The following is a 60,948-nucleotide window of genomic DNA, read 5'->3' as shown; positions in this document are numbered from 1 at the left end:
TAAAATGAATTTAAATATTAACACTTTATAAATATTTTTATTCTATGAGAACCATGATTAATAAAACATGCTAGTATTTATTTTTGTTTACTTAAGAAACACATGAATAACATGTCAATCAAGCCTCATACTATCTGGGTTCCTCTGAGTAAGAACTGTATAAAATATTTAACAGAAAAAAGGATAGTCTGCCTGTTTGTCCAGGGAAAATAACAATTTCTCCTGATAAATAAAAGCTAATGATTAATTTAACACAAATTTCAGACACTCTCTGTTTAAGGTCCTAGGACATGTAGTAGGCAAAGGGAATACAGAGAGCAGTAAGAATTAAACTCTGTAATCAAAAGACATACTATCCACAAGAGGAGGAGAGACTAATGTAAAACTAACAACAGTGCAATGAGGTCATTTTAAATAAAATTGCAATGTGGCAACTGAGCTGAGGCTTTAAGCACTTGGAGATGTTTCCTCTCTGATTACTTGTTCAAACTTAATTCGTAAAATATAGAAACGCACAGGCAAGTTTAAGGGGGAAAAAAAAAGTACAAGTTCTCCCACCAGGGGGGAACCACTATTAACATTTTAGTTTTTTTCTTACATGCTTTTTGTTTTTGCTTTTTAGATTTGCTTAAAACAATGCATGCATATGGCAAAAAGTTCAAATTGTAAAGAAAGGCATACCATTGAAAAATGTAAAAGGTACGCTCCCCAGAGATACATCCAAATAAGTTTTTTAGGCCCAAGATGGAGTCGCTCCTGCTGGGGGTGTCACGGTAGCAAACTGAAACTTCAAGTTCCTGTACAAGGTCAACTTGACCAGAAACGCAGTACACCCAGTCAGTCAATCTTCTCAAACGCCATACTTTTTAGGCTGTAAACTTATTTCCTTGTTCCTTAATCTTTCTAAATAAGGTCAGATACACAATCGCAGGCCATCAAACCCGATTGCCTTGCTGCTTTTAATGCTGTATTAAGCTCATTCTTGCCCAAACTCCCTGGGGTAGTGCGCCACTGTTTGTGAGTCACCGTACTCTTCCAACCATGAATGGTTTTCATTTGAGTAAAGGACATTAAACTCGTTACTAAATTGTCTTGATTTGTGCCATTTGACAGGTAGACAGTTTCCTTGTGAATCTCTCTGAAATTAAGAATTCGAAACTAATGCATAAAACTGTATTCACAAATGCATATATTCCTTAAAATGTATAGAGTATCACATTCTCTAGATAAGTGTTCTGCAATCTTGCTTTCCCCAACTACACAGAGAAATATCCTTTATTCCTGTTTCTAGCACAGCTGGCCCTTATTGCATTGCGTGCTCGGCTGCTATAATATAACCAGAGGGACTGCAGTGCAGACGACGGCAGTAGGTGGGAGACAGGATCGTTTCAGGATGCGGAGAATTAAGGGACGCGATTGTGGGTTCGGGCGGGGGAGAGCTAGCCAGTTGAACCAATTTGGTTGGCATATAGGGTATTAGAAAGTGAGATGACCTGGGGCCAGAGGACGAATGCTGTAGTAGTATCCCAGGCCAGTATTTTATACTTTATTTTTACCTTTTGCAATGGAGAGGTGAGTAAGTCAGTTGTTTTGCGTAAGATATGGGTTGTTTGAAGGGCTTGACAAGCTGAGACATGTTCAGAAAGGAGCTCTAGGGTTGGAAAAACTGCAGGGCTGGTTTCTATTCTAGCTTTTAGTGCTCCCTCCCCAGTCAAAGAAAAAACAATTTTTTTTGTCCACACCGCGGGCTACAGCTTTTCCTTTTACCTAGGCCGGAAGCTAGGGCAGACCTTTCGGAAGTCTACCAAACAAGACCCGGCAACCTTTACCCGGTCCCCGCGCCGCGGGAATTCCGAGATCCGGGTGAGCCTGCTTCTATGCGCTCTAAAGAGCAGATGGGATACTGAGACCGCCAATCAGACATATCGGATACCCGGATGTGAAGCGGTGAGCCTTACAAAGGCAAGTTTCCACCCAGAGCTTCGTCAGGGTACAGTGGCCAATAAGCATGACTCAGAAGATAAATGACAGGAAATATAACCAGTTACAAACTAGTTTTTCCCACGCATGTGGAAATTCTCTAGATTAGTCTAACCCACTACTGATTGTGATTGGATAGAATTGTGAAGAGCGGTAGAACTGTCTAATGAGAAGCGGGAGCGAGAAAACTCGCAGCCAATAGGAGGGTTCTCAGGAGTGGGGCGGGCCTAGACCTTCGCCTCGGCGGCAGAGGAGACTCGGGGGCCATTTTGTGAAGAGGCGAAGACTGAGCGATTGCGACCGCGTTGCCGACCTCGAGCAACAATCGGCTTCTCCACGTAGAACCCAGGGGTAGGAGATTCAGAATCGAATCTCTTCTCCCTTCCCCCTCCTGGTAAGTGGAGGGAGCGGAAGCAGGGGAAGCGCTGGGTTCTTTGGGGAGCGCGAGGTGGAGTGGGAGAGAGGACGAGGGAACCCTCCCCTCGGTAGAGTAAGCAGGCCCCCATTTATTCTCTGGTTTGGGGGATTAGATCTTACGCAAGAGTTTTCTAGGCCTCGGCCCTTGCGTAGATTTTTAACCCAGTGTCCTCTAGGCCACAATCGGCAGGGAAAATGCTGTTTTTCTTATTCTCTCTCCTGTGTTAACGGCTGTCCTTTAATTTTCTGTGACCATGAGGACTCTGAGATTGTGAAAGGGATGATCAAAGATGCTCATGAATGTAGTTCAAGTTAATGTAGTGCCGATGCTTCCTGTTAAATTGAAAATTAAGTGGGGGATGGGGAAGGGTTATCAAGCAGAAATTTTTTGTACCGCAAGCCTCCAAATTCTGGAGCGTACCGCAGGGTATAAATATGAAAATAGGTTTAATATTTTACTGATTACTTTTTAGTTTACGCCTCTCTGAACAAATGATGGACCTTGAAATATTTTCAGTTTTATTAAAAAATTGTAATCTGATTTACATATTAACAGTAATAATTAAAGCTGGATTTTTATCTGCAGGTTACAAATCACTTGAAATATATAAGTTAGTGGAACTTGCTTGAGGTAGGTATTACTATCTTTCATAGACAGAAACCGAGGCATGAGTGTTGATTGCCTGGGTCATATTAATCAGCCGAACTAGTAAGGAATTTGGTCTCCAGGTTAAGTCAAGTGGCTTTACCTCCCCGTTGGAATAGTAGATATTAAAAGTAATTACAGCAAGGACTAGCGGTAACTGGAAATCCCCAAACTGCTCTTGGGGAAAAGATTATGAGTATTGCGTTTATTAATGTAACGTCCTAAGATTTTGTAAGTTTATTTTCGGGATATTCTGGCATTAATTTTCCAGACCATCCCAAAGTTGGCAAAAATGCATAACTATATGCCTTTTGTTAAGCAGGTATTATGGTGGTTACTATTTGCTAAGCCCTGAAAATTACTAAACAATTTTTGCTCAGTTTGTAGAAATTACATAAGTTTCAAAGTATCACATTCACTTATCCAAGAAACCGCTGTTTTTTAAATATTTTTGTAAGATTTAGGTGATTTTGTTTTTCATAATGTGTTACACATTCACAAAAAGTAATGTTAAGTACAGTTTAAGCCCATACTGGGTAAATTTGTCCCTTAGGAACAGAAGCTAAAAAACTGTTACTCTAGGTAGCTATGTATCAATCCCTTAGCATATAGATTTTGTAATAGGAATCAAAAGCTTTGCCTTAAAAAAAATAAAAGCTTAAGCATTTAGATTGTCACATGGACTTTTAAAAGGGCAATGATTGGTTAATTTAGGAAATCATACACCTAATATTGTTGGCAAATAGAAATGTATGAAATCAGTATTTAAGAATGGTTAAATTCTTAAATGGCAATAAAATTATTTGAAGGGCACTTTTCTTGCCTTGAGGTGTTAGAAATGTGTTCCTTAGGATCAGCATGTACCAAGGTAACAGTTTAATATCACTCATCCGGAATGATTTGGCCACAAAATTAATATCTGAAATAATTGTAGATTTGATTTCAAATAGATAGGCATTAGTAACATTTTCATGTTGGCTGGAGTAGAGGGATTTAAGAAGGGTGGGTTAAGTTGGAGGACTCTGTTTCCCATGCTCATGCCTCCTGTTTTCTTTGGTAGAGGATATAAACACACCTTATTCCTGATTAGGTCTCTAGAGGGTTTTGCATAGTGTGTGACCTTGTTTTGGATGGAATTGCTGTAGAAACAAGCAAGGAATAAGCTCCAAAATAGCTAGTTATTCTAATCTGAAAGATTAGTTTATATTAACTGGTGGATGTGTGAGATGTCAAGTGGGGAGTGTACAGTTGAAAGAATCCTGGTCTAGGAGTTAAGAGAACTGGATTTTTGCCCTCCTGCTGCTTATTACCTACCTCTTAGGCAAATCAGTTAAACTTTCTGAAATTCAGTTTTATATTTATAAGGGGGTCTTAGACTTCTTACCTCTTAATTTCTATTTTTTATAATTCAAGTCATTTGTTGCCAGAAGGCTAAATAGTGTACAGAAATAGTTTTATTGTGTGACAACAGTTTTTATATATTAGTAATTACTGTTAACTGTCTTAACAGTATTTCAGTCTTCACGTCATTTTATTAGTTGTCTGGGGAGCATTATTTGCTCATACTTAATATATAGTCATTCATTCTCATTGGGATCAGGGAGGCTTAAAATTTTGTACATAATAGATTTACTAGATAGTTGACTATGGTGAAAACCAGAACTTTAAGATGTAGCATAGCTGCATGTGTTCTCTTAGACACTGGCAATCTAAAGTTTATAAAGGGAAAAGGAATTTCTGTAGGGCTTTGTGGTATAGCATTTAGTGTGGTAGGTTATAATCTTCGAGTTAGTATGTTTCGATCCTAATTAGGGGATAGAGATTCCTTATTAAACTCTACACAGTGGTTCTTAAACATGAGCAGACATTAGGACCAGCGAGAGGGCTGGTTAAAACAGATTGCTGGGCTCTCCATCACCACTTTCTAATAAAGTCAGTCTGAGGTAGACCCTGTTAATGTGCGTTTCTGATATGTGCCACGCTATCTTGGTTGGCAGCCCTCACTTTGAGAATACCCCTTTAGAAGAAGGGATGCAAATCTCCTAGAGGTTTGACAAAGTAAAAACTACAGGTGTACTATTAATTGCAAAAGTTACAATTAGGTGTTAAATTTGGTTAATCATTTTTATGAGGGGGTAGCTCATCAATTAAGCATAGTATCTTGGGAGACATCTTAAGTTCTTGAATTTGAAAGATGTAAATGTTTTCATATTACTTTTTAAGCTTATAACATGTTTACTAAGAATTTGTTTGTAGATGAACCAGTTATTTAACATCCTGACATTACTGAGTACCAAGTTCAGGCTGTGATTCCAAAGAAGAAAACTGAATGTCTCACCATAACTGAACATCCCTTACACTTACACATTCAAAATGTATATTTGAATGTACGTTCAAATAATTGTACATTTTCTGTAACTTTTTTTTAATAGTTTGTACATTTGTAACATTTAACACATCAGTTAAAATTTAACACAGTCTAAGTGTAAAAGTAGCTTATTTGGTCTACTACTTCTCAAAAATAGAGTTAATAGTACCTTTTCTGTTGCTGTAGTCATTAATTTGTAATTGACTTAAGGAACACTTTTTAAAAGCTCAGCTTAAATTTTTTAGTTCACTGACATTTGGAAAGGAGAATAAAATCTCATGGCTGAATATTAAAATGCAAGTACAGTCATTCTTATTTGCTCAAAGACCTACAATCTAATTGCAAATCTTAGCCAGTCTGTTGTGGTGGTATGTATCAGATTCTTAGAATTCCTATCTTGGAATTAGCAATATGTACTATTTGTAAACAGTGGGACCACAAAGAAACAAACACGTACTTTTTGCCTGTTTTTTTAACACTGTATAGTCAGTAGCCATAATAATCTTTTTTCCTTCATCTGACTTTTCATTCTGTTACTGAGTGGATTAATGTGCTCTTTATTTAAACTGGTTCCCTGACAGGTTCTGTCAGGTCTTATAGATTGACCACTCATTGGTTTTGAGACTAGATGTCATCTCTAGTATGTATCTTCAGAGTAGACCCTTCTCCTTCAATTTGTATGGTAGGAAAAGCTACCTGGGCCTAAAATTTAAAACACAAATCTGCTTTCTGCTGTTTGACATTTGCTCACTTCATCTCTGTGTACCTGGTTTTTCTAAATTTTCTTTGGCCAAACTGATTATCAAGAGGAGTGTTTGAATGTGGATATTTTTCTGAGACCCTTAAGGGAATACAGGTGCATATGTAATTAAAATAGTCACCTACTGACATTGAAGAATTGTGAAGCCAGTCACTGGTAGAGGTGATAATTCTATAGAGGCTCTCCCCATCCAGTGGGATGTTATGTTTTACCAGAATGTTACATGAAATGGACAGATATTTCTGTCTTGGGGGTTTAGGGCACAACATTTCTGAGGAACTCTGACTCAATCTGTCCCTTCTCCTTTCACAGGGCAGCAAGGCGAACCCCATCCCTACTCACTGGAGCTCAGCTTTGATTTTTAACCTCCCTTCCCCACCCTTCCAGAACACACACATTCCCATTCCAAAATTGATTTTATAAAGACATTTTAAACATAATGATGCAACTTGGTGTGCACTACGGCAAATTTACAGGTGGTTTTTTTTTTCAATTGTTTCCAAAAACGGGACTTGGATTTAAGATGTAATTTTTAAATTTCTATTTCTATTTTTTCTGCAGCAATTGGGTTAGAGGAGGAGGAGCCTTTTAGCCTCTCATAAACTGACCTCTCTACTTCCTCGTGTATTTTTAAGATTGATTGATGATGTGGAAAGGGCTTTGCTTGTCTGCTACTGAGAACTTCACCCTTGGCGGTTTTTGTGGAAACTGCTTTTGGAAAGAGAAAAGAAATGAACTTTACTGACTTGACATTTTTGCACCTCCCGTTTTTCTAATCTGGGCTATTTTTATTTTTGTTTTTTTACAGTGAGATTTTTTTGATCTTCAGCTACAGTAAGTTATTCCAATTTTTTTTTTACATTTTTCCTGACTTTCCGCTGATTTCCTTTTTATTGTTGTTACTAGTTACTATTATTTATTATACTTAATGATGGTGATGATGATGATGATAATGACACTGATGATTTTTAACCGGATTAAAATCGAGTTTTTCTGAATGTTCATTAAGAATTTCTCCGGCCTCCTGATTGACTTTGGAGTTTTACATCTTGGGAGAGAAAGTGAAGGCATTAGCATTTTTAAGTGGATTGATCACATAAACCTTTTCTCTCCCAACCCTCCCCCCTTGCCCTTATCCCCTTCCCCACGCTGGAAAGAATTTTACTGGCTGTTAAGTCTGTGACCTTATTTTTCCTGATCTTTAACTTAACTGTTTTAGAGCATCTCTGGACGTCTGTATTTTTTATTTTTTTATTTTTGTTTTTTTTATTTTTAATCTTTCATTTGTTAAATTTTTAAACTGTGCTGCAATAAAATGTGTGTGGTATTACTTAACACCTATGATGGTGATGGCATTTTCCCAGAAAGCCATCCCCCTCCTGTTTCCCTTGAAATCCCATCCTGCTTTTCCTGTACACTACCCATCATCACAAACCACAAGCTGCAGCAACACGGATGCCCAGCCTGGAGCAGCAGCAGCCAGGATGACCTGGAGCCAGGGGGGCCTTCGGAACAGATGCACACCCTTCCTGGGTGATGGTAAGAGGTGTGAGGTCCACTTGGTTTCATTGGAAAGACTAGGAAGTAACACCTGTTTAAGTTGATGTCGTGCAGGTGATAGCTTCTGGAAATGTTTAGGTTAGGCTTTTGTGTGTGTATCTCAAAAGATGTTTCCTAAGGAAGGACCCTTGAGGGTTTTGTACACTAATGGAATTATGAGTGTCAAACTTGGGGTGCTGAGGGTTTTTCCTAAAGCAAAGAGCAGCTGAAGTTTACATATAGTTTAGAATGAAAATGACGTTTTAATGATCAGCAAGACAAAAATGTTAGATATTCTTTTTTTCTTAGATTATTGCAAATTAGTAAACATTTTCTGTCATTTAGAGTAATCTTTACATTGTGACAATAAATTTGGATTGTATTTAGGCTTTTTTATCATTAAAATTTAGTGTGAATCAACCCACAAGAAACATGCTTTGATACTGAAGTGCTATCTGACTGGAAGGTTTTTTTTTTTTAAAGAAAAGGATAAATAGACTTTTTAATCTCAGAAAGCAGGGAAATCTGTATAATCTCTGTATCCAAACCAGGAAAGATCAAGGATTGACCTCTTTTTCAGTGATTACTTGTGGCCCAGCTACATATTAGGGAATCGACTGTGTTCCAAAGGTTAATGAGACTGAATATTCACAAGAAAAATGCAGAGATTAATAAGGATGTGGATAGTCAAAGTGTTCAAAATAATAGCAGCCTGTAGAAATCACAGAGAGTAGGATGCAACTGAGTGACTAATACACGGTAATATTTTAACAACGGTGAAACGTTTTGATAATTCACTTGAGAGTTGCTTTAATGTTGAGCTGGGGTAAGGCCAGGAGAGAAGTAGAGTGGCTTTTAAAGGTATACTTAGCTATGTGTACTGGAGTAAATCACATACTTGACCCCTCCCCTTACTCCTATTGAAAGTAAAATCTAGTTAAAGTGAAAACTGAAGGCAGCCTCAAAGGAAAACAAAATGGGAGAAAATTAAGTAAAATGCTGTGAAGTTACCTGGAAGAGGAATGGAAAATTTTCTTTTAGGTCCAGGTTTTATTGATATCGTTTTACAAATCCATTATTTCATGGGTCATGTTCTTCTGGTTTGCGGAATGCGAAAAGGTATAATAGTTCTTCGGGGATTCATAGCCTTGTGAGAGAGACTGATGGATGATATAATGTCACTGTGGTTAAAGGTAGGCACAGAGCCTATAGAACTGTGCAATAGATGGGCGCCTCATTGACTCTTAAGAGTTCAGGAAAGGCTTTTAGAGAGTTAAGGCCAGGTTATAAAAATTTTAATACCGTGCCAAGGAATTTGTACTTGATCCAGAAACTGACGACTATTAAAAGATTCTGAATTGAGGAATGATATCAGATTTTCATTTTTAGAAATGTCATTGTAATAGCCATGAGGAAATGGCCGTAGAGGAGAATGAGATTGGAGTAGGTGATAAGTAAGAAACTGGAATAGAGGGAAGAATAATGAACTGGCTTTACTGGCCAGTTCACTGGGCAAATATCACTGCCAAAAGCAATGGTACTGGGATTAGGAACCAGTAAATTTAGGATTTGGTGGTGGCTGTGATATGGAGAGTGACAGATTTGGGAAGATTCCCAGCTTTCAAGTTAGAAATGTTGTTTATTAAACATTGGAGTGCTTATTCTGAAAATCACCATTAGGCTTGGGCATATACAAGTGAACAAAACATACTGTCTCCTCCCCTCTTGAGTATTGTAGACCATTGAGAGAGAAGAGAATAGCACTTTCCCAATCTAGATCCATGAAGGAAAAGAGATGATAGTTAAGGGAGCCAGATACAGATATGGCAATGAAAGGGTGCTGCCAGCAGAGAGACCTTAGGAGCTAAGTGTAAGTAGGACTAAAGACTAGATTAGAAGACCTGTTAAAATAGGCCACTGTCTATTCATCTCTTGAAGAAGATAGTAATCCTAGGCCTGAGGGCACTTGGCCCTGGTTTTTCAAATAAGATTTCTTTGTGTGTATTAATGAACAAGAGTTTGAAGAGGATATTTAATTAGGCTTTAGGAAGTTAGTTATTTCTCTAACACCCCTGTTGAATCAGACCTGACATAATAGCTTTCCTATTTGAAAGGAAAAATGAAGTACAAAAACTTCAGTTTCTTGAAAGTGGTAAATGGGGAACTTACCATATGTCCATTACTGTTAAAGTTCCTGTATTAATTATAACCTTATGTAAATATTACTGTCTTTTCACATTTCAGAGATGAGACTATTCAAGCACAGATTTGCATAATTTGCCCAAAGTTAGACATACCTAATAAATGTCAAGTGAAGCATGGATTCAACCCAGGCAGTTGAAACTATAGATATCAAGTCATAATCATACTAGACTGACTGTACATGACATGTGAAGTATTCTAGAAAAACATCTTTGATTAAAGTGCCTAAAACAAAAAACTGCTCTGGACTTCTGTTTTTAGCAAGTTTTAAGCAAAAAGTCACTGTTAAACTATTTTGTTCAGTTTACAACAGTTTAAATAGCATGACGTATCCAAGGTAGTTATTTGGGTAGATACAGGTTTGTAGTATAATTTTCAAGACTCTGGTTGTAGCAACATTCTTTAGGGAAATAAACAATTAACATTTAAAAGTGAGTTTCAGTTGGGAGAAAAAAAGTAATCATATAATTTATGGTTTTAAAAAATGTGTAACCCAGAGGGATTTACTAAATCCAGTGGTCCTTTTTCAATCCTTATCAGTCTTGTTGGTATGATTTAACCAGTTGAGCTGCCACTTTTTAAAAATATTTTTTACTTAGCTTCCAGGTTTCATTCTCTTTCTGGCTATTCCTTCTCCCACTTAGCTCTGTGGTTCAGTTCTTCCACTTCACTTTTCTACTCATACTTCCCTGTGTCATTTCATTCAGTCACATGATTTTTTATACTGTCTATAAGCTGATGATGCCCAAACGTGTATCACCAGCCTGGACTTCTCTTTATTGTCTCTATCCAGTTACCCAACTGACAGCTCCTGTGAGTGTTAAGTATATATCAGTTTAAAAGTCCAAAACTGGGCTCCTGCTGTTCTTCTCTCAAACCAGTTTCTTCTGCAGAGTGTTGCCATTTCAGTTAATGAAACTGGCATTTTCATGTTTACTTTGGTTAGCCATCCTTGACTTTTTTTTTTCTGTCATACCTCATCTTTGGCATTGTAGAAAACAGTATCATTTCTGCCTTTTAATTATAACAAGGATTCACCACTCATTCTGCTGTGACTTGATCCAATTTCAAGCTGTCATTTGTCTTTGGCAGATTATTAGAATAGATTTATATTTCTTTTATACCTCTACCCCAGTGTGTGGTAGCTAGATTGATCCTATTAAAATAATAATGTTTGACCTGAGTTTCTGGTTTGAAACTCACTTAATAGCTGCCTATTTCAGCATTCAAGTCAAAATTGTATTGTGATTTACAAGATGTGCTGTATGATCTGTTATGCACCTCCTCGTTAATTGTATACTACTCTGCTTCAGCCACACTGGCCTCCTTAACTGAGATTTGAATATACTAAATGTTCCTACCTCAAAAGCCTTTTTTGGATGGGGGTGGGGGCGGCGGGGGTGGTTCTTCCCCAGACAGATTGGATTGCTCAGTTCATTTTCGTTCTTACTCAAAAGTCATCACCTCTGTTGTTTTCTCTCATTTAGCCTTCTAATTTCTCTTTAACACTTTTCATCAGCTCACATATTATAGAAGTTTATTTTCTACTGTGTAAGATATAGAGAAAATATCTGGAAAGATGCACGTGAAAACACCATTGATGGATTACTTCTGGACAAGCGGGAAGGACTTAGGGTTAGAAGGAAACTTGCTTTGTGTGGTCAAAGACCATTATTGAGCAACACAACAGTATTTTGCTTCTAATTAAACCTAAAACTCCTTGTTGTCGATATACTTCAGCTCTTTGATTTTATTTCTGAATATAAGTAGCATAACTGGCTTCTGTGGTAGTTTAGTAAGTGACTTTTTTAGTTGTAAAAGCAGCCTTAAATTAGGTTTGCCTGTGATGGAATGAGTCCCATTTGAGGATGTAGGCTGCTGTATTGCTGGTGATGGGGCTTTAATAAAAATTTGAGAGAACTTTGTCATTTTTTAAGGATTTATTCTCCACTGGGAATACATAGCCATTTTTAAGCAGTAGCCATAGGGAAGGAAATGGCAAGCCACTCCAGTATCCTTGCCTGGAAAATCTCATGGACAGAGAAGTCTGGTGGGCTGCAGTCCATAGGGTCGCAGAGTTGGGCATGACTGAGCGACTAACACTTACAGTAGATTAAGGGCTTCCTCTGTGACTCAGTGGTGAAGAACCTGCCTGCAAATGCAGGAGACACAGGTTCCGTCCTTGGGTTGGGGAGATCCCCTGGATTAGGAGATGACAATCCACTCCAGTACTCTTGCCTGGAAAATTCCATGGACAGAGGAACCTGGTGGGCTTCATCTATGGAGTCACAAAGAGTTGGACACGACTGAGCACACATGTAGTAGATGAAAGGGCATCTGAGTTTTTCTTCCTATCTAATCTGATTCCAGATTGACCTTTCTGAAATACTCTTCCTATTTATTGTTTACATTAACCTGTGGCTTTTGAGTTGGTTTCAGAACTAATATAGCTTCCTGGAAATTCATTGAACCAGTCTTAGGCTTTTCTAACTTTCTGGAATAACATTTAGGAATAGTTGAATACATGTTAAATGAGAAATTTCCCTTAGTCCTCTTACTAAATTCTGAAAATTGTGTAACCATAGTGTGCTATAACTCCTTGAATTTTTAAATTTAAGGAATTACAGTCTTTGCCTTAGTAGTTTTGTGATAACTTTAAAAAACTTTAGAGCTAAAATTGAGGTAATAAAGTGTTCTTTCCAAGGAAAAAATTTCCCTTGTTATCCTTGAAAGTTTGTTGGCTTCCTGTGTTGGAATTAACGGTTTGTGTTAAGATTTAGTTTTACTGAAACTAAAAAGGAAGACTAATCAAATGACTTGATTGATGTGAATTTTTAAAAGAAGTTACCCCCATCTTTATTTTGGCCTTAATCCAAATTAAGCAATGCATGCACATACAACATTTAGAAAATGCAATGGAGGCCCATCAAAAAGGCATACTTACCCATCCAGAATAAAAGTTTTGATGTGTCCTTTCAGACTTTTTTTTTTGGTGTATGTATGCTTTTGAAAAAGTAATGTCCTACATATGACTCCTGTCTGTGGGATTTCCCAGGCAAGAATACTGGAGTGGGTTGCCATTTCCTCCTCCACGGGCTCTTCCTGACCCAGGGATTGAACCTGCCTCTCCTGTGTCTCCTGCATTGGCAGGCAGATCATTTACCACCAAACCACCTGGAAGGCCCCCTACATATGGCATATACATTTAAGTAGTCGTCTTTTTTTTTTTCAGCATGAACGTAACATCAATATAAAATGTTATTAGATACAGCTCTCCTAAAGATTATAATAACTGCATAGTATTACATTGCATACTTACGCAGTGTTTTTGCTTAACCAGTACTCTATTGTTGAGTTCTTACGTTTTTCCTTTTAAAAGCAATTGAATAGTCTTACAGCTAAGATTTTGTGAATAACTCTTAGTTATTTGCTTAGAATTAAGCCCTAGAAGTATAACTGTTCAAGAGCATGCATGTTTTAAAAGCTGCAGTCTTGGTTGCTCTCTGAAAAAGGTAAAAACAGTTTACTTAATGTAAGTGACCACTAATATTTGACTTCTAATTTTGTTAATTTCTTGAGTCTTTTTCACTGTGTTTCAGAGTTTGGTCCTGAAATTTAGATGTTCTTCATGTTTGATAAGTCTATTAATTGAAGAGTAAGAATGTTTAAAGAGTTAATACATTTTCTGAGTAAAAGGCTCCCACCAGGTTAATTGCTACGAACTTGTCTGGCTTTGGCAAATTTGGGGTAATCTTGTTTTAATCTATACCTACATCCATTCCCTTCCCTTCATGTTTTTTTTTTTTTTTAATTTTATTTTAAAACTTTACAATATTGTATATAAATAATTGATTTATTTCATCTATAGCTATTTCATTGTTTCTTTGAAAGATAAGGACTCTTATCACACAAAAACATGTAATAAAATATATTTGAAGACCCTAAGGTGGTACTCTTTGAGGACTGAGTGAGGCATTCTCTAGGTGTGTTTTTTCTATGGGAATGGTAGCTTGGATGACTGTTTTTTTGCTTACGTGTTATTTTGCTTATTCCTTCCTAGAATTTGGAAACTTCTGTTAATCAGAGATAAGTGTAAAATTTTGAGTGAGAAGCTTGGTAATGATTATCCTCATGTGTGATAAAATTGAGTTTTCAGGCTAGCAAAAGATGGAATTTGCTGTATTCCATATACATTTTGGGCTTCCCAAGTGGCACTAGTGGTAAAGAACCTGCCTGCCAACGCATGAGACGTAAGAAACTCTGGTTCAATCCCTGTGTTAGGAAGGTCCCCTGGAGGAAGAAATGGCAATCCACTCCAGTATTCTTGCTTGGAGAATGCCATGGACAGAGCAGCCTGGCAGGCTATAGTCGATAGGCTCACAAACAGACACGACTGAAGCAACTTAGCACACATACACATTTTACTACTAAATTCTAGGACTGTACTTTAGTTGCTTGGGTCTGAGAGATGGAGAATGATGTAGTAACTTTAAGTTGGGTTTCCCTATTAAAAATTATTTTGTTGTACCATCAGATCTTTTGTTCTCAATTCAGAAATCCGTGACAGTTTTTCATGTTTGATCACAAAACCTGACTTCAACTGACATGAGACTATTTATAGTCTTTGTTATATTTAGTGACTATGCTTATGTATTATTGCAGAAATGTTAATGTATTATATCTGGTAACTGGATGCTTTCCCAGATCCCACTCGCTGTTACATAGCAAAATTATAGTATTATCTTTGCAAAATCTGAAAAATCTTGATTTTTTTCCTAATGTGTCTCCTGGTGACACTTTAAAAAGTTTATTTGTTGTTACTAAAGGCTCAGTTTGAGTTCACCGATAACATTGAAGCTTTCTACAAGATAATAAATGAAGTCTTATGTGTAAGTATTGTTGACCCTTGCTATTCAGACTATGATCCACAGCAATAGCATATCATTATCATCATCTGGAAGCTTTTTAGAATTACAGAATACCATGTCCTACCCTTTCACTCCTTTTTATTACTTGGGAATTGGAAATTTTAATAGACTTTCTGATGAGTGTTTTTGCTCTTTGGGGAGCATAGTTGAGGGTCATAAAGTAGCCACATTTTATGTAAATTTGAGATAATGCAGTATTAAAGATGACTCATGTACAAATTTTGAATAATGACTCTTCCTAATTACAAATAGAATTAAAAATCAAGTAATTACCATCAGGCAATCTGAATAAATGGCTGAGCCACTTAAGCTAGTAATCAGATATACATGCCATCCTGAAATGTGTGTATTTTGAATTATCTGAGCTCTTAGGCAAATCATATATAGTGTGACCAATGTGTAATTATTTCTTTGCAATAAATGATAGCTGAAACATTTGAAAAATGTAACCTTGTAGGTCAAGGTGGCTCTTAAGTTATGACCATTTTTTCCTTTTCCCAGCTTTTGAGACATAAGAAAACAGAATAATGAATTTCTTTCACCTAGATTGCTATGTTTGCTTTTTCTCAAATGTTTTGCTGAAAACAGTCAAGATTTATTGGCCTTAGTGAAGTAATTCTTAATTCTTTTGCTGTGAAAAGCATTCTCTTACATACTCCTAATGCTTATAGATTCAGGAGCTTTTTTTCAAATGGTTTAAAATATTCTGAGGAAACAGTTGTTGATGGGGAGTTTTCCGGTATAGAAGTTGTTTTAGTTAAGAATATGGTGGGTTTTTTAATGCTGTATTTTTTTCCCCTACCCCCTAAAGTGTGATGTAACACTCATAGAATAGAGGTGACTTAACATTTAATGATGGGTGAGGAGGACGCATTAGGAGTATGGAATTAACTGATAGAAACTACTAAACATAAAATAGATAAGCAAGGATTTAACTGTTTAGTAAATACAAGTGGCATTGTTGGTGAAGAACCTGCCTGCCAATGCAGGTTAGATGTAAGAGACGGGGTTTCAATCCCTGGGTCAGGAAGATTGCCTGGAGGAGGGCATAGCAGCACATTTAACTATTTTTGCCTGGAGAATCCCATGGACAGAGGAGCCTGGCAGGCTGCATTGCATACTGTCGCATGAGTTGGACGTGACTGAAGCGACTAAGCATGTGTACACAGGGAATTATACCCAATATCTCTGTGTGTTGGGACTGCCAACAGACATAGAATGAGAAACACCAAATTACAGAATGCAACATCTAGTGAAAGTTTTGTTGTCCTAAAGATGCCCATTTCCTTGATTTTACATAGATCTGAATTTCATTAAGGAGGGGAAGCACTCAACTTTTCTAACTTCTGTTAAGAAATTTATAGAAAAGCATTGATGACTACACCAAGCCATATAATCATTAAATTCCAGGGTAGCATGAAGCTATCTTTACAGAACGAAAAAATTAAGAACTGTTACAGTATTAAAGAAAAATTTGGAGAAAAGAGTATTCTAAAACCTCATGATCTTACCACATCCTGAGATGTCTTAACACTTTAGTATGTTGTCTTCTAGATAATTTATATATTGTGTATGCTTAACATCTTGAAAATCTCTTGGTATCAAGTTTTTTTTTTTTTTTTATTATATATATTTTTGGCTGTGCCATGCAGCTTGCAGGGTCTTATTTCCCCAGCCAGGTATGAGCTTGTGCCCCCTCCAGTGGAAGTATGGATTCTTAACTGCTGGACTGACAGAATTCCCAATTAGTTATTTTTTTTAAGTTGCTGCTTGTTTCCAGTTAGTTTCATATTATGTGTTTATTTTCCAATTTTTCACTGTAGTATGTCCACATCCTTGATTCCTTCAGATAAGTTCTCAGAGGTAAGATTATTGAGTCACAGAACATGCATGAGGTTTGTTTTTTTTTTTTTTTTTTTAAGAACATGTACAATTTTAAGGCTTTGATAAAATAGTCCACTTCTGAATATACCGTTACTTGTTCATACTGTCAGAAATAACGTGTGAAAATTTCAATTTAAAATATTTCTATTTGTTTGGTAGGTATAGTGTTTGGTTTAATTTTTAATCACCTTTTGTGTCCTTGTGTCTATGTCCCATTTTTTATTGGTATGTACCAATAATAGAAAATGATGTAGTAGTAAGAGCAGCTGCAGTGGCTACACTTGCTGTGTGCCAGGCACCATGTTCAGTGTTTTCTGTTTCTTCACTTACACCTCATACCTATCCTATGAGAAAAGTGCTTTCAACGATACTCATTTTATGATGGAAGAATCTGGTGTTTGAAAGGATTGGCTTTCCAGAGGGAAGTCCACACCACTTATGTGGTTAAGTTTGAAATTGGAATGTCTTTATTTTTTAATATACAGTATTAGCTTAAATTGTTGTGGACAAATACATATTGCACACATTCATCAGTTTTTTGCTTTTTAATGAGGGTATATTTTAGTATGGGGATGTCTCTTTTTTTCGTATTTTCTATTCAGGAAGTTCTCACGTCAAAGTTAGTTACTCCTTTAAATGTAGTTCAGTCACAATGGGCATGGCGTGACGGTGGGGATAGGTATCTTTGTATATACCTTTTCAGTTGAAATATTTTTTGAAATAGGGTAGTCTAAACTTTCATAGTTATTAACTTGGCTCTTAGAAGTAAACCTGGTTAGAGCTTTTCAGTATACAGAACATTCGCAGAAAGGTTTTTCAGTTGAGATTAATCTTATTAATTATCATTTCAAAACTAAAATACAGCATAAAAAAAACTTTTGAAAGAAAATTGTGTTAATCTTTGTTGTTCAGTCGCTAAGTCATTTCTGACTCTTTGCAACCCCATGGACCGCAGCACACCAGGCTTCCCTGTCCTTCACTCTCTCCCACAGTTTGCTCAAACTCACGTACATTGAGTAGGTGATGCCATCCAGCCATCTCATCCTCTGTTACCTGTTTTCCTGGCTTTAATCTTTCCACCATTACAGTCTTTTCCAGTGAGTCAGCTCTTCTTATCAGGTAGACAGAGGAGTGGGTCTTCAGTGTCAGTCCTTCCAATGAATATTCAGGGTTGATTTCCTTTAGGATGGACTGGTTGGATCTCCTTGCAGTCCAAGGGACTCTCAAGAGTCTTCTCCAACACCACAGTTCAAAAGCATCAATTTTTCAGTGCTCAGCTGCCTTTATGGTCCAGCTGTCACATCCAAACATGACTACTGAAAAAACCATAGCTTTGATTATATGGACTTTTGTCAGCAAAATGATGTCTCTGCTTTTTAATATGCTGTCTAGGTTTGTCATAGCCTTTCTTCCAAGGTGCAAGCGTCTTTTTAATTTTGTGGCTGCAGTTACCATCCACAGTGATTTTGGAGCCCAAGAAAGTAAAATCTGTCACAGTTTCCACTTTTTCCTCTTCTGTTTGCCTTGAAGTGATGGGACCAGATGCCATGATCTTCCCTTTTTGAATATTGAGTTTTAAGCCAGCTTTTTCACTCTCTTCTTTCACCCTCATCAAGAGACTCTTTAGTTCCTCTTCACTTTCTGCCACTAAGGTAGTATCATCTGCATATCTGAAGTTGATAATTCTCCTGGCAATCTTGATTCCAGCTTGTGATGTTCAGCGTTTCTCATAAGGTACTCTGCATGGAAGTTAAATAATCAGAGTGACAGCATACAGCCTTGACATACTCCTTTCCCAATTTGAATGAGTTTGTTGTTCATGCCCACTTCTAACTGCTGCTTCTTGACCTACATACAGCTTTCTCAGGAGACAGGTCAGATATTCCCATCTCTTTAAGAATTTTCCAGTTGGTTGTGATCCACACAGTAGCTCAGCTGGTAAAGAATCTGCCTGCAATGCAGGAGATCACAGTTAAATGCCTGGGTCGGGAAGATCCCCTGGAGAAGGGATAAGCTACTCACCCACTCCAGTATTCTTGGGTTTCCCTGGTGGCTCAGATGGTAAAGAGTCCGCCTGCAGTGCGGAAGGCCTGGGTTGGGAAGATCCCCTGGAGAGGAAACAGCTACCCACTCCAGTATACTGGCCTGGAGAATTTCATCGACAGAGGAGCCTGATGGGCTACAGTCCATGGGGTCGCAGAGTTGGACAGGACTGAGCAACTTTGACTTTCACACAATCAAAGACTTAACATAGTATAGCTTTAGTGTGTTAATCTTACTAAACTTTAAAATGATGGATGAGCCCGCTTATAGTATGTTGAAAAAATCTGGAGAATTGGGAGAGATTGTTAATACTTCACACAACAAAGTTTGAAATTTTCTTCAGGTTGGAACCAAGGACTAAGAATTAGATAGAAGAGGATTAAATAGTATATGAAACACAGAGCCTTGCACTTAACAATGAATTCTGCAGATACTGACAGTGCTAAAGATAACAGACATGATAGCATCTGGGTAGCATCTAGAATGTGGTTCAGAGCCTGTTAAGTTTTAGAATTGAGTATCTTTTTCAGGTTGTGAATTCCTTGACTTAAGTGGCAATTCAAGAAGTTTGATGATTAATCATCCTCAGAAGAATTTGGGGACATCGATCTATGTGATTTAGTTTTTTTTTGTCATTGAGGTCTGTTGCACTATACTTTTACAGGAACAGTCCTCTTTTATTATCATGAAATACTTATTAAAACTTGGAAACATGCAGAGAGAGAAAATATTTACTTAACAGCATCAGCACTCAAGAGATAACTATTATCAATATTTTAATGTTTTGATCCATTTTCTTGTCTCATTAGCTATAGATATATCTAACCTCTATATATGTTTTATATTCTTTTAACATCTTTACCAGTATGTGAACTGTCTACAACATGTTTTTGTTAAAAAGCTAATCTTTTTTTACTTTGTCCAGGAATTTACAAAACATCTTTTGTTTCTCTTTAGATTCCAAAATAGGAATTTATTTAACGTCATCAGTTGCTTAATTAGTACAAATTTATTGACCTCCCTATTGCTTAGCACTTAGCTTTAATTAAGATTTTTTTTTTTTTAAGAGCTTTTTAAAAAATTAGTTTTTGCTGGAGTAGCTTTACAAAGGATTTTCAAACGAGCTTACAGAAACATATACTAGTTTTACTTAGTTACAGCAGTGTTAGTGCCAGTTTCCTCCTCTACCCCACTGGATGATCATTCTGCATATCTGACAGAAAAAACTGTTTTGGGGGGAACTTGCTCAAGAGTGTGTTGTGGTATGTATTTCTTTTCCATTTGCTGTGATAGGTTCTTTAAAAAAAAGAAAAACCTTGAACAGATAATGTGTACTTCTGTAAAATAAGCCATTCTTGTCTCAGCCTTCCTGTTCTTGTTCTGGTAACAACTGTCTAAATGTACCGTGTTTGATCTGTGTCTTTCCCCTTCCTGAATGATATTAAAGTTACAGGCGTGATACTTGAGATGGGAACTGCAACAAGGCAAACATTGATTCAGTATTATCTCTTACACTATCTGCATTAAATTTCTCTTGTTTTCACAGAAAAGATCTCTTTCCCATGGTGTTGCTTTCTTAATCTTCCTACTCTTGAGGAGTCCTAACAAGTTGTGTTGTATAATGTCCCCACAGACTTGAAATCTGATTGTTTCCCTGTTGTATTGATTCAAGCCAAATATTTTACTAAGAATATTGCTTAGGTGACATACGTTTATTTCGTCAAATCAGGAAGCATATGTTAGATCACTTCATATAAGTGGTGACTCATTTCTATAGTAGTAGAGGTACTTTTTTTTTCCTTTTATAGTTAACAGTCAGTCATACTTGGAATCCATGTAAATCCTATTGTACTCTCAACAGTCTCTTCACCCAGTGCTTTTGCCATATATTGACAGTTGTCTGAATCAGTTCTTATATTGGTATAATCGTCACTGATTTAACAGGTTGTGGTCTGAGTCTTTTTCAATATACTTTTCTTAAAACACTTCTTCATGTTAACAGTTTATTATTTTATTCCCCCTTTTCGTTGCTCATAACTTTTGGGGGGACCATTTTGTCTTACTGTTTTGACAATTATGATACTTCTGGCCTGTAGAGTGAGACTGGTCTCCGTTTGTTTAGATGGCTGTGGGGTACCATTTTTACTTTTAATCTGTTTTTGTTTTTCAGTTTTAATATTTTTATAATTGGTTCTGGAAGTATAGTTGATTGACAGTGTTGTATTAGTTTCAGGTGTACAATGAAGTGATTCAGTTCCATGTAGTTTATCTTAAAATGGTCAATTTGGTGTTCTTGTGGCCTGAAAGTACCACCATGTGCTATTTTTTCATGTTAATAGTCTTTACATGATAGTCTTTACCTTGGGACTGTGTCTGTGGTTTGATAAATAATTAGCTTTGGGAATGAGCAAATTACAGTCCCTTGGTATCCTAGGAAGATTGATTCTAGGACCCTGGCAGATAACCAGATTCTGGGATGCTCAAGTCCCTTGTATAAAATGGTATATTTTATATACACCATTTGTGTATTTGCATATAATCTATACACATCCTCTCATATACTTTGTTTCTAGATTACTTATACTACCAAATATAATATTATAATTATATTAATAATACCTTAATGTAGTATAGTTGTAAAGAAAATACAATTTAAAAAAAGTAAATTTGTATGTTAATGCATATATGTGGAACGTAGAAGAATAGTATAAATGGTCTTATCTTCAAAGAGGAAATAGAGACACAGAACAAACATGGATACTATAGGGAAGGGGATGTGAACTGGTAGATTGGGATTAACATATATACACTACTATGTATAAAATAGATAACTAATGAGAACTTCCTGTGTAGCACAAGAAACCCTACTTGGTGCTCTGTGGTGACCTAAATGGGAAGGAAATCCAGAAAAGGGGCTCTTTGTACACGTTATGGATGATTCACTTTGCTACACAGCAGTGTAAAGCAACTATATTCCAAAAAAAGGAAAATCAGTATGTGTCAGAAGCACCAAACACAGTGCTTAGTGGGGTATTGTACATTACAGTTAATTCATTTAAAGACAGTGGCTGGCTGGCTGCTTGCGTAAACAAAGCAGTACCTGCTCTGTGCCAGTTCATATATTCTACTGTTGAAAATGTTCTGAAAATAAAACATACCTGAGTTTAAAAAAAAAAAAGTAAATATAGTGTAAATGTTATATAAATGGTGTGTAGCAAATTCAAGTTTGGGGTTTTGGAACTTAATAAATTTTCCCCCATAATATTTTTTGATCCATGATTGTTTAGATCTACAGATGCAGAATCTGCAGATAGGGAGGGCCACCTGTACACTGGACAACTTTCTACAGACATGGGCAGTTTATTGTTGCCTGCTGAAGGAGGCCAGAGGGAAATAGTTGATGAATGCAGTGAAGACACATAGGAAGCAGAGAATATGATAGGGGTGGGGAAGAATAACAGGAAAGTAGTGTGAAAGGGACTTAAAGGGGCAAAATAGGAGCTTAAGTGTGTTAAAGGAAAGCAGTTCAGATCAGGTGATGTTGCTCTAAGTAGGCAGAGAAATTTATAGTATCTAAGAGGTACTGAGAAACTCTTGATAAGAAATTGTGAAAGACAGTGTGAGATAGGAAGTCTTTGGATTCAAGAAGATGGCTATCATTTAAAAAATTTGTCAACTCATTGCTGCCATCTAGTGACACTTTGTCTTTAAACTACTTCAGAGAAAGGAAATAGCATATTAGGCATATGGGAGTTGCACACCGTAACTCAAACTTCAAGATGAACAGTTGAAAATAAATAAAATTGACAGGTCAGCTTGTGTTCCAACTCCATTCCAAATCTACGTGATGTAGATTTCATGAGTTTTGGTATAGGATATGAGTGATGTGGTAGAATTGGTGATAGAAACACATTTCTGTATCCATGAATCTTGAGCAGTTCTTACCCTTCATAGAGCCACTCATTGCTTTTACTGCTTCAACATAAAACGTAATCAAATGGACACATACATCCTTTGGTGTAATCAAGTAACTCAGTATTCTTGGTTTTAACTTTTACTCACCAATCTTAGTAATTCTTTGATGATAAAAAATTGTGAAAATAACCTGGGGTGAAAAGATAGCAAGCACACACACGTGTATGCATCCATTAAGTAGAGGTTTGAATTCTACCACCCTGTAACCTCTAGGGAAATACTCAATCTTTTTCCGTTTATACTGTGATGGGATTCTGCTTTTCTGGAAACCACTTGATGTCTGCTACTGAGTTGAAACAGTTCACAGAGTAACCAAAGAGTCAGTCATTCCAGAAATACTTCCCTATTTGGTTTTAATCTTTGAAACTAATTTTAGGAAAGAAATTGATTATGGTGTGTTTTTTATTCTATGTGCTTTTATTTACTTACAATCTTTAAAAAGTTAGGAGAAATTGACTTGTCCGATAAGGGTGACTCCAAAATGTAAACTTCTGTGACCCATGAGGCACCCTCAAATACACTTATTTAGATCTGTTTCGTTTCTATTTGTCTTTAAAACAAAAAAAACCCAGCTTAATGAATTATTATAAAGCAAAAGCCCTGTAGCATCTACTCAGGTTGAGAAAATAGAACTTTGCCAGCAAGGTTTATAGTTTGGAATGATTCTGTGGCAGTCCAGAAGTAAATGGAGTATATTTAAGGAAAGAAAATGTGATTCAGTGATTTTACACCCAGTGAAACTGACAGATACAAAGGACACAGGCAAACTGTTACTAAAGTTGCAGGAACTGATAAAACTATTTTCAAGCTGTTTCTAAATAATAATATTAAGGATAAGCTTGAGTTACCATAATCCCTAGAGAGATCTGGTAGAATTTTTAGCATGAATAACATTACAAAAAGATACTACTACTTGAATATAACCTTGCAGAAGTGTCACACGTGAGTCTGATCAAACCTTTGGTCACAGCTTCCAATTTCTGAAAATACGAAATATGTGGAATTATGCTAAAGATATGAAATTTTAAAAAACTGCAGGACAAATGCTCAAGATTCTTCAACAGATAAATGTTAAAGGGGAACTTATCTAAAAAGAGCATTAAAAGACATCAAATCTGTATCAGTGGGTAAGAGTATTACTACCCAGGGCTACACATTAGGTAGTAGAATTATTTTAAAAGGAAGAAAGTGATTTTACTGTGAAGTTAGTAGTTTTAGGAGGAGGAGGGAAGGGATTGAGAAAGGAATGCACATGGGGCTTCTGAGTATTGAGATTCTGTAGAGACTTGAGCTGCGTTAGCACCTATGGACAGTTTTACTGCAGTACCTTGTACTCACCCACTGTTGTCTCAGGCAAGACCCTCCCTGTTGAAACTGCTTTTCCTAACATTTGTTCTTTTCCTTTCCAGTACATACTACCTGGATATTTTGATGTTCTTCAGTTTTCTGGCTCTTCTAGGTGCCTAGTTACTTCTTCTGCTTCTCCCACAGTGATATATAACATGCATGTTAGCTTCTGACTTGCCCTTACCACTGTGCATTATGGAGTTTTGTTTGGGATGCATTGACACAAAGTTGTATTCTGTATGCTCTTCATAGGTTTTTGCTTTACTCACAGTTAATTTCTTCTTATTAAACTCAAGGAGAGGGATTTACCTGGTGGTCCTGTGGTTGAGAATCTGCTTTCCAGTACAGGAGCCTGAGTTTGTTCCCTGGTCGGGGAACTGGAAATGACCCCACATGCTGCAACTAAGATTTTGCAGACCACAACTAGAGATCCTATATGCTGGGGCAGAGATCCAAGATCCTGCCTGCCACAAATAAATAAATACTAAAGAAGAAACTCAGGGAGCTTTTACCTGGATTTATCACTTGTGTGTATATATATATATGTGTGTGTGTGTGTATATATTTTTTGTGAAAAAATTTGCTGAAAACTGGCTTATGTCTCCACTTAAAATAATAGCAAACCTTAAGAGCCACGCAGAAGTGTTATTATTTGAAACCAGTTAGGCCTCTTAGAGAAGGCAATGGCACCCCACTCTAGTACTCTTGCCTAGAAAATCCCATGGACGGAGGAGCCTGGTAGGCTGCCATGGGGTCACGAAGAGTTGGACACGACTGAGCGACTTCACTTTCACTTTTCACTGTCATGCGTTGGAGAAGGAAATGGCACCCCACTCCAGTGTTCTTGCCTGGAAAATCCCAGGGACGGGGGAGCCTGGTGGGCTGCTGTCTACTGGGTCACACAGAGTCGGACACAACTGAAGCAATTTAGCAGCAGCAGCAGCAGGCCTCTTAGTAGGTTTCTGTTTTGATTCCTCTTGGAGTTGTAAGGCTTTTTGGTGTTCCTGCTTAAGTTGAAAGGCTGTTAGTGGTTCTGAGTAGCCACTGTTAGGTTAATTTTTACTGCTTAGTGTCAAAAAAAATTGTAAAGATACAATTTAGAAACTCCAATAAAGGCAGGCTGTTTCCTGAATTTCAGAAGGCTAGGAGCTTTAAAGTTTTAGACTCAGTATGTGTGTGAAAAGACAAGATATTTGATGGGCCAGAATGGTAGTGGTCATGTGTAAATGTTATACCATCTTTTTTTTTTTACATGTATATAAGACCTTTACATAATCCACAAGAACTAGTTTGTCATTTTCTTCTTGAGGATTGGAAAGTTATGGCACCCCACTCCAGTACTCTTGCCTGGAAAATCCCATGGGCGGAGGAGCCTGGTAGGCTGAGTCCACAGGGTCGCAAAGAGTCAACGCGACTGAGCGACTTCACTTTCACTTTTCACTTTCATGCATTGGAGAAGGAAATGGCAGCCCACTCCAGTGTTCTTGCCTGGAGAATCCCAGGGACGGGGGAGCCTGGTGGGCTGCTGTCTATGGGGTCTCACAGAGTCGGACACGACTGAAGTGATTTAGCAGCAGCAGCAGCAGCAGACACTACTATTCAGTACCTTTCAAGGGGTTAAATGGGAAACAACCTTAAGAATGTTATTCTAAATCTAGGGTAGATCCCATCTTAAGCCCTGTTTAACTTTGGTGGTTGGAGTGGGAAGGAGCAGAAGATGAAAAACTGATAGAAAAGTTAAAGAATATCAAAACATCTTGCACTTTAAAAGACCTAAAATGATTTCGTGAATCTCCACATGATTACAGACTATGCCTCTGTAACATATATAAAAATAATTTTTGTTTTGAAATGGTCTGAGCAAAGTTGTGTTTTCTTCCTTAACTGCTTCTGGTTCTTTTTTGATTAAGGCAGTGTTCTACCTTCTAGTTTTATCATCATCACCATCCAGCATTATTAAATGTCCTAGCTATATTTTGTACTGTTTTTACATAAAGAATCATAACGTTCTGTAAAAATGATGTTGATATTTAAGTATCTGTTGGATGCTATAAATCAATCAAAGTACCTGGAAATAGGTTATTTCCAGAGTGAATGAGTTGGTTCTATTTATTGCCTTCATATAATAAAGTTAATTAAACTTGAAGGGCAGAGTGTCACTTGTCCACATTCATCTAGCTAAAGAATAGTTTGTGGGCAGAAACTGGAGTTCTTTATGTGGCAATGAGTGAGACTCAATAAAAGCAACATGCAAAAAGGTGGAGTTATTGATAGATGGCAAGGGATGGTTCGATTAGCATGACTGGGACAGTGAAAAACAGAAATTTATGGTAGAGAGATTAGGTTCTGATTTGCTTGAGGAATTTTAAATAGTGAAGTCACTTGGGATTAATAATTTCCAAGAGGATTGTGTGTATTATGTGAAGAGGAATTTTCCCCCCTTGAAGTGATAGTCTAGCAGGAATATATTACAGAAGAGGAGGTTGAATTTCTATAAGGATATATATTCATGGGCTCAAGTCTCTGAATACTAATAAACTTGATGCTGTGAGATCCATATTGTTTAAGTTGACTGATAACTGTAGGTAGAATGGTTCAAAATAAGAGTAGAACAGGTTTTTACCAAGGATTATTTTGTTCTTATTATCTTTTCACCTGAATGCATTTTTTTCCCCTCTCAGTTTTTCAGCTTTGTGAGGCACCATATCATCAAAGACAATGGCCAGCAATGTTACCAACAAGACGGATCCTCGCTCCATGAACTCTCGTGTATTCATTGGGAATCTCAATACCCTTGTGGTCAAGAAATCTGACGTGGAGGCAATCTTCTCAAAATACGGCAAAATCGTGGGTTGCTCTGTTCATAAGGGCTTTGCCTTCGTTCAGTATGTTAATGAGAGAAATGCCCGGGCTGCTGTGGCAGGAGAGGATGGCAGAATGATTGCTGGCCAGGTTTTAGGTAAGATCTGTGTTGAATTAATTTTTCATTGATTATGTAATTCAGATCTGGAAGTTTTTCTGTTCATGTTTTCTTTCTCTTTCTCTCCCTCTCCATAAAAGCTGTTAGTCAGAGAGGTGTTCTGCGTGTTATGTCTGACATCAGCCTAATAAAAATTAAAAATCAGGTTTATAGGTCTAAAGAGAATTTTAGACCTATAAAATCTTACCATTTGGTGTAGTAGAAACTGGATAACCCTTAGTTGGCAGTCTTGAGTAAAGTAGGAGAGAGAGGAACAATACTTCATAAGGTACTTTTGCTGCCTAAAATGTCTATGTCATTTTGAACACAGTCGACTGGGTGAAGACAACAGAGCTTAGTCATGTGCTCTAGAGTCAGATATATGTTAGGGCCTTATAACTATGTGTTGGGCAGCCTACATAGCTTTTCTTTGTTAAAATGTGTGTGTGCGTGCATGCGCTACCTCGGTTTATTATCTATTCCTGAAGGTAATACTACTATGTGGTTGTCAAGAGAATTTAGATAACATGAGAGGATTAATTGAGGTGATTGATAATAAAAGGTTGTCTTATTTTAGTTCCCCAGTAGGGTTCGCCTCTGATCTAGCATGTTGAAATTTTTGAGAAATGAGATCTGAGCTCTATTCAGACAATTTATATTCTAAACTTGAGATCTCATTACATATGTTTCAGTCCTTTGCAAATTGTTGTTTGAAACTCGAGATATCTCATCTTTGGCCAGTGGATAGATCACCTTTAAGTTGGTTCCTGTGTCCTTGAGACCTTACTCTTGTGATACTACATTTCTTCTTGCTTACTGCACCACAGGATATTCTGGGTCATCTGTGTATCTTATAAGAGTGTTGGCTCCTTTTAATGGGAGTTATTTGGAAACCCACTCCCTGTATACTAGGAGTGTTTATTGAATTTTAATTGCATCTTGTTAGTTTCAGTGGGCAGAATAGGGGACACTTAGGTTTTTAAGAAAACAAAACGTCAGATTTTTATGTGCACATTGTGCCACAGCCTCAAGCAATCATGTCTCTGTTTTTATCAAAATTACTTGATTTTGGATATTGACTTAATACAGTTTTCCCTTGATGGAATAATACATGTTTGAACTGCATGGATTCACATCTACATGGATTTTTTTTTTTTTTAATGTGTATTAACATTACTACAAGAGCATTGGTAGAATCCCAGTGCAAAACCACAGATAATGAAGGGCCAACTGTAAATTTATATGCAGATTTTCCACTATACAGAGGGTCAGGGCCCTAACTCCCACGTTGTTCAAGTGTCAACTGTACTATAGAATATCATGAAATAATTCTATGAGGTTGTAAAATCAGTTGGATACACAATGTAGTTAACCTTGTTACTACATTTTTTAAACTGCTTTAAAAAAAAGCCTACCTTTAGTTTTATAAAATCTTACGATTCCAGAGTCAAAACTGTAAAAGTAGGGTTGTTACAAACATTAATCACTAAAAATTAGAAATGAGTTTAGTGAACTAAGAACTCTGAAGATTATTCATAAATGTAATGGTGTTTAGCAGATAAGACAATGTACTTAAAAATCTTTTTCCAGTGGTCACTTGATGAACTGAGTTTTGGAGAGCTGGCTAGCTTTTATTTAATTGTTTTTTGAGAAATTATCTCATCTGTTAAAATATTTGGGGGAACATGAATTCTTTGATAGGTAGTGGGTGGCATGGTGAGTGACTGGGCAGTTTGGCGTAGATGTTTTAAAAATTATGTTGTATAAGGAAACTAGAATTGTTTTCTTTCGATTCTTTGCCTTGGAGTGTGTGCATGCATATGAAGATTTACTTTTATAACTGTTTACTTATAAGCAGTTCACTGTACAGTGTTTATTTTTTAATGCAACTTTTCAGTTTATCCTATTTGTAAGGAGAATAAAAATCCCCAGTTTCTCATTGAGGTGTTCAAGTCGAGGGTAAAAGGTATTAAAGGTACTTCATGTGTTTTGCATTTCTGTTTTGTTGTTACAGAACAGAGGACAAAGAAATGGAGGATTAAGTCCTAACCTTGTAAAAAAAATCTTGAGCATATTTTATATAACAAGGAAAGATGAGATACATCATTTGACTTTTGTTAATTATATGGCCATGTACACTCTAGAAAGGTGCAGTTTGAGACACCTCCCTCCCAACAGAGTTGTCAATAAAGTTTTTTTTTTTCCTCCCCCAGATATTAATCTGGCTGCAGAGCCAAAAGTGAACCGAGGAAAAGCAGGTGTGAAACGATCTGCAGCGGAGATGTACGGGTCAGTACCAGAACACCCTTCTCCGTCCCCTCTACTCAGGTCCGGAACTTTATTATTTATAACTGCATTGTGTCCATCAGTGGGCATCTTCTCTATCTGTTTTCTGGATGTGGGGAGGGTTAACTGTAGTATGTTTTATGTATGTGAAAGGACTGCTTTATTAATTTTGTGTTAATAGGCTTCATTTTACCCCATTTCCCAGAAAGTTGTTGGAATTCCTGAGATTTTTTACTATTAAAGAGTAGTTTGTTATTTAAAGTGTTAGTTGCTCAGTTGTGTCTGACTCTCTCGTGACCCCATGGACTGTAGCCTGTCGGGCTTCTCTGTCCAGTGGGATTTCCCAGACAAGAATAGTGGAGTGTGTTGCCATTGCCTTCTCCAGGGAATCTTCCTGACCCAGGGATCAAACCCAGGTCTCCTGCATTGCCAGCAGATTGCTTAGTATCTGAGCCACCAGGGAAGCCCTACTAGTATAAATTAAATTCCTTCAAAAGGAGTTACTTAGCTTCTGAGAAGCTGGGGAGGGAGTAAGAAAGGGAAAGAGGATGACATAAGAATGTTTAATTTACTATTGTGTTTTTCCATATTTTTATTTTAGCTCTTATGTGTTGTCATTTTAGCAATCTTATGGCTAAATTTGTAGTTTGGCCACTGTATGTCCAGTGGCCTAAAGTGGTTGGAATTTAGTGATCTGTTGCTTAATGATTGGGCATTAGTCCGTGCTAATCTTGTTGATCTATTTGTTGGGTTGGTAGGGTGGGGTTTTTTTTTTTTTTGTTCCCATCTGCTGTTGTCAACAGCTCCAAATTAATCCTCTTTGGTATTTGTTTTTCAGCTCATCTTTTGACTTGGACTATGACTTTCAACGGGATTATTATGACAGGTATGTTTAAGATGTTTTCTCTTCCAATTAGAGGCTGTCTAGTGAGAATCATTTATTTTTCTATTTTGTGGTAATGTTCTATTTTGTAGTAATGAATAACAAACATGTTTTCAAATAAAGCCCCCTCTTTTCTGTCAGAACATAATGAAAAAAAAGTGTGTTGTTCAGTCGTGTTTGACTCTTAGTAGCCCCATGGACTGTAGCCATCCAGGCTCCTCTGTCCATGGAATTCTCCAGTCAAGAATATTGACTGGAATGGGTTGCCATTCCCTTCTCCAGGGGATCTTCCTCATCCAGGGTCTAACCCAGGTCTTTCACATTGCAGGCAGATTCTTTACCATCTGAGCCACCAGGAAGCCTAATGGAAAAATAACTTCTGCAAATCATTAGACTAGATAAGGGTTATTTTTTTGTTGATTTTATAGAATCAGTTTATATATATATTGACAGAGCATATGGAGACATGACAGGGCAAATGTCCAATATTTTCTGGACTAACACTTTTTCTTGACAAGTCAGTTTTTTGTTTTAATTTGTGCCACATAAATGTAAGGACTGACTTGCCTAATGATAAATGGAGCAGTCTCATGTTCTCTTATTATTTTTTTTGCATATTAGCTACTTAGATTTGCATTGTAGACGATTACAGCAAAACTATAAAAAAAAGATTCCTTAAATTTCAGTAATCTCCTTTAAGCAAACCAACCAATGCAGAATAGGATACAATAAGCATGGGTAATGAATTTACAATGCAGTATTGTAGATTGAAGATGATGATAAAGTTCTAAAAGGCAGAGGGATTGGAATAATGGTTTCTTATGCCTCCAGAATAGCATTTATATTTGAAAAATCATGAGAAAGTTGATATAGATGCATCATCTCATTCTAAGTAAGTTTGGGAAAGGTTGTTTTAAGTGATGAATTTTGAAATTGAGTAAAAGAGATAGCAAGGAATAATGAAAACACTGAGATGTTTACAGAAATACTTTCATATGTCTTACCACTGCTATTTGGTCTTAAAAATTGATAACAACACCACTGTTGGCCTCACTAGTTTTTCAAGAGCGAGAGAATATCTAGTTGTTAATCTGTATTACTTGGTATTATAGAGTGACAGTGAAAAGTAATGTTTTTGACCTTCCATTCTAAACTTGGCCAATAAAAAAAGATTTCTGATGACTGAGTAACCAAACAGTGGCTTAATAAAGAGCTCCTTCAAATATATACTGAGGTCTAGTAGGGAAAACAAGCATATTTACTTAAGAATGGAAAAACTTAGGAAAATGGTAGTATCAGTTTTCTCGGAAGTCATCCTGAAGATACTTTGTTCACAAGGTTAAGATATTTATTATCCTTAGTAACATCATAAATTAGATTCTTTAAAAGAAGATGGGAAATTGGCTCTGAGATGTGCTGAAAGCTCTGTGTCCTGTTATATAAGTGGGGGTTAAATCAGTCTGCTTAGTCACACCGTTAAGAACATGAAATTCACATGAATATTTTAAGACATACATTTGGCATTTCTACTGCCTATTGTTACATTAGGGCTGCGGCTGATAGAGGAATCCAAAGGCTTAGTCACTTAGCAGAAAGGATTATGACCAGAGTCATATATCACTTCAGTTTTCTTATCCCTAAAATGATAATGCCTACTAATAGAGTTGTTATGAAGGCTAAGGAAATGTGGGCAAAGGTTGCATTATGTATAACCCTCAAATACTATTATGCTTCAGTTAATCAAGAATTAATCTTGGGTTTCCCTGATGGTTGGGTGGTACCTACCAATGCAGGAAACATGGGTTCAGTGCCTGGTCTGGGAAGATCCCACAGGCTGCAACATTAACAGTGACATACATTATTGCTTCTGCATATATTGTTGACTCCCTTCATATTAAAATGAAGGGAATCATGGACACCCCACCATTCCTTTCCACAAAATCTAACGTCTCTAGCATGCAGTTCCTTATGTGACAGAAGTCTAAACTAATACATAGTGAAATGAAGACTGGTGTTTATCTTGACATGTTTTTTAGTAGTTATTTCAAGTTTTTTGTTTACTAATATAGAACATTTTAATTTATATAAGAAAGTAGTATATCAGTGTAAGTTAAAGACTGCTTTTATAAGCATAATGACATTTTATAACCATAATGACAATACCACTTATACTTAAGATCGGAAGATTCCTTAATCATCCAAGTTTTCCAGACTTGATTTTGCAGGTTGTATTTTATGTTGTTTAGGATGTTAACGTGTCATCTGTATTTCCTCTGAACTAGTGGGGTAGATTTGGAGCCTAGTTCAGATTCAGGTTGTTTTCTTCTTTTCTTTTTTTGACATAGGGGAGGTCGGAGAGGAGACCAGAGTATTTCATTAAAGGTATTATGCAATTTAATCGTCATTACCCTGACTTTTGTCAGAAACTTAAGGAATGTAAGCATTAGGTGTTTCTTGAGGAGATACATTTTCGGTATCAGGGAGTAGGTGATTAATGACATTTTGTTAGGGGAATTAGAGTGATTTTTATTTTTGCTTGGGTTTTCATGGGTTTTGATGCACAAATTCCAAAGATTGTAAATACTTTTCATACTGGAGAATGATCAAACGTTAAAATTTGAGTCACTTATATATTAGTATATGCTATCTCTGAGGAGGCAACAGAGGATTGGATTCTACAGTCTTAATGCAAATTACTTTTTCATAAATTATGTAAATTAGGCCTGTCATTTTATTTGTTCTTAAGGCCATTTCTGATATAATATGTGTTGGAAGTTCTTAAGTGAATTTAACATAAACTACCAATGTGTGTGAGACTATCATTTTAGATATTTGTTAATGTTACTCAGATACACTGTCAGCTCTTTCAAATGGGCTATAAACTGTCATACGTAGTTTATAATTACTCAAAGATTTGTTAACACATTTTTTCTGGTAGGAAGACAAGCCCCAAAGTAGCTTTCTGATTTAGGGTGACTACTCATGGTAGGAGCTGATGGGCATGCTCAGTCCCGACTCTTTTCACCCCATAGACTAGCCTGCCAGGCTCCTCTGTCCATGGGATTTCCCATGCAAAGAATACTGGAGTGGGTTGCCATCTCTTCCTCCAGGGGATCTTCCCATCTCTCATCTCCTGCATCTCCTGCATTGCAGGCAGATTCTTTACCCCCTGAGCAATTGGGGAAGCCTTCATGGTGGAGGAGGATCTCCGCATCAGTTACCTTGATGTTGAAAGTCTTACAACCTGTAAGCTGACAGAGATCCATTTCCACTTGTATCCTGTTGAGTCTTGTTGCTTCTAGGGAAATCGTTGCTGGAGTAGTTGCTGTTGGAGGACTTCTTGTGTGAAGCAGTTCCTTTGAGTGATTTTTCTTTCAAATGCTTAAATGAATTTCTCTTAATTTCTCTTTCCATATAGATATTTAGTCATTCACTTTTGATATTAATGCCGATTAGAAAGCAGATTGTGCCTTTGTGCCGGAAGTGCTATAATAAAAATAATTGGTACACTGTTGGAAATAGGCATTAAAGCTTTAATTTTTGTTGTAGCACAGGGAACCCTACTTACATATAAAAACATAGCCATTTTTAGGAAAAGCTTTCAGATGGACTTTTTGTAGTAGCCCTGCTTTTCTTTCCCTTATAATCACCCAGGAAAATACTCTGGAATTACAGAGTTGTAATGATGCAGAAGTTTGTGAGAATACTAAAAATCATTAAGTTGTATGTACTCAAAGGGTTTATATTGGTTTGGTATGTGAATTATGTCAATTTAAATAAAGGAAATAGCACTCAGTTATGACAATGGAATAGTTCTTTCTCAGTCATTCTTCTGTAAAGAACTTTGGAACACAAGAAAAATCACATGCTTAGATTGGATAATAGGCTGTGGTATGATAGCTGAGACTCGGCTAACACCTGTTAAGCGGGTTCAGAAGGACCCTGATTTTAGTTCAGTGGTCTTTGAGGACTTTATGATAAATAACTTGTCAGAAGTTGCACATGTTATTTGGATACCAGTGTCAACAGTGCATAAGGGATTGAACTGTGAAGTTGTTCCACTGGAGGTTTTTCAGAGTGCTGTTATTATGGCACATATAAGTACATTAAGTATTGCTAGTATACCATGAAAGGAGGAGGGAAGTAAGTCTACAAGCAGATCAAATGTGGCACATTTATGATGAGCACTATGTTACACAGTGAAGAAAGTGCTGTGAAATTAGTTGGCTGCTGTGTGTTCTGCTTTATACAGGATTGTCCCATAGAAAGATGAATTGTGTGCCCTTGGGGGAAGTGTGAGCTCCCCTGTTAAAATTTAAAGAGCTCCAGGTTGTTTGACAAAGGGCAATATTTGTACCTGCCTCTGATATTAAACAGGAGGTTTTTAGACAGACAGGGTGAGGATACAGGGTTATGAATATTCCTAGCATATTTGGGGAAGCAGCCAGATGTGATTGGAAAGAACACATTAAGTAGTTGTGTCCTATTAGCAGTGATACCTTATTAACAACCCCATGACTAGAAAAGAGAAACTGGAGGGGGAAAGACATTTACATTTACATTTGTAAATGTTGGAATGTGGAGAAATTTCTGAGGTAGACTAATCTTGGCATGATTTATTGGGTCACAGTTATCAGAGCAGGTGCTTTCCGGGGCTAAAATAATAAGTTGAGATGAGATTTTTATTTTTATGAAGAGAATTATGCCATTAAAGGCATAATCTTTTGTTAAGTGACAGGTCTGTGAAAGGTTTGAGTTCTTAGAATTTGGGGAAATGAGCAATTCTGTTGATACTTATCCTACAGATCTTTTCCAATAAGATACGCTTACAGAAAGTAGAGAAAAGAAATTGAAGTGGGGGAATCGCCATTGAAAATGCAAGACAAATGAAAGATGGTAACAACCATCATAATTGTTAAACTAATATCTGAGCCCTTATTTTGTTCTGCTGCTAAGTTGCTTCAGTCGTGTCCGACTCTGTGCAACCCCATAGACGGCAGCCCAGCAGGCTCCCTCGTCCCTGGGATTCTCCAGGCAAGAGTACTGGAGTGGGTTGCCATTTCCTTCTCCAATGGGTGAAAGCGAAAAGTGAAAGTGAAGTCGCTCAGTCGTGTCCGACTATTATCGACCCCATGGACTGCAGCCCACCAGGATCCTCTGTCCTTGGGACTTTCCAGGCAAGAGTACTGGAGTGGGGTGCCAGTGCATTCTCCCTATTTTGTTCTAGGCAAACAATATTTTAGGTTTTGAATTAGTCAAAAAATACAGTATTGGATTTGAGGTGCCAACGCCCTTATTGGTGTTAGAGGAGCTGTCTTCTTGGTTCCCTCCTTTTCTTTCAATTTTCTGATATTCCTGAGCAACACTGGATCTGAGAGAGAGAGAGGTTTTGGATGTATGTACAAAAGAAAAGTGTGGAATATTCAGGTTTTGGAGAATTGAGTGAGATCATCTGCTTGGAAAGGCATGTGATTCAGAGAACCAGAGAGTTCTTGGCTACTTGGGAAAGCTGAGAAATGTTTCTTTAGTTGACAGTTAAGATCTTCATTTTAGGCAAAGGGTGAGAATTTTCATTTGCTAATAGCTCTTCTGTTTGTTTCTTATGGGAAACTAAACATGTAGTTCTCAGATTTTAGATTAATGCGTAGATTTGTATGATTACGCTTTGAGCATAAATGTGATACTGTTTGACTTGCATTTGTGTCCTGGACTCTTGTTGAGAAAGTGGGAGATATGTATTTGAAGGGGAAGCTTTTGCATCCATATCAGAGAATCTGTTTTGTGGCTCTGAGTTAAGTGGTGTTCTGGGTATATTATTACCTAACCATAGGTGACCTCTGCTGTTTAGGACTCTCCATTTAGATATGCTTTGTCAAGCTCCTTGATGTTAATTTTTTCTTTTAAAACCTAGCTTTGTTGAGATGTAATTCATTTTAAAGTATACAGTTCAATATATATATTCAGAGTGTGACTACAACCATGATACAATTTTAGAACATGTTATCACTCTAAAAATAAACAACTTACTAGCAGTCATTCCCTATTCTATTATCCCCAGGCCTAGCAACCACTTTCTATATTGTCCTTTTAGTTACTAAATCGTGACTCTTTTTACAACCCCATGGACTATACCCACCAGGCTCCTCTGTCCATGGGATTTCCCAGGCAAGAATACTGGAGTGGGTTGACATTTCCTTCTCCAGGGGATCTTCCTGACCAAGGGATTCTTGTCTCCTGCATTGGCAGGTGGATTCTCTACCACTGAGCCACCAGGAAGGCTGCCTTTCTATCTGTAGCTTTGCTTATTTTGGACATTTCATGTCAGTGGAATCATGAGGTATGTCTTTTGTGACCCGTTTCTTCCATGTTTTTTTCCAACAGTTAACCCATGTTACACTCTGTATTAGTACTTCATTCCTTTTATTACTACTGCAGTATGTTTATCCATTCATCAGTTGGTAGATTTTTGAAATGTTTTCCATATTTTGAATAATGCTGCTCTGAGCAGTGGTATACACATCTTGCCTGGGCATATGTTTTCATTTCTCTTGGGTATGTACCTAGGAGTAGAATTGCTGAGTCTTAGGATAGTTCTTTAACTTTGGGGGAAACTGCCATACTGTCTTCCAAAGCAGCTGTACCATTTTACTTTCCGATTAGCCATGTATGGCATATATTTCTTTGCCAACAAAGGTGCGTCTAGTCAAGGCTGTGGTTTTTCCAGTAGTCATGTATAGATGTGAGAGTTGGACTATAAGGCAAGCTGAGTGCTGAAGAATTGATGCTTTTGAACTATGGTATTGGAGAACACTCAAGAGTCCCTTGGACTGCAAGGAGATCCCACCAGTCCATCTTAAAGGAAATCAGTCCTGAGTATTCATTGGAAGGACTGATGTTGAAGTGGGAACTCCAATACTTTGGCCACCTGATGCGAAGAACTAACTCATTGGAAAAGACCCTGATGCTGGGAAAGATTGAAGGTGGGAGGAGAAGGGGACAACAGAGGATGAGATGGTTGGATGGCATCACCGACTCAATGGACATGAGTTTGAGTAAATTCCAGGAGTTGGTATGGACAGGGAGGCCTGGAGTGCTGCAGTCCATGGTGTTGGAAAGAGTCAGACACAACTGAGCAACTGAACTGAACTGAGCCATGTATGAGTTTTTTAATTTCTTCATGTCCTTGCCAACATCTGTTTTGTTGTGTCTTTGTTATTTAAGCTATTCTATTGTGAGGATTATCTTTTTGTGGTTCTTATTTGTATTTTCTTAAAAGCTGAGGTTTAGTTTTCATGTGCTAATTGGTTGTTTCTCTGGAGAAATGTATTCATATATATTCTGTGGCCAGTTTTATATTGGGAAAAGCTTTTTCACATATTTTTGGTATAAGACTCTGAATACAGTAACTGATACTATCATTTTTGAAGTTTATCACTCTTAGTTTTTTTTTTCTTTTAAATAACATAGAATTCTAGACTCTTTGGAAATTATATATAGAAAGTAAGTAGACGTCTGTAAGGAACAAACTAGAACAGTGCTGTCCAGTAGAACTGTGTGATGAGGTCAGTATTCTGTATCTGCACTTTTGGTGTCATAGACGGCCACATATGGAAAATGTGGCTAATGTAACTGCAGAACTGAATTTTAAATTTGTTTTAAATAGGCACATGTGCCTAGTTACTACTTGATTTGATAGTACAGATCTTAGAGTGCTACAAACTTTGTTGTAAGTATAAGAAAGAAAAGGACCAAGGACTGCTCTTCAGAAGTTAGGGAACCCAGACTAGTTTTAGAACAAGCTGGCAATGTTGAAAGAATATCCAGGAAACTAATGTTATTTTTCAAGGGGTGGGGGGAGAGATATCCTTTTGATAAATAGGATAAGATTCTATTTTGATGCAAGGACTTACCTGGTGGCTCAGATGTAGAGAGTCTGCCCTGCAATGCAGGAGATCTGGGTTCAGTCCCTGGGTCAGAAAGATCCCCTGGAGAAGGAAATGGCAACCCACTCCAGTATCCTTGCCTATAAAATCCCATGGAAGTAGGAGCCTGGCAGGCTGCAGTCCATGGGGTCACAAAGAGTTGGACACGACTGAGCATCTAACACATACTTTAATATCTTAAACTATAATCAGAGGAACAAGAAAAGAAGTCTACCAAATAGAATTTGACTTGTTTAGGTGGATAAACTTCTTTTCCAGGACTTTTATTTTACAGGGATAAGTATCTTATTACTATGAGATAGAATAGTTTAGCAAGAGGAACAGATTGATAGAGTACAAAATGTATACTAGCAGGAGCTCGTCAATGGAAAATTGTCCTTACAGGAAGCATGGCATAATAGTCTTAAATTATATACATTATAGGCACAAGATCTTATTTTTATATTGTTATCAATAGTTTGAAAAAGGATTCAATTTTGTGGTTAAATTATTATTGAACTTTTTTCAATAATAAACTAATTTTCTTAGGGGAAAACTCCAGTAGTTTTTATAAAACTAGAAAAAGGGGAGCTGAATCCTACTGGCTTTCCAGCTAAATGATAGATTGGTTTGTTATTTGTTGTTGATAATGTGACTTGTGATAAATTCTTTCTTATAGGCCAGTTTAGGAAAATTTATTTTCTCAATATTTGTTAAGATCTTACTATGAAATACAGTGGGTCACAGGTAATAGTGGAAAATAGATGGCCTCGGAGAAGATGGACAGGTTGAACACATACAGAGCATGTTAAGATACTGTGTATCTTTAGTTTTTACTCTGAATGGGAGGATGGCCATTGGAGATAGTTGAACAGAAAGGATCTTATTTTTTTTATTATTTTAAATAGACTATTGTGAAAGGGGCTGATGGAATTATGCAGACAGTCATTTGGGGAAGGACCAGGGAGGTGACAGTGGGAGTGCTGAATAGTGGTTGTATTTGAAGCTAGTGCAGACATACATTTCTTCCAGAGTTTTGTGAGGGCTGAGAGAAATCACTGATGTCACCAAAGTTTTGGCTAGGAATTTATAGGAACAGTGATGGGGAAAGAACATAGAAGGAACACAGGTTTGGGGTGAATATAACAGTTGAGTTTTGGCTATGTTAATATAAGCTCCTTATTAGACATCCACTTTGAGAGATGTTAATTAGGCCAGTAGCAGGTGTGGAGTTCACTGGGGTCAAGGGTAGGTTTTCATAATGGAGGGGCACAAGACTTTATAAAGCGATTCAAGAGAGAATGGAAAGACAAATTGTGGAGACATCATGTTTTTTAGTTGTTAAGTTGTGTCCAACTCTTGCTACACCATGTAGCCTGCCAGGCTCCTCTGTCCATGGGATTTCCCAGGGAAGAATACTCAAGTGGGTTGCTCTTTCTTTTTCTAGGGGATCTTCCTGACCCAGGGATTGTCCTCTGTATTGGCAAGCGTATTTATTCTTTTCCACTGAGCTACCAGGAAAGCAGACATATCATACAAAACTTAAATTTTACTCTTTTGGATGTACGGTTTCTACCTGCATAGCCATGTATTTACCAGTGCAATCAAGATATAATTCCATACCTCCCAAAAATTTGCCATGAAGCTTTCTTGTAGTCAACTCCTTCCTCCACTGTGTCCCCTGGTGATCACAAACCTGTTTTCACAGACAACTCCTTTAAAGAAATTTTATTGTAAGTGAGAGAGGTATACTCTGACCTGGCTTGACAACATGAGAATTTAATAATGAGTGGTTCTACGTATTTCTAAGTTACTGTTTATAAACAGTATTTTTCATAAATGTTGTTCATTCGCTCAGTTGCTGTGACCGGATGGCCTGAAGCTAGGCTTCCCTGTCCTTCACTATCCTCCAGAGTTTGCTCATACTCAGGTGCATTGAGTCGATGATGCCATCCAACCATCTCATCTTCTCTCGCCCTCTTCTCCTGCTCCCAGTCTTTTCCAGCATCAGTGTCTTTTCCAATAAGTTGGCTCTTCACATCAGCTGGCCAAAGTATTGGAACTTCAGCGTCAGTCCTTTGAATATTCATGATTGGTTTCCTTTAGGATTGACTGGTTTGATCTCCTTTTGTAGTTTTCGCCTTTTAAAAAAAATTAAAATTGGACCACACTGACAGTTTAAGACATTATCTTTTGGAAAGATCCAAAGTGATATTTGGGAGTGTTTATTGAGTACATCATGACAATTGAGTAATAGTGTAATTCTTTGAAAATTGAGCAGACTTGAAAAGATTTCCATCCATCACATGGATGGAAAGTTTTATAAACAGTTTAAAAGTTATTTTTCCTAATACTGTTTTGGATCTAGTCTTGTTTCAAAGGACTCAGAGCAATCTATGTTCTATCACCCAGATTATTTTAGGTGAATTTTCAAATTGCCCTCCCATGAAACATAGTTTTAGATTAACATGGATTACCAGTGAATCCATGAAGAAAATTCAATATAGTTGCTTAACTTAAGCGGCTTTTCATATTTTAAAGACATGTGTCATTGACTTCGCAAGAGTACCTCTGAATACTAATATCACCACTACTTTTCAAAAGAAGATTACAGAGCCAATTATTGATTGCTTTCATTGATTCTACAAATACAGAGGTTATTGATTCCTGCTCTTTGTAAGTATCAGTGTGTGTGGTGTTGCCCAGCTTTGATCACTGTGGTGCAAGGTTCCTAAACCTTACAGAGGTACTGATAAACCTTTGTTTTTCTGTTTTTTGTTTTTTGTTTTGTTTTGTTTTTCTGTTTTTTGTTTTCTTTAGCTGAAAAAAAGTTAGTTAAAATTTGATGTTTTGGTGCCCTTATATATTGAATGAATCCTGCACAGCAGACCTGTTAATCATTAAGTCCCTTAATCATTTAGTTGAGCAGTACTTGCTGTTTTTAATTTTAACTGTTGTACAGGTAAGCTGTATCCTTAATGGACCAAAAGAGCAGTTTAAAGAAAGTTAAGGACCATAAAGTGCAACTGTGTAAATTGACATTAGTAATTGACACTCTGCCTTATGTTATCAAAACAAGTGTTTGTAGTCATATCCAGTTTGGTTTCTCCCAGACTAATCAAGGGAACATTTGTGGAAGGGTGCCTACAAATAACAATTAGAAATTGTTTTTTAATTTAGAAATAAAACAAATTATAATAATTTCACTAGTGGATTTATTTTAAAGGTCAACAGGGTAAATTGCACATCATGAAAACGGGGTTTGAGGGTGAGTATTGATACATCATAGCTTTATTTTAATATAAAACTGAACTAAACATGTTACATAGGCATGGGGGGAGAGTTTCCCCAGTAACTCAGACTGTAAAGAATGTGGGAGACCTGGCTTTGATCCCTGGCTTGGGAAGATCTCCTGGAGTAGGAAATGGCAACTTACTCCAGTATTCTTACCTGGAGAATTCCATGGACAGAGAATCCTGGCAGACTGTATATAGTCTATATTGCAAAGAGTTGCAAAGAGTCGGACATGACCAAGTGACTAATTCTTCATAGTCATTTTTAGCACTTTTCCCTTAGGTAATTAAAGACAACAGTCTACTCATTCATAAAATAAAACTTTGAGATTTAAAAAAAATAGGTACTATTAAAATTTTATTATGGTAAATTTTAAAATTTTTTGGCTCCTAAATTATGTGTTTAAAAGAATTTTATACCATAGTCTTCAGTAATAAGTTTAAGATAATTTCATTGTGTTAATTACTAAAAAGCAATTTTAAGACATAAAGTCTACTGAGGGTATTGTGCTGTCAATCCAGTCTAATGAACAATTTGGTAATTTTTTTAAAAAGATCAGAAGACAGTTACCTAAATCACTCAAATAAGGTTTTTCAGATGGTTTTCTAAAGAGTATAATGTTCAAAGATGCCAATTACTGAAGGCCTTGATTTTTTAATAATTTTTATTTTTAACTGTTAGGTCTTAGTTGCAGCACGTGGAATCTTTCCTTGTGGCACGTGGGCTCTGTAGTTGCAGCCTGTGGCCTTTTAGTTCCCTGACCAGGGACTGGAGCCCACATGTGCTGCATTGGAAGGCAGATTCTTAACCACCAGGGAAGTCTGGAAGACTTTGATTCTGAACAGTTCCTTTAATTCTGGTATGCATGAGTATCATCAGTAGTTGATAACTCTGCTCATCCAGTGTACTGCTCATCCACACAAGGCCAGATAGATAAATGTTGTAAAACTCCTTTTCTTTGTAGAAAATCTGTACAGCATAATATTAGGTAAGGGGTGTGTTGTCAAGGTTTACTTTGGATGATATATTGGGAAACTTAAAATTGAAGTTGTATAAGTTGTAGATTGTTGTAAACTGAAGCATTCACAGAATTTTAGCAGACAGTTGGAGGGAGTGTCTGACATCCAAAAGCCCCCAAATATAGTAGCCTATAAAATCTGACCCTTTTCTAGGAAAATCAAAGATAATCAGGAAGAACCTTCATCTTGAGATTTTTCTGTTGCAGATGAATAATGTAGTGGCAGAAAAAATATTTCCTAACCCTTGAATGAAATTATAATGAGATTGTGTGTTTAAACTGAATTTGATGAGTCAGTATTGTAAGGGGGGCGGTAATCTTAATTGATTGCCTAAATCTGTCCAATTTTTAGGACCAGAAGCAGTTATGGTTCATTAAGTAAACATTCTGGAGAATATAGGTTTTTGCCAATACTTTATTCTAGTTGTTTCTACTTTGATAGTAGTTAAGATGTATTACTAATCAGGTTTTCTGAGACCAGAGGTCACTGTGTTACATTTAGTCATTGAAGAAGCTTGCCTTTGAATGCCTGTACATTTAATAAAGGCCTTGTGATGCTCATGTTTTAGCTTGGAGAACAGGGTAGAGGGGTTTTGTTCTGTTTGTTTTATCTGTTAGATTACTAGCTAATGCGTGTCCAGAAGTGTTTTGATTTATTTAAAATGATATTTTAGTTGCCTTTTTGACTAGATTTTATACCAACACTTAGTGTCCAGGTTCTGAACTCAATGGAGTCATAGTTCTCTTAAGTGTTCAATGCTTGTTCTCTAGTAACAATTTAACTTTCATGAAGACTTTTTAATGGCTTGGGCTTTATAATTAGAGAATTCAGCTCTTTCATTACCTCCTATGATTTACTGTATAACTTTATTGTGGGGGAAGTGGTTACTTAGTTTGTACCTGGTTCTTGAAGCTATTATAGGAAGCTTCCTATTATCTATTCTATAACCAAAAAGATTCTCTCAGTAGGTGTTGTTTTTCTCTTCCTGTTTTCTTTTTCTCATGTTTTCACATTGATGAGCTTTGGCATCTTATAAGGCATGGTCTACTTAAACTTCCTTGGAGGAATGTTTGTGAGTTTTTTGAGAGCCCATTTTTGCTTAAGCAGCAGTTAAGTTCTGTGACCCTAAAAGCCCTTCAGCATAACCAGTTGATCATTTTTCTTCAGAGAACTAAACCATTTGACTTCATGTTCATGATACTATTACATAAATCGAAAATATACACTGTTTGTTCATTTTTGTTACAGCAGTATATACCTTGGTAAGATGAAGAAGTATGGTACAAAAAAGAAATTACAGTGCCTTACAGCCTAGGGAATCTGGAATGGCTAGTTCATTGGTTTGGAGACTGATGCCGTGAGTGAGTGGGTTGGAAGATAGGTTAGATCTCTAAATCCAGCAGGGCTCAGGCATGAGCTATTTCATGCCTAAAAGGTGTGGTAACTCACTTTTTTACTCCCAGAAATTGTACAGAGTATCACAAAGCAAGGTAGTTTCTGAACACTGATATTTTATAGTTTCTGGATCATTGTACTTTGGAAAATTTGGGGCCAAAAGACAAACAGCTTTATGTAAAAATGGAAGAAAGTAGTTACAATAAATAGTTACCAAGTGGCTCTTTTGGTAATTCCCATAAATGGATTAAAACTGACAAACAGCTCAGTTAATACTCTTCTACTGAGAAGAAACCTCTGCAGAAGCATGAGCCTACTTTCTGAATCATAGGATCTTAAATTTTCTTATTTCCTAGGATTCAAACTTCCTTATTGGAACTTAAAGCATGACTGTTTTAATAATCAACCTTACCAAAGGTTGATTCTTTGGCAGAATGGGAAATCAGTAACTACTGTGTTTTAAGAGGGAAAGGTATAGGGTGGTTGGTACTAAAATCTTCAGGATTAATAGTAAGTTATTCCCTCACTTATTTGGTAGTACACACATATTCTTAAATTAGAAAAATGTTCCTGTCATACCTACTTGCCTTGTTAGAATAGAAACATTTTTATATTTTTAAGGTTGAGCAGAAGAAAGAATTGTCTGTGAGACTGCAGAATCAATGTTCTCACTTCCAGGATTGGAGACTGTTATAAATTCAGAGAAAACTAGCCACTGATGAGGTGTATAAGAGGGAGATGCATCACATTATATAAGGGTTTTAAAATTTCAACACTTTCGCCCAGTCGTGTCTGACCCTCAGCGACCCCATGGACCATGCCCTCCAGGCTCCTCCATCCATGGGATTTTCCAGGCAGGCATACTGGAGTGGGGTGCCATTGCCTTCTCTTTGAGTGGAGCTTATGCTAAATGTTGTTAGAATTGATAGTGGTATGTACATCCAGCTAACACATATGAAATGCCTGTTATCGTAGGCCAAAAGCAGTTAATCATGGAAGTTTTATATGGTTCAATCTAATACTATAAACTAGTGATAATTATTTGTATGCGTCTGTGGGTGAAAATGTCAGGGATTTAGCTAATAATAGCACTGTTTGCAAAGTTGGTTAATTGTAGTCATTTGTGAGTACTTTATTTGCTTATAATATTGTAGCACATATATGAAAGGAATAAGATCAAAGGCAAAGGCTATTCATTGTAAAAAGTAAGGTTCTATAAGTAATGCCATTGTACACAGGAACCTTTATGTCCAGAGTTTAATGCAACCATTGTGTGTATGTGTGCAGTTGCAGTATTAAAAGGAATAAATTGGCCTTTTGAATGAAATTAACTTAGCAAAAAGAAGTAATTGCTAGATGATTGACAATAATATATCATTTTATAAGGGTACAGTTGTTGGAATCTTCCTGACTTAGTTGTGAAGAAATTCTATTTTCCTTGTATTCAATAGGATGTACAGTTACCCAGCACGTGTTCCTCCTCCTCCTCCTATTGCTCGGGCTGTAGTGCCCTCAAAACGCCAGCGTGTATCAGGAAACACCTCACGAAGGGGCAAAAGTGGCTTCAATTCTAAGAGTGGACAGCGGGGATCTTCTTCTAAGTCTGGAAAGTGTAAGTATTACTGCAGCTTTCTGGTTCTGATACTTCTCGTATGTTGAAATTCAGAGATCAACACAGGTAATTTATCTTTGTACAAATAACTTTGTGTAGTCAAATAATGGAAGATGAGAAAATAGTGATTAAGGGGCCAGCTCTAGGTAGCCGTCTGTCCTTAAGGCCTTGGTAATTTGAAAAAGTCATTAGATTTTAAGGAGTTGCAACACCCATTCAGTGTATAAAATAATGTTGCTGAAACTAGAAAATGCTTTAAAATAGAATTGAGGGTTTTTTTTAGCAGGCTTACAAAAGTAATAATGCTGCTGCTAAGGGAATAGAGTCATTAGATTCAGTTTTCATCTAATAATCAAAAGGTCAGTGACCCCCCTTACTAGGACAATCTGGTATAGGCTCCATTTCTCTCCAAGGATCTCATGTTGACTACTATTGTATAGTCTAGAGGGGGACTGTGTTTGGTTATCTGGTAGCTTCTGGTATATTTGATTTTAATCTAGGTTTTTGTTTGTATTAAGTGAAAGGAGATGACCTTCAGACCATTAAGAAGGAGTTAACCCAGATAAAACAAAAAGTGGATTCTTTACTGGAAAGCCTGGAAAAAATTGAAAAGGAACAGAGCAAACAAGGAGGTAAGTGGTCCTATTGCTTGTTGGGTGTAGAGTAGAGTTAGTTACCTAAGCTAGTTGCAAGTACATGTTGAAATAGTGGGGTGTAAAGCAACTGAATATGAAACTTGTGGAATTTGAATTGGGAAGGGCATTTTGTGGGAGGATTTAGATTTGTGCTGCAGTTCTATGATCTGTTAGTGGGGATTGTCTACATCCTGTGGACATTACTTGCCCCTAGACAGACTTGTCCTTCTCATCCCCAGTAGAGATGAAGAATGATAAGTCAGAAGAGGAGCAGAGCAGCAGCTCCCTGAAGAAAGATGAGACTAATGTGAAGATGGAGTCTGAGGGGGGTGCAGATGACTCTGCTGAGGAGGGGGACCTACTGGATGATGATGATAATGAAGATCGGGGGGATGACCAGGTGAAAACCACGGGAAAGGAAAGAAAGAGGTGGTGGAGGGGGGATCAGGGACCCATGGAGTGCCTCTAACTCCATCCTATTTGTGTCTGTTTCTCACAGCTGGAGTTGATCAAGGATGATGAAAAAGAGGCTGAGGAAGGAGAGGATGACAGAGACAGCGCCAATGGCGAGGATGACTCTTAAGCACATAGCGGGGTTTAGAAATCTTGTCCCATTATTTCTTTACCTAGGCGCTTGTCTAAGATCAAAATTTTCACCAGATCCTCTCCTAGTATCTTCAGCACATGCTCACTGTTCTCCCCATCCTTGTCCTTCCCATGTTCATTAATTCATATTGCCCTGCGCCTAGTCCCATTTTCACTTCCTTTGACCCTCCTAGTAGTTACGTTAAGTCTTACCCTGTAATTTTTGCTTTTAATTTTGATACCTCTTTATGACTTAACAATAAAAAGGATGTATGGTTTTTATCAACTGTCTCCAAAATAATCTCTTGTTACACAGGGAGTACAGTTCTTTCCATTCATACAATAGTTGCTTCCCTGACAACAAAGGCAGTCCTCATTAGTTGAGTAGAACCTGAGAGCAGCTTTGAGTTAGAGGTATGTGTGTTAAACCCCACATAAGAGTGCTGTGTGGGGCTGTTAAACACAAATGTAACAATGTATTTTTGTGAATGAGAGTTGGCATGTTAAATGCATCCTCTAGAAAAATAACTAGTGTAATAGTCTTAAGATTTGTTTTCTAAAGTTGATACTGTGGGTTATTTTTGTGAACAGCCTGATGTTTGGGACCTTTTTTCTCAAAATAAACAAGACCTTATTAAACCAGGAATTTGGAGAAAAAATAAATACCCTGATTTTTTTATTTTTGTATTTTATAATTGTTTACTTCAAATTCTTTGTTTCACAGCAGCCTTCACAAAACCCCTAGAATATACTAGATATATTTATCTTTGAGTCGTAATTATTATGCATACCAACATACACTTCAACTTAGGTTTCATTGGGGTGGGTGTTGAATCAACGAGACAAGTAACTCGGATTGAAGTGGAGATTTGTTTGCAAAAATGGCTTTTAATGCCTAATGAAAAAGGTTGGGAACTTCCTTAAGCCTTTTTGTCAATGTTTTGTGATCCAGTTGGCAGCTTTTTTGATATTTTTGTTGAGTGCTGAATTGTTTCATCCTTAAGTAGAAGAGGTTCAAACATGTCAAGAGTGAAACAGCTGGAGAATGAAACTTGTCTTCTCTTCCATTTTGTTTTTTAATTGCCGTTTATAGCTCCAGTTACCAAATGGATTCTGAGTCTGTGCCTCAGTGTTTACTGAAAATTGTAGAGCTATTTCCTGGTCTTCTGTAGTCTGTTCCTTCCTAAAAACTGAGGACAGAGTCACACATTTATTTTACTTTCAATTAATTCAGTCCATTCAAGCTAATTTTAGGCATGGTACTAATTAGCACCCAAACTTGGACTTACTAAACCGCTTTCAGGTTTGTGATGCTTGCCTTGTCCTGAAAGGCCCTTTTTATTTATGTTTCATGCTTCAGTTTTTCCAGCAGGACAGGACAAAAACATGGTTAGCTTGGGCTGTTAAAACTTATGCAAACCTTAGATTTCCCAGAAAGTTGCTTCTGTTTCAGAGGCATTTATATACAACTTGGTAGGGACAGAAGTCATGTCCTATTTATAAAGGTTCCATAAATCACTTTATCTAACAGGTTGACAAAGTAGGATAGAAGGGAAAGGCTGGACTATGGACTCCCCTTGTAGCTCATGTCACTGTATATAAGTAGGTTTTGTTAGAACCTTGGTCAAAAATACTTCTAACTGCCTTGTTTCATATGTTCTCATATGTTACACAAACTCAGAATTTAGCACATGACCGATGACAAGAAAATAAACTAGATCCTTAGAAGAAGGGTCAGATTTCTAGGTCAAAGTTCCAAGATGCTATTTTGTTAGCCATCAGTATTTTAAAATACTGGCCCACTTAGCCCAGGCATGAAAAGTGTCTGTTTTTCATTCCGTATGAAACCAAATATTGAAAAATCTATGGAAAGCTCAAAACAAATAAAATACAGTGTTGCATTTGCTTGGATATAAAATTTAGAAAAATGGGTCTTCTCAGTATACCATGAAATCTAATACCCTTGAAGCTTTAGGGTACTTTTATTTAGAGATCAGTTTTTAAAATGTACTTTTTCTGAGAACACATGGCTGGCCTGTGACCACACTGACTGACCATTGTTTAGTCGCTAAGTTAGTTGTATCCAGACCCCATGTTCATCACTGGTGAACTAATTTTATTTTCAGGAGAGAACCAGGCAGCATCATTACTGACTACACCTGGGAGAACGAAGGACTTAGCCACATTAAAAAGTTCTGTACAGTTGACCTTTTTATTTAGTATGAGGAAAATTCAGCTGCACCAGTATAAAGTGGGGTTTGAATTTGGGGACCCTAGTTAAGATCACCTTGACCAAGAAAATGCATTTCAGTTGAATTCAGAGGGGTCAAAGAAAAAGTAGTACCCTGATTACTTGCAGAAACTAGTTAACAGTAGTAAGCATGTGTGACATAGAAATGAGGGTGATGAGTAAATCTTATATATAATAATGCAGAGTGGGGATACTAAGTAGCTTTAAAGAGCCTCACTTGCTTTATCAGTGCTGTAACTCACAGAGAACAGGTATTTCTACTGTGATGTTTGAATAATAAGGGACACTATGTTGGAGGATTTTTAGTGTTTGGAGAAACATTAGGGATAAATTAAAAATTTGGCCAGTTAAGCTGTAGAGAAAAGGCTGGGTATAGATGGCTACCTGACTGGAATGGCAGAATTCCAAATGTTTAGAGAAGAGATTAAATTCGGGATTTTGAAGGTTTCAAGTTATTTTTATTAAGTTAATCGAGAAAGCCTCAAAACTGTAGCTGATTGTGTCAGTAACTTTCAGGATTATAAAAAATTGTAGAATCCCAGGTATGAAAAGCAGGACCTGTTTAGAGTGTGTTAAAGAATTACAAGTCCTATTGTTAGCTAGAGTGGGACTCTTTTCCTCACCACTTAAATTAAAACTATAAGACAGGTTAGGAAGAGAGAAGGGATAATGTAATGAGGAATATGCCAAAAAGACAAAACAAGTAAACGGGAAGGAGTTGTAACCTAAGACGGAATAAAGCTGCTGCACAGTGCACTGCAATTTTCTGAGATGATGGAAATGTTTCATCATGCCTTGACCAATGTGGTAGCCCTGTGAGTGAGCCTTTGAAATGTGGCTAATGTGGGGAATTCCCTGGCGGTCCAGTGGTTAGGATTCTGGGCTTTTACTGCCAAGGACCTGGGTTCGATCCCTAGTTTGAGAACTACGGTCCCACAAGCTGTGCAGCCCCATCCCCCAAAATGTGAGGAGTTGGAATTTCATTTTAACTTGAGTAGTCACATGTAATGACTGCCTTCTTGGGTAGTATTAGAGAATATTGAGCAGTTTTTAAACAAGTAATAGATAGTTGATTACTGACTCAAACTTACCTAAACATGTGACTGTTTCCAAGATGTTCCATGTCTGGAGTTTAAAATACTTATTACTGAGCCCTGGGCGCTAACTGAAGACTTCCCTAGAACATTGAACATTACCTAGGACATCCCTGGACCCTAAATTGAATTATTTCCCTAGCATGAGAACATGTACAACCGCAAGCCTACTCTGTTGTGTAATCCACTCTCTTGAAGAAAAATCCACCATTTTTCTTTCCATCTGTCCATTGAGTACTGGAGTGGTTCATAGACCTAATCAATGGAAAAGTGCATTGTTGAAAAATGTCTGGATAAGAGCTAAATAATTTGTAAAAATCGTTAGGATAGAACAATGACTGCATTCTTTGACCCTGTACCTGAGGCTGTGTGTGTGATTCATGAGAAGCACCTGGCAGTACCATTACAGGAGTGTCCTAAAGAAAAGTCTCTCCCAAAAGGACTTACAATGCGGAGGGAGTTAGATGACACAGATTGACCCAGACAAGCCACAATAGTGAATTGATGGTGTGACTATGAGACATGTTGGGGGTAGGAGGAAGGTGAACCTGTTGATTTCCAGCTTGGTCCTTGATTAGCAGCTTTACTAGTTTTCATCCAGACTTAGTCTTATATTAGACTTTGATGTATGGACATTTTTTGGGTTTAGGAGTTTTGGGGGTCCTGTTTTGTCCCTGCCTTGAAGGATACTTGCTCCTTCAAGCAGAGCTAACAGTGTCATACTTCAAACACCCTGTTGGTCTTTCTGGGAGAAATCAGCCTAACCAGAGAATTTGTAGTACACCAGATAGTCTGCTCAATAGCAGGCTAGAGCCAGCTGCCAGCCCAGCCTCACCCACAAAATTTCTCTCCCTGCTTGGAACCTGTATTTTACTTTTTGTTAGTTTCCCCATCCAGCCAAACCTGACCTTTCATCAAAATTTTATATGCACTCTTCAAAAAAGTTGTTAGGTAGCAGCAACTAGGTCATTCCCAGAGTCCCAGAAGTTGCCGGGGTTTAGTTGCCAGGAAGTTGTCTGCAGAAAGTCCTGTGGTGGCCTGTACTGTCCTTCACAGGTGCCCCATGTTGGACTGACCTCCCAGCTACAGGTGTTCCGGCCCTGCCTTGGGCAGAGGAGCAGCCTTTGACAGCATCCTCACTGTGTTTTCTCATGACACTTGGAGATGGATGACCTCAGAGTTTGCTGTCAGTGTTTTCATTCCATCTTAACCTGGGCATACAAACTTGATCCATTCTGGTGGGGCCCTGCAAGTCCTGGGTGCATACCCAGGGCTCTACTGTCTCCCCCTCCACCTGAGATCAGGCACGTGGCAGCACACCCCTGCAGTTGTGCTTTCTTGTCCTGTGTCCACCTGAGTGTAAGTATGTACACCTTTCTTCGAAATACTAATACCCCCAGCAGAGTTCCGCACTTCCAGGATTCTGCAGTCTTCACACAAGGGACTCGAAGCTTTGTTTTCCCTAAATCTCTACAGAACTTGGAAAGCTCTGTCTTAGCTTTGGTGTATCTGGAGTCATTTTTCAACTTTTCCCACGAAGATGGCAGCCTCCTGCCTGTCTTCTGTACACTTGATTTTCATTTTGCCTCCCTCGGAAAGCCCTTTGGATGTTTTTTCATCATTGGTTCCCTAGCCATGTTCTCCCCCTGCTCTCTTTTTTGGCAATTTTATGGCAGTCTTCAGTTCTTCTCCTTAAGCAGTATTGACACCTATCAGTTTCAGAATATCCTGGCACAGTTCAGTTGCAACATGGTCACACCTTTTTTGGTAAGAGATGTGCTAGTGAAACATCAACCAAGGTTAACAACACATGTACATTTGCATCTAGCTCATGTAAACACACAATTATTTGCTCTGTTTAGAAATAAAGATGATACACCATATATTAATAGCTAGTGTTAAACCCCATGTGCCTTCTAAACAACTGTTCAGTTGTTTTTTTCTCACCATCTTGACTGCCGCCATCCCAGGCCAGGCTACCGTCATGCTTCTCCTGGCTTGCTCAGTACCCTCGTGGATAACCATACCCACTCTGATCCTTTTCTAGTCCACTTAACTACACACCAATCAGTAGTGTTTTCAAAATAAAATGATGGCACTTTTCAGCTTAAAACTCCCCTGGCCTTACTTGCCCTTAGGATAATGACAAAACTTCTTAATAAAGTGTTGAGTCACTTAGTCATGTCCTACTCTTTGTGACCCCATGGACTGCAGCACGCCAGGCTTCCCTGTCCATCATCAACTCCCGGATCTTGCTCAAACTCCTACTGAGTCAGTGATGCCATCCAACCGTCTCATCATCTGTCATCCCCTTCTATCTTCAGTCTGCCAGAGTTAGGGTCTTTTCCAGTGAGCCAGTTCTTCACATCAGGTGGCCAGAGTATTGAAGCTTCAGCATCAGTCCTTCCACTGAATATTCTGGACTGATTTCCTTTAGGATTGACTGGTTTGATCGCCTTGCTGTCCCAGGGACTCTTCAAGAGTCTTCTCCAACACCACAGTTCAAAAGCATCAGTGGTCTAACCTTGCCTATCTGTCCAGCTGCTCTACCATATGCTCCTGGTCTTTGTCTTTTTCAACCATATGGAACTTCCCTTTGTCCCACCTACTCCCCATGCTCTTCTCCCTCCACTTTTACTTGTTTGTCCATAGTTAACTTCTATTCATCCTTAGAATTTAGCTCAGGTGTCACTCCAGGAATCCTCCCTACCTTTCCTAAGTAGACCAGTAGGCTCTCAGAACCAGGAATCTTTGTAGCACTGATTACACAATTTGTATGATTATTTGATTAATAAGTTTTAGTTGAAACAAAGGAACCACATCTATTAATGCTCGCCAATATATCCGAAGTGCTTAACACAGTATCTGACACAAAAATACATGTTTGATGTATGAATGAAGAAAGGAAGAAATGGAGGAGAGTTAGCCTAGTGTAAGGCAGTCTTAGAAACAGGCAGCAGGAATGCCGAGCAAGGCTGAAGAACTGACTTCACAACACACCTGGAAGAATGTAATGCCTATGCCCATCTCAAGGAGGCGCTTTCCTAATAGGTGAACTTCAGTGCCTTTGCTTCCACTGTTTCACAATCCTCTCCCAATGTTAGCCACTAACAAGCCCCTTAATAATCTGTCTGATGCCAAGGATGAGAGAAAGGGCATTATCCAGAAAGATGGATATACCCATTGCAATTAACCTTTCAATAAAGTCCAGTTTTTCTTACATAGCCCACTCTCACCTTAGTAAGCAGCTCTCCTACTCTTCAACACCTGCACTCTTTAATTTTTAAAATTAACATGTATACACACACACACTATAAAATGCATACATTTTAAGCATATAGCTTGACTGTAAAGTGAACATGCGTGTTTAAACACCACCGTGATCAGGATATGGAATGATACCAGTACCCCAGAAAACTTCATGCCCCCTCCAGTCATTACACCACTAGGTAACCACTGTTCTGACTTCTGTCACCATTAGATAGGTTTTGTCTGTTTTTGAAGTATGTATGGATGGAATAGTATTGTGAAAGTTTGGGCTTCCCCAAGAAAACACTTGGATGCAGTAGTTTATTGAGGGATTGGTCCTGGGAGATGGAGTAATGACGTGGGGAGAGTTAGTTAAGGGAAAGCCAATATAAAGATGTGTTATTGAGACAACATGTAATGCTTTCCAAAATTGTCTGAGAAATGGGAGAAGAGAGGCTGGAATACGCTGGCTCCTGTTCCCCATTAACTTACACGATACTGGGCTATAATCAATCTTAATAGGCTCCAGCAGCACTGAAGGACATTTGGATTATTTTCAGTTTGAGATAGTACTGTTATGAACATTCCTAAACCTGTCTTTGGAGAACACATATGTACACATTTATGCAGGGTATATAACTGGGTGGAATTTGTGGGTCATATGGTATGTGTATATTTAGCTTTAGTAGATAACTGCAAAACACTTTTCCCAAAGTTATTATACTAATATATATTCTTACTAACTGTAAATGAAACTTTCAATTCTCCACATCCTTGCCAACACTTGATATTGTTAGTCCTCTTAATTTTAGGTTTTTTAATGAGTATGTAGTGGTATCTCACTTTGTGTTTCCTTTTTGGTAAACTTTTTATTGCGTAATTAACATAGAAAAGTGCACAAATTGTGTGTAGCTGTTAACTTTTCTCACACTGAATACACCCAATAGCTAGAAGTCAAGAACTGGAAAATCACCAGCGTTATATAGCCCCATGCATGCATGCCCTCTTCTCATCACTGTACCACCATCCGGGGAACATACTATCCTGACACCATAGATTGTTTCTGCCTGATTTTGAACTGCAAATAAATGGTATAATATGTAGTTTTTTGTGTCTGGCTTTTTGATTCAACATCATGTGTGATTCATTTCTATTGTTGCATGTTCATACTGTTGTAGACTATTATGCTGTAAAAATATACTGCAATTTATTCATTCTGTGAATAGGTATTTGTACTGTTTTTGATTTTGGATGTTATGAATAAAGCTGCTATGAACATTCTAGAGCATGTCTTCTTGAACACATGTATCTATTTCTTCTGGTTATAAAACTAAGAATGAAGTTACTGGGATAAAGCGTATTCTCCACACCCTTGCCTACCTGCTATATTCTCTCTCATCTGAAAGATGCCTAGTGGTATCACATTACATTTTTCTTTTATAAAAAATAAGACTTTAATGTTTGATTTACAGGAAAGTTGCAAAGATGTACAGAGAACTTCTTGTGTATCCCTCATCCCAAATTTCTCTTAATGTTAACATCTTAACACTACCATGGCACATTTGTCAAAAATAAGAAGCCAATACTGGCATATTACTGTTAAACTCCGGACCTTACTCAGATTTTACCAGTTCTTCCCTGTACATGTGTGTTGTTTCTGCACAGTTTTGTCACATGCATAAATTCATGTAACCACCACCCCAATCAGTATTATAAAGAGCTGTCCCATTACCACAAATGAACACTTGTACTATTTATCACTGCATTGTGTGCTCCCCCATCCTCCCACTACCATCCCTAACCTGTGGAAACCACTAACCTGTTCATCACCATAATTTTAAAATTTCAAGAAGTTATATAAATGGCATCAGACAGTATGTAGTTTTGAGTATGGCTCCTTCCCACCCCAACAGCAAGATGCCCTTGACTTTCATCCAAGTTGTTACATGTATCAATAGTTTATTCCTTTTTATTGCTGTGGATATTCAAGTTTGTTAATTGTTCATCTGGCTAAGGACATCTGGAATGTTTCCAGTTTGGAGCTATTACAAACAGAGCTGCTATGATTAACTGTGTATCAGTTTTTCTGGACATTTTATGGTGATTGGTGAGTAGTATGGTAATATGTACATGTTTATTTTTATTAAAAACTGCCAAACTATTTACCAGAAATGCTGTATTATTTTACATTCCCATGGACAATGTGTGAGACATCCAGTTTCTCCATATTCTTGCCAGGATTTGAGATTGTCACTTAATTTTATTTTCACTTTTCTAATAGGTTTGTAGTGGTTTTCTGTTTTTGTTTGCTTGTTTGTATTTCCCTAGTAGCTAATGGTGTTGACCATCTTCTCATGAGCTTATCTGTTATCCATACATCCGTCTTTGGCAAAATAGCTGTTGATGTTTTTACCAATCTTATCACTGACTTTTTAAACTGCTAAGTTTTTAGAGTTCTTTATATTTTCTAGCTACATGTCCTTTGTTTAGATGGCTTGCAAATGTTTTCCCCCACTCTGTAGCTTGGCTTTTCATCTGAACACAGACTTCGTGGACAAAAAGTTTTAAATTTTGGTGAAGTCCAGTAATCAGTTCTTTTTCTTTTATGATCATGCTTTCAGTGTCATTTCTAAGAATTCTTTACCAGGACTTGAGCCCTGCCAATTTTCTCCTATGTTTTTCTCTTAAAAATTTTAGAGTTTTAGCTTTTATGTTAAATCTATGATTCATTTAAAGTTATTTTTTGTATAAGATGGGAGATTTAGACTGAAGGATGTTGTTCTTTTTTTTTTTTTAACTATGGCTATTCAATTATTCCAACACCATTTGTTGAAAATACCTTCCTCCACTGAAATGCTTCTGCACTTTTGTCAAAAATGAATTAAGCATAGTTGTATGGGTCTATTTCTAAGTTCTCTCTTTTGTTCCATTGTTCAATGTGTTAATCCATTTGTCCATATCATGTTTTTTAAACTGCAGCTACATAGAAAGTCTTAAAATTGGGTAGAATGTTTCTTTCCACTTTACTATTTTATGTTTTCAAACTTGTTTTAGTTATTTCCTTTGCATTTCCATATGCATTTTAGAATACGCTTGTATGTTAAAAATCTTACTTGGATTATGATAGGAAATGTACTAAATCTATAGATCAATTTAGGAGAATCAATGGCTTTAATCAACGTTGAGTCCTTTAATCTGTGAACATGGTGTGGCTTTCCCTTTGTCTAGGTCTTTTCTTTTCGTCAGGGGTTTATAGTGTTATCTGGATCTTGCATCATCTTGTAACCTTACTGAACTCTTATTTAGTAGTTTCGGGTTTTTAATAGCTTCATTGGGAAATGAATTTTCTCAGTGCATTGAGAATTTTATAGATTCATCTCCAAGATAGCCATGCCATCTGCAAATATGAATTTTCTTCCTTTCCAGTACATATGATTTTTGTTTTCTTTCATTCTTGTACTGGCTAGGATTTCTAGTGCTATGATGTATAAGGGTGGTAAGACCAGACATCCTTTCTTTGTTCCCAGTTTGGGGAGAGAAATACACACTCTTTTACCATAAGTATGATGTTAGCTGTAGATTTTCCACACATACTCTTTATCTGGTTAAGATAACTTCCGTCTGTTCCTAACTCACTGAGAATATTTTTTCATGAATGAGCATTGAATTTTGTCTGTAGATTTCCTTGGGTAGTATAGTCTTTTTTTTTGGCTGTGCCACACAACTTTATTTAGTTCCCTGGCCAAGGATCGACTTGTGCCCCATGCAGTGGAAGCATGGAGTCCCAGCCTCTGGATCACCAGAGAATTCCTGGTAATATGGTCATTTAAAAAATATTCAATCCAAGAACATGGTCTATCTTTCCATCTGTTTGTGTCATCTTTATTTTCTTTCATCACCATTTTACAGTTTTCAGTGTACAGGTCTCCTGCCTCCTTATGTAGATTTATTCCTGTGTATAATGGATAAACTTTTGTTTATCCATCTACTTAATGGACACTGATTTGCTTTTATCTATTGACTGTTGTGAATATTGCTGCTATGAACATGATGTACAAATATCTATTCAAGTTTCTGCTTTCACTTTTATGGATGTACTTTGAAGTAGAATTTCTGAATCATACACAAATTCTATTTAATTTCTGAGGTGTTTGTCACACCATTTTCTACAATGGTCACACCATTAATTTTCTGGTCACACCACATGGCTTGTGGGATCTTAGTTCCCCAACCAGAGATCAAACCCAGGCCCCTGGCAGTGAGAGCACTGAATTCTAACCACTTAACTGCCGGGGAATTACCTTGGCTGCACCATTTTAAAGTCCTACCAGCAATGCCAAATGTTCAAATTTCTCCACATCCTCCCCAATACTTGTAATTTCTTTTTTTGATAACAGCCATCCTAGTAAATGTGAAGTGGTATCTCAATGTGGTTTTGATTTGCATTTCCCTAATGATTAATGATGTGAAACATTTGGCTGTGTTTATTGACCACTTTTATATGTTCCTTGGAGTAATGTCTACTCAAATCCATTATTTATGGCTGTGCTGGGTCTTCAGTTGTGGCAAGTGGGGGCTACTCTTCGATGTGGTAAGTGGGCTTCTCACTGTAGTGGCTTCTCTTGCTGCAGGGCACAGGCTCTAGGTGTGCAGGCTTCAGTAGCTGACTTGGGTTCAGTAGTTGTGGTGCACGAGCTTAGTTGCCTCATGACATGTGGGATCTTCCTGGACCACGGATTGAATTCATGTCCCCTGCATTGGCAGGCGGATTCTTTACTACTGGACCACCAGGGAAGTCCCTTTTGCCCATTTTTTAATCCATTTGTTTCATTTTTGTTGGTTAAAGAAGTCCTTTATGAATTCTGGATATCAGTTCCTCATGAGTTACATGATATTCAAATATTTCCTTTCATTCTGTGGGCTGTGTTTTCATTCTGTTAATTTTCTATGAAAGTGAAAGTCACTCAGCCGTGTCTGACTTTTTGCAACCCCATGGACTATACAATCCATGGAATTCTACAGGCCAGAATACTGGAGTGGGTAGCCTTTCCCTTCTCCAGGAGATCTTCCCAACCCAGGGATCGAACCTGGTCTCCCACATTGCAGGTGGATTCTTTACCAACTGAGCTACAAGGGAAGTCCTAATTTTCTAGACTGTTTTTTTTTTTAACTTATTTATTTTTTAGTTGAAGGATAATTGCTTTACAAAATTTTGTAGTTTTCTGTCAAACATCAACCTGAATCAGCCATAGGTATACATATGTCCCCTCCCTCTTGAACCTCCCTCCCATCTCCCTCCCCACCGCACCCTTCTAGGTTGATACAGAGCCCCTGTTTGAGTTTCTTGAGTCATATAGCAAATTCCCATTGGCTATCTATTTTACACATGGTAATGTAAGTTTCCATGTTACTCTCTCCATACATCTCACTCTCTCCTCCGGTCTCCCCTGTGTCCATAAATTTGTTCTCTATGTCTGTTTCTCCATTGCTGCCTTGCAAATAAATTCATTGATACCATTCTAGATTCCACATATATGCATTCAGTTCAGTTCAGTTCAGTCGCTCAGTCGTGTCCAACTCTTTGAGATCCCATGAATTGCAGCACGCCAGGCCTCCCTGTCCATCACCAACTCCCAGAATTCACTCAAACTCACGTCCATCGAGTCGGTAATGCCATCCAGCTATCTCATCCTCTGTCATCCCCTTCTCCTCCTGCCCACAATCCTTCCCCCTCCTGCCCCCAATCCCTCCCAGCATCAGAGTCTTTTCCAATGAGTCAACTCTCTGCATCAGGTGGCCAAAGTACTGGAGTTTCAGCTTTAGCATCATTCCTTCCAAAGAACACCCAGGACTGATCTCCTTTAGAATGGACTGGTTGGATCTCCTTGCAGTCCAAGGGACTCTCAAGAGTCTTCTCCAACACCACAGTTCAAAAGCATCAATTCTTCAGCACTCAGCTTTCTTCACAGTCCAACTCTCACATCCATACATGACCACAGGAAAAACCATAGCCTTGACTAGACGGACCTTTGTTGGCAAAGTAATGTCTCTGCTTTTGAATATGCTATCTAGGTTGGTCATAACTTTCCTTCCAAGGAGTAAGCGTCTTTTAATTTCATGGCTGCAATCACCATCTGCAGTGATTTTGGAGCCCCCCAAAATAAAGTCTGACACTGTTTCCACTGTTTCCCCATCTATTTCCCATAAAGTGATGGGACCAGATGCCATGATCTTCGTTTTCTGAATGTTGAGCTTTAAGCCAACTTTTTCACTCTCCTCTTTCACTTTCATCAAGAGGCTTTAGTATACGATATTTATCTTTCTCTTTCTGACTTAACTTCACTCTGTATAATAGGCTCTAGGTTCATCCACCTCATTAGAACTGACTCAAATGCATTCCTTTTTATGACTGAGTAATATTCCATTGTGTACATGTACCACAACTTCTTTATCCATTCATCTGTTGATGGACATCTAGATTGCTTCCATGTTCTAGCTATTGTAAATAGTGTTACACTGAACATTGGGGTACATATATCTTTTTCAATTTTGGTTTCCTCAGGATATATGCCTAGGAGCGGGATTTCTGTGTCATATGGTGGTTTTATTCCTAGTTTTTTAAGGACTCTTCATACAGTCTTCCATAGTGGCTGTATCAATTTACATTCCCATCAACAGTGCAAGATGGTTCCCTTTCTCCCCTCTCCAGCATTTATTGTTTGTAGACTTTTTGATGATGGCTATTCTGACTGGTGTGAGATGATATCTCATTGTAGTTTTGATTTGCATTTCTCTAATAATGAGCGATGTTGAGCATCTTTTCATGTGTTTGTTAGCCGTCTGTATGTCTTCTTTGGAGAAATGTCTGTTTAGGTCTTTTTCCCACTTTGTGACTGGGTTGTTTGTTTTTCTGGTATTAACTTGCATGAGTTGCTTGTATATTTTAGAGATTAATCCTTTGTCAGTTATTTCATTTGCTATTTTCTCCCATTCTAAGGGTTGTCTTCTCACCGTGCTTATAGTTTCCTTTGCTGTGCAAAAGCTCTTAAGTTTAATTAGGTCCCACTTGTTTATTTTTGTTTTTATTTCCATTACTCTAGGAGGTGAGTCATAGATGATCCTGCTTTGATTTATGTCATCAAGTGTTCTGTCTATGTTTTCCTCTAAGGGTAGTGTTTTAGATATTGCTTAGATATTACATTATACATAAAATACTGATCACAGTCTACTATTTTTATTTTACCATTTTGAGCAAAATTTTGAAAACTACCTTATTTAGATCCCTTTACCATGCTCCTTCATCATGCAGTTGTCTTAAATATTTCTTTTACTTACATAGTGAACCACAACAGACAATTTCATTTTTTGCTTCAACCATCAAACAGAATTGTTTTTTAATTCAAGAGGAGGATAGTGTATTATGTTTAGTCATATTTTTACTTTTTTCATTGTCTTTTTCTTAATTACAAATGTCCCAAGATTTTTTTCAAGATCCTTTATCAAAGATCTTGCTTTGTGCTTAGGTTGGTTGACAAAAATTCTTAGTTTTCCTTCATTTGAAAATGTCTTTATTTAACTTTCCTTCTTGAAGGGTATTTTCTCTGGATAAAGAATTCAAGTTTCACCATTCTTCCAGCACTTGAAGTGTGCCACTTCTTTCTGGCCTCCATGATTT

The 60,948-nt window shown here is 37.5% G+C and overlaps 1 protein-coding gene across 12 annotated transcripts; it reads left to right on the top strand.

Annotated features, from left to right (window-relative positions):
* Positions 1-2,218: 2,218 nt before the first annotated feature.
* On the top strand, positions 2,219-54,556 carry HNRNPC (heterogeneous nuclear ribonucleoprotein C). 12 transcript variants are annotated; one of them, XM_070378315.1, is made up of 12 exons: positions 2,220-2,374; positions 2,984-3,028; positions 6,484-6,647; positions 6,980-7,005; positions 7,536-7,710; positions 26,771-27,048; positions 29,262-29,376; positions 30,173-30,220; positions 45,299-45,459; positions 45,978-46,091; positions 46,334-46,494; positions 46,594-54,556. In XM_070378315.1, the coding sequence occupies exons 6-12, from the start codon at positions 26,808-26,810 to the stop codon at positions 46,675-46,677; spliced, it is 924 nt and encodes a 307-aa protein (XP_070234416.1). In that variant the 5' UTR covers positions 2,220-2,374; positions 2,984-3,028; positions 6,484-6,647; positions 6,980-7,005; positions 7,536-7,710; positions 26,771-26,807; the 3' UTR covers positions 46,678-54,556. The 12 variants fall into 12 exon arrangements, with proteins under 12 accessions (XP_070234417.1, XP_070234416.1, XP_070234415.1 ...); XM_070378314.1 differs by having other exon boundaries at positions 6,733-7,005; XM_070378313.1 differs by lacking the exon at positions 7,536-7,710.
* The last annotated feature ends 6,392 nt before the right edge of the window (positions 54,557-60,948 follow it).

The sequence above is a fragment of the Bos mutus genome, chromosome 10, assembly GCF_027580195.1.
Source record: "Bos mutus isolate GX-2022 chromosome 10, NWIPB_WYAK_1.1, whole genome shotgun sequence".
NCBI lineage: Eukaryota > Metazoa > Chordata > Mammalia > Artiodactyla > Bovidae > Bos > Bos mutus.
Note: the sequence above shows the minus strand (reverse complement) of the source record. Positions and strands in the feature narration are given on the sequence as shown.

What these genes read in the sequence shown, in the direction of transcription:
- HNRNPC (XM_070378316.1), top strand. Translation starts at nt 26,808, where the DNA reads ATGGCCAGCAATGTTACCAACAAGACGGATCCTCGCTCCATGAACTCT. An exon ending in GATTGCTGGCCAGGTTTTAG is followed by an intron (nt 27,049 to 29,261) that starts GTAAGATCTGTG and finishes TTCCTCCCCCAG; the next exon opens with ATATTAATCTGGCTGCAGAG. An exon ending in TTCTTCTAAGTCTGGAAAGT is followed by an intron (nt 45,460 to 45,977) that starts GTAAGTATTACT and finishes GTTTGTATTAAG; the next exon opens with TGAAAGGAGATGACCTTCAG.